The 72,089-nt window shown below is 41.8% G+C and overlaps 1 protein-coding gene across 3 annotated transcripts; it reads left to right on the top strand.

Annotated features, from left to right (window-relative positions):
* Nucleotides 1-32,146: 32,146 nt before the first annotated feature.
* LOC307164126 (NACHT, LRR and PYD domains-containing protein 1 homolog) lies at nucleotides 32,147-48,559 on the top strand. Of its 3 annotated transcripts, none has more exons than XR_013822218.1 (12): nucleotides 32,147-32,696; nucleotides 33,123-33,187; nucleotides 41,456-41,525; nucleotides 41,701-41,949; nucleotides 42,814-42,858; nucleotides 43,015-44,707; nucleotides 44,828-44,911; nucleotides 45,033-45,116; nucleotides 45,520-45,953; nucleotides 46,244-46,330; nucleotides 47,920-48,039; nucleotides 48,245-48,559. XR_013822218.1 is itself a non-coding variant. In XM_079880567.1 (12 exons), the coding sequence occupies exons 3-12, from the start codon at nucleotides 41,507-41,509 to the stop codon at nucleotides 48,279-48,281; spliced, it is 2,679 nt and encodes an 892-aa protein (XP_079736693.1). In that variant the 5' UTR covers nucleotides 32,147-32,696; nucleotides 33,123-33,187; nucleotides 41,456-41,506; the 3' UTR covers nucleotides 48,282-48,559. The 3 variants fall into 3 exon arrangements, 2 of the variants coding, with proteins under 2 accessions (XP_079736693.1, XP_079736694.1); XM_079880567.1 differs by having other exon boundaries at nucleotides 45,520-45,780; XM_079880568.1 differs by lacking the exons at nucleotides 32,147-32,696; nucleotides 33,123-33,187 and adding an exon at nucleotides 40,421-40,551 and having other exon boundaries at nucleotides 45,520-45,780.
* Nucleotides 48,560-72,089: the final 23,530 nt, after the last annotated feature.

Raw genomic sequence — 72,089 nt, 5'->3', positions numbered from 1 at the left:
TTTATTAATTAAGCAAACAATACAATACATATAAATACATAAAGAAAGCAACAGCAAAAAATAAGTATAGACAAATATAAATGCGGAGAAAAACAAGTGTCGGACCAATAAGCTTGTTGATGACAAACAAGAAAGAAGTGCATAATGCAAAAGAAAACAAATGATCAGACAAATAAACAAATATACAAACCACATAAAACAGGAGGCAAAGGGCGAACCGGTATCTGCTACATACACCTATATATACAGTGAGGAAAATAAGTATTTGAACACCCTGCTATTTTGCAAGTTCTCCCACTTAGAAATCATGGAGGGGTCTGAAATTGTCATCGTAGGTGCATGTCCACTGTGAGAGACATAATCTAAAATAAAAAATCCAGAAATCACAATGTATGATTTTTTAACTATTTATTTGTATGATACAGCTGCAAATAAGTATTTGAACACCTGAGAAAATCAATGTTAATATTTGGTACAGTAGCCTTTGTTTGCAATTACAGAGGTCAAATGTTTCCTGTAGTTTTTCACCAGGTTAGCACACACTGCAGGAGGGATTTTGGCCGACTCCTCCACACAGATCTTCTCTAGATCAGTCAGGTTTCTGGGCTGTCGCTGAGAAACACGGAGTTTGAGCTCCCTCCAAAGATTCTCTATTGGGTTTAGGTCTGGAGACTGGCTAGGCCACGCCAGAACCATGATATGCTTCTTACAGAGCCACTCCTTGGTTATCCTGGCTGTGTGCTTCGGGTCATTGTCATGTTGCAAGACCCAGCCTCGACCCATCTTCAATGCTCTAACTGAGGGAAGGAGGTTGTTCCCCAAAATCTCGCAATACATGGCCCCGGTCATCCTCTCCTTAATACAGTGCAGTCGCCCTGTCCCATGTGCAGAAAAACACCCCCAAAGCATGATGCTACCACCCCCATGGCCCCTATGCTTCACAGTAGGGATGGTGTTCTTGGGATGGTACTCATCATTCTTCTTCCGCCAAACACGTTTAGTGGAATTATGACCAAAAAGTTCTATTTTGGTCTCATCTGACCATATGACTTTCTCCCATGACTCCTCTGGATCATCCAAATGGTCATTGGCAAACTTAAGACGGGCCTTGACATGTGCTGGTTTAAGCAGGGGAACCTTCCGTGCCATGCATGATTTCAAACCATGTCGTATTACCAACAGTAACCTTGGAAACGGTGGTCCCAGCTCTTTTCAGGTCATTGACCAGCTCCTCCTGTGTAGTTCTGGGCTGATTTCTCACCTTTCTTAGGATCATTGAGACCCCACGAGGTGAGATCTTGCATGGAGCCCCAGTCCGAGGGAGATTGACAGTCATGTTTAGCTTCTTCCATTTTCTAATGATTGCTCCAACAGTGGACCTTTTTTCACCAAGCTGCTTGGCAATTTCCCCGTAGCCCTTTCCAGCCTTGTGGAGGTGTACAATTTTGTCTCTAGTGTCTTTGGACAGCTCTTTGGTCTTGGCCATGTTAGTAGTTGGATTCTTACTGATTGTATGGGGTGGACAGGTTCTTTATGCAGCTAACGACCTCAAACAGGTGCATCTAATTTAGGATAATAAATGGAGTGGAGGTGGACATTTTAAAGGCAGACTAACAGGTCTTTGAGGGTCAGAATTCTAGCTGATAGACAGGTGTTCAAATACTTATTTGCAGCTGTATTATACAAATAAATAGTTAAAAAATCATATATTGGGATTTCTGGATTTTGTTTTTTAGATTATGTCTCTCACAGTGGACATGCACCTACGATGACAATTTCAGACCCCTCCATGATTTCCAAGTGGGAGAACTTGCAAAATAGCAGGGTGTTTAAATACTTATTTTCCTCACTGTATATATATATATATATATATATATATATATATATATATATATATATATACTAGGGCTGTCAATCGATTAATTTTTTTTTAATCGCGATTAATCGCATATTGTCATGAGTTAACTCGCGATTAATCGCATTTAATCGCACATTTTTTTAATTGTTCTAAATGTACCTTAAATTAATACTTTTCAAGTTTGTAATACTCTAATCAACGTGGGCATGGATAAATATAGATGCTTTATGCAAATGTATGTTTATTATTGAAACCATAGTCAATATAGAGCATAAGGATGAGATGTTTCAAAGGTCACAGATGTTTTTCAAAGAACTTGTTCATGTCTATTAGACACGTAGAAAGAACAAAAAAATGGCAGGTTACCATTACTTCTCTTTCTTTGCACTGAGCAATTTACTAACACAAACATGTTTAGATTTTTGCATGACAGGGCAGCTCTTCTGAAAATGCTAAATGTACATTTATTATTTATTAGCCTATTACATTGTAGTTTGTCTCTCTCTGTGCCCATTTTGATTAAGCTAAATTCTCAATAAAACTGTTTTCATTGGTATATTTTACTGTTTCTGTTGTCAAACAACGGAATGAATTTGAAATGGTGACTGAAACGCGACCCATTAAGACATAACCAGCTCTCCCTTCCAAGATGTTAAGTTAATCTGCACAAAAATTCTGATAATCGAGCCGTCGTCTGGTGAAATCAAATTCACATAAGATAAAGACAATATCTGTGCTCTGATTTCGGCTATAGCCTACTTGTAAAAATAGAGAAGCAACATAATATCTGTGCTTAACTGAGTTAAAGCGCTGCTCCTCGGCGCGAGACGCAGAGAGAGAGAGAGAGAGAGAGAGAGAGCGAGCGAGCGAGCGAGAGAGAGAGAGAGGTGCGCGCGCGCGCGTGCTGAGAGAGCAGTACCGGCGGTACCGGTAGATTCTCAGAAACTAAATAAGGTTTGGGCGCTTTGTTGAAGGGAAAAAATCGCTAAAGGGGTCTGCAATGTCGCTAAGTTAGCAACACTGTGTATCTCCATTTCTCCAACTAGGGGTTGGGCCACGGGTCAAACAGAAAATACGCGCTGCGTTAATCGCACGTTAAAAAAATTAGTGCCGTTAATATGATTTTGCGTTAACGCGTTATTAACGCGCTAACTTTGACAGCCCTAATATATACACATATACATATATATATATATAAATAAATAAATAATAATAAGAGGCATATGCAGAGAAAAGGGAATGTAGATGGGGATAGATTGAATAGAAAAAAAAACAGAAAAGATCAAATAGAAATTAAAATGGGGAGGTTAGAGTTAAAATGGCTATTGCATGGTTTAATTGTTCCCTTTCGTAGTCACTCCGAGTTACGTCGGATGACGACGAATGGGGTTTCGCTTAGAAAGCCTGTCATCTTCGAGTATATAAAATGAGCCAATGGCAATGAAATGCCATGGGTCTGCGGAATTTGCATAGCGTAAGTCCGCCCCACGTCGTGGGTATATAAGGAAGTACGCTGGCAACATGCAGATATGTTTTCGCTTCAGAGCCAAGAGTTTTCTTCACTCCTACAAGTCATTCTGTATCATCTTCACTCTACGAGACGAGCAGCTCTTCAGTGTGTTTGTGTGACGGCGTGTTCCAGCGAGATCGCATTGCCTGCTGCTGATCTGTGCAGTGATCTGCCGACAGTGTGTGTGTTTCTCCCTGGGCGCTTCAGCACTCTGCTGAGCTTTTTTCTCTCTCTAAAAGAGCTGCACGCGGCACGTCTTTTTCAATACGGCTCGCCCGTGTATTTTCTGGATGTGGGCGCGTGACTCATCTGTCTAACGGTCACGAGCGCTGTTTCGCGTGTTGGGCTTAATCACGCTCGGCAGCACTCGTGGATGAGTCATGTTTTCATTGCGGGAACATGACCATCGCGATGTTTATAGATCGAGACTCAATGATCTCTGTGTGAGAGTCCCCTCTGCCACACCCCAATCTATCTCTTCCTCGAGAGGGGATACTTTGGCTGGTGGCCAGGGTGATCTGAGGGTTATGGTGTGGCATAATTCCGATGAGCTTTCCTCGGGCCACGCCCCCCTCCACATCGCAAACCGTGGGGATTCCGTGTGTGCCTGGTTCCTCTCGGGGACCCAGTGTTTTCATTCGGGACTCCAGCAGGTGGTGTCATGTCACTCACAGCATCACAAGGCGGGCTTGATTCCTCTGGAAATCAGGATTTGACTGCGTTTCCTCCCTCGGGAGTGTCAGTGTTAGTCGAGTCAGATCCAGAGCTGATGGCCATGCTTTCCCGGGCAGCTGAAAGCATCGGTTGGAGGGGCGCCCTCCCCCTGAGCGCTGTAGGCTTACGATTGGTTTCTGGGCGTGTGTTGCTCTACAGCACTCGCTCCCAGTGCCTTTCTCCCGGACGTGCATCAGGATGCCTCCGGCTCGCGAGGGTCCCCGTGACTTGTCGCGGCCCGCGGGCTTCCTCCGCCTTCGCTGCACTCGATCGCGTGGCGATCATGGGCTGTATGTTCTCTGTCAATATCGTGGCACAGGCATGCAGTGCTGTGCGTCGCCTTCGCCTTCGAGGCAGTGCTGACTCGGGAGTTCTGTCAGACCTGGCCCCCGTGGAACGCTGGTCCTTCCCTGGCCAACAATGACAGAACGCGGAAACTCGACCACGCCCCCACGCAGGGACGCTATGCCTCCCATGTCCGGGCTGGTCGATCCGCCACGCACACTACTGACCTCGCTCTACGGGCGACATCGGTACCTGCGTGATCCCGGGCCAGGTGATGTCCACAGGTGTGGTCCAGGAATGGGCTCAGCCAGGTTGATGTGAGGGGGTCTGAGAATTCATTTTTTCAGCTCCCCCATGTCCCAGGCTGGGCTCCTCGGCGGTGGGGTTGAGGACTGTAGCCTACAGTCTTCGACCCCCCAGAAGCAGACTGAGGCCTTCTGCATCAACGGTCATCCGTCAGTGCGGTCTCCTTAGTCTGCTTCCCGCCGAGGCTGCCTCCCTGCGGCCCCTCCCCTCGGGCCTTCACTAGCCCCGAGCAGGAGAGGGTTGCAGGAGGTTGGCACCGCCCGTCTCCGCCCCTTAGCCGGCCAAACGCCAGGCTAAGCAGCACTCTCGAGACGGGTGGCTTGCTCGGCGGTGTGGTTGAGGACTGCGCCCAACAGTCTTCGACCCTCCCCTGAAGTGGACTGAGGCCTTCTGCATCAATGGTCATCCGTCTGTGCGGTCTCCTTAGTCTGCTTCCCGCCGAGGCCGCCTCCCTGCGGCTCCTCCCCTCGAGCCTCACCGGCCCCTGGCAGGAGGGGAATGCAGGAGGGCGGCACTGCCCGTCTCCGCCCCTTAGCCGGCCAAATGCCAGGCTAAGCAGCACTCTCGAGACGGGCAGCTTGGAGTTAGGGCTCAGTTCTTCTCAGGAGTTGATAGCAGGGCCACTCCGTCTCCCGGTGGAGGGCAGGGGTAGAATCTCTTGTTTCAAGAACTGATGCCCCTTCCTCCGAGCCCCAAGAGGCTGTGGATGACAGTGCGCGCCGCTCACGAGCCTCGCCACTCTCGTCCTCCTCTGTCGCCAGACCCCTGCCAGAGCACGCCCCCGTGGAACGCTGGTCCTTCCCTGGCCTTCTCTGGCAGGACGCGGTTAATGACCGTGCCCCCACACCGGGCCGCTATGCCACCCATGTCCGGGCCAGTCATTCCGCTTCGCTGTACCACCAGGGTACGTTTGTGGTTCGCTTGACCCCGCTGGTACAGCTTTTGGGAGTCTTCCCAGACTGTCCCGTTGGGTCGCGAGAACCATCAGGCTCGGCTATGCGATTCAGTTCGTGCGGTCTCCTCCCCGCTTCAGGGGAGTCCGCTTCACTATGGTCAGTGGCTACGCCCCTGTCATGAGAGCGGAGGTCGCCACCCTACTGGCGAAGGGTGCGATCGAGACTGTCCCTCCAGCCGAAATGAAGTCCGGCTTCTACAGCCCCTACTTCATTGTACCGAAGAAATTCGGTGGGTTACGACCGATCCTCGACTTGCGCGTCTTGAACCACTCCCTTCACAGGATGCCGTTCAAGATGCTCACGGCCAAACGCATTTTCGAGTGTGTGCGGCCACAGGATTGGTTTGCAGCGATCGACCTGAAGGACGCCTACTTCCATGTCTCCATTCTTCCTCGACACAGACCGTTTCTTCGGTTTGCTTCGAGGGGCAGGCATACCAGTACGCGGTTCTCCCTTTCGGGCTAGCCCTGTCTCCTCGCGTCTTCACGAAGGTCATCGAGGCAGCCCTTGTTCCTCTACGGGAACACGGGGTTCGCATCCTGAACTATCTCAACGACTGGCTGATCCTAGCTCACTCTCGAGACCAGGTTTGCGAACACAGGGACTTGGTGCTCCGGCACTTAGATCGTCTGGGCCTTCGGGTCAACTGGGAGAAGAGCAAACTCTGCCCCGTGCAGAGGATCTCTTTTCTCGGTATGGAGATCGACTCGGTCGCCATGTGCGCGCAGCTTACGAGCGAGCGTGCGCATTCACTGCTGACTTGTCTTTGTCAGTTCGAGGGCAAGAGTGCGGTTCCACTGAAACTATTTCAGAGACTCCTGGGGCATATGGCATCCGTAGCCGCAGTAAAGCCACTCGGATTGCTTCATATGAGACCGCTTCAGCTTTGGCTTCGCGATCGAGTCCCGAGGTGGGCATGGCATCACGGCACGCTCCGAGTTCCAGTGACTCCAGCCTGCCGTCAGACCTTCACCCTGTGGTCGAACCTCAGTTTTCTACGGGCCGGAGTTCCCTTAGAACGAGTTTCCAGGCATGTTGTTGTATCGACAGATGCCTCCACCACGGGTTGGGGCGCCATGTGCAATGGACATGCTGCCGCGGGACCCCAGCGCCTTTGGCATGTCAATTGCCTCGAGTTGTTGGCTGTACGTCTTGCCCTGCACCGCTTCCGTACGTTGCTCAGGGGTCAACACGTACTAGTCCGATCAGACAATACCGCGACTGTAGCGTACATCAACCGTCAAGGTGGTCTGCGCTCCCGCCGTATGTCACAACTCGCCCGCCACCTCCTCATATGGAGTCAGAAGCATCTGAGGTCGCTTCGAGCCATTTATATCCCGGGAGACCTGAACCAGGCAGCCGACGAGCTGTCTCGGCTTCGGCCTCTCGCTGGAGAATGGAGACTCCATCCCCAGTCGGTTCAGCTGATTTGGGATCTGTTCGGGGACGCACAGGTAGACCTGTTTGCCTCCCACGACTCGTCCCACTGCGACCTGTATTTTTCCCTGACCGAGGGCACGCTCGGCACGGATGCACTGGCGCACAGCTGGCCGCGTGGCCTACACAAGTATGCGTTTCCCCCAGTGAGCCTCCTTGCACAGACTTTGTGCAAGATCAGGGAGGACGAGGAGCAGGTAATTTTGGTTGCCCCGTATTGGCACAACCGCACCTGGTTCCCAGAACTAGTACTCCTCGCGACAGCTCCTCTCTGGCCAATTCCTCTGAGGAAGGATCTGCTTTCTCAGGGACGGGGCACCTTATGGCACCCTCGTCCCGATCTTTGGAACCTCCACGTGTGGCTCCTGGACGGGTCGAGGTAGGTTTGAGTACCCTACCACCAGTGGTGGTGGCTACCATCACTTCCGCTAGAGCATCGTCCACGAGACATGCCTATGCGTTGAAGTGGAACCTCTTCGTCAACTGATGTTCTTCTAAACATCTAGAACCCACGAAATGCCCGATCAGTGTCGTGCTTTCCTTCCTGCAAGAAGGGTTGGAGCGAAGGCTGTCTCCCTCCACCCTGAAAGTGTATCTTGCCGCCATTGCCGCACATCACGACGCAGTTGATGGTAAGTCTCTGGGAAAGCACGACCTGATCATCAGGTTCCTGAGGGGAGCGAGGAGACTGAATCCTCCTCGTCCTCCCCTCGTACCCTCTTGGGACCTCTCAGTGGTTTTAACTGCCCTGCAGAGTGCTCCCTTTGAGCCTCTGCAATCAGTGGAGCTTAAGTTCCTGTCAATGAAGACAGCGCTCCTGGTTGCATTGGCCTCCATCAGGAGGATAGGGGACCTGCAGGCATTTTCGGTTGACGAAGCGTGCCCGGAATTCGGACCGGCTAACTCTCACGTGATCCTGAGACCCCGGCCTGGATATGTCCCAAGGTTCCCACCACTCCCTTTCGAGACCAGGTGGTGAACCTGCAAGCGCTGCCCTTGGAGGAGGCAGACCCAGCCTTGGCACTGCTCTGTCCAGTACGCGCCCTCCGTGCTTACGTAGACAGAACGCAGTGTTTCAGGACCTCAGATCAGCTCTTTGTCTGTCATGGTTGGAAGCTGAAGGGAAAGGCTCTCTCCAAGCAAAGGTTGTCTCACTGGATAGTGGACGCCATTTCTTTGGCTTACCAGCAGCAAGGTCGACCGTGCCCCCTTGGTGTGACGGCCCACTCCACCCGGAGTGTAGCATCCTCTTGGGCTCTAGCGCATGGCGCCTCGCTAACAGACATCTGTAGAGCTGCAGGCTGGGCGACACCTAACACATTCGCGAGATTCTACAATCTCCGAGTGGAGCCAGTTTCTTCTCATATACTCGCTTCAACTAGCCGGTACTAGATTCTGCTCAGGTGTCTTCGCTTGCTCGCCATTCCTCTCCTCGGACGGGATACGTGCGATATTCTCCTCAGGTGAGCCTCATAAGCCCTGAGTCTCCTCCAGCACTGATTACATCAACGCCAGAGTTATGCCACTGGCAGCTTTCGCGCTTGGCTAGGTGCCTCCATGTGCATGGTTCCCCCTCTGGGCGACCCCCACATGTGTATTTCCACTGTAAGTCTCTCTGAGCATGTGTCTTTCCCTTGGCAAGCCACCTTGCCACCCCTGGGGTTGAAATATTCCACCTGCGGCTGGACACCCCAGTGATACTCCATATGCAGCCCCTCTGGGTCATATGTGTATTCCAAGTCCCCCCCTTCGGGCTGGGCATAATTGCATATTTCCACTGAGATATGCTTCCCAGTGTACCTTGGTATTCCTGTGTTAAGTAGGACTCCTTCGTCCGTGCTAGTCTCACGACAGGGAGCTCAGACTTACGCAGGGCACTGGAAGACAGTCGAGAGGTGGCGTGATTACACTGGGAACCCCATTCTTCGTCATCTGACGTAACTCGGAGTGACTACGAAAGGGAACGTCTCGGTTACGTATGTAACCCTCGTTCCCTGAGTAGGGAACGGAGACGTTACGTCTCTATGCCACTTCCGCTGTACCGCTGTACCGCCGGAGTTCAGTCTCGGCTCCTCAGCGAAGACATATCTGCATGTTGCCAGCGTACTTCCTTATATAACCACGATGTGGGGCGGACTTACGCTATGCAAATTCCGCAGACCCATGGCATTTCATTGCCATTGGCTCGTTTTATATACTCGAAGATGACAGGCTTTCTAAGCGAAACCCCATTCGTCGTCATCCGACGTAACGTCTCCGTTCCCTACTCAGGGAACGAGGGTTACATACGTAACCGAGACGATTTCCTGCTATTTATGCACCATTCCAGTGAAATGTGGACATGCACCTTCCACTCTAAGAGGTCTTGTAAGGGCTCACCAAAGCACATTGGCCGGACCTTCCGGATCATTGGAGCATGATCCGGTCGCGTCTCTGCCTGCGCTTGGATTTAAAAATAAATAAATAATAATAATAATATTTGACCATCAATTGTAGTCATAGCAGGGTATGCATTTCAAGCCAGGTATCATATATTGTCTTGGTCGTTGGGTCCTGTTATGACCTTGTCGAGGGTGAGAAAGAAGGAGTAGAGAATGTGGACAGGACACCAAGATATAGAGTGAGAAGAGTAGAAAGGGGAGGGAAAGGGAGAAGAGGAGAGAGAAGAAAAAAAAAAAATAATAATAATAATCAAAATAATAATATACATTATATATATATATATAATAAATAATAATAATAATAGATGACATGCTTATAAGCTAGATATGTGTGGTGTTTTATTATATGTAAAAGTGTTTTATTAATCTCAATAATTGTCATAGCTTTAAGATAATTATAACCAATTTCTCTGTTATCCATTTGTTTCAGAATGTATTTTATTAAAAAATAAATAATAATAATAATAATAATAAATTCGTAAGAAAAATGTTTCATTTTACAAAAAGATTTTTAATTAGTAATATCATTTGTATCGGAAAATTAGGAAAATAAATTTTGGAATTATTGGATTGTTGGATATCAAATCTGAGGCAGTGGTGAGGCCAGAAATCTCCAAGTGGGCGGACCTTGGTGAAATAGGGTGGAGTCGGACCTCTATTTTATATAATATAATATAATATAATATAATATATACACAATAATTCGAAAAGAAATGTTGAAAATACTTTTTTTTTGTAGGCTATAGGCTGAAACAAGACACATTTAGGCTATGTATTGTTAAGTGAACATGCAATTTATTCTATTAGAACGCCTCATATATATGGGCTGATATGATATTAATCACCATTGTAGTTTTAGAAGTGAAATATATATGCAATTTATTCTGTATTAATCGGTGACCTTCATATATAAAGTATGTATGTTATTAACCACATTTATAACCTAGTAAAATAGAGTGTTATATAAGAAAAGACACTGTAACTTGTTTTGTAAAAGACTTTTATTTGTGAATCTGGATTATTATGAAGAGACAATGCAACTTGTTTGGTAAAAGCCTTTATTGTGAAATTGTTTTATTAAGAAAGACAATGGAGATGGTTTTGTAAAGGTCTTTATTATTGAACTGTTGTGTTCAGAGAGACACTGCAACTTGTTTTTGTAATAAACTTTTTATTGTAATAATGCATGCAAGAAACGACAATAATGTACTCATGTTTAAGCATTTAATCAATAGATAGAAGTAACATTAAGTAGTGAAAAGCATGTAACTTAGCAAAGTAGAAATGGCAAGCATTACCCGTTTGATGAGGAGCATGAGACGCTGTTTCGCCAAGGACGGCCTCTCCGGTGTTAGATGCCTTGCCATTGCGCCTCATGAAGATGAAAGCTTGTAAATTAATTGGTTTTGATTTACTTTTATTTTTATTTTATATATTAGTACCTTTTATGTAAACTAGTTAACCTGTATTTAATAAAAAATACATTTAATTGAAATTAAGAAGCTCGCCTGCCTTAAGTCTCTGTTTTACCAAATATTGAGCTGAACTAAACCACGGAGCAGTCTTTCGACTGAATTGTAAGTATGGACATTTATATACTTATTGTTTAGAACGAATTCGACTGACTTTACCTAACCTGAGAATAAACAAAATAAGGTAGAAGGTGTCTATATTTAAGACCCTAACAAGGGGTTAAATTAAGCACCATAAAACAGTATAAAAATAATAGCTATTGAAAACTAGAATATTGTTAGAATATTTAACTGGAATATTTAATTAGATATGATGAACTAAAGTTCGCTACAAAAAAAACAACAACAACAAAAAAACGGAAATACTATATGGGACTCGAATCGTTGAATCTGTTAATTAAGAACGATTCTCTAGAATGAATCAGACTTTCCAAAGCTACAAATGAGAGAGAGGACCGTTTAGATCTAGCCAGATTCTAGTCGGAATGTGAGTCTGATACTACTCCATTGGGCTGTGATTATGGGGCGTGTTTCAGCCGAACCAGGAAGGAAAATGTAGTAAGTGACGCATGTCACAAATGCCTTGATCGCGGTTCTCTCTTCCTCTTTTAAAATGAATGTGCTGTCGATATCTTCTATAACAGACGCGATGGCAGAATCTACACATGATGTTTTATAAACAAAGTTCAGGAGGAGCACGTTCAAATAATCAATCCAATCAACTTGTGATCAAACAATTACTATGTCTACCCTAGTATCAGCATGAGAGGAAGCATATATTTATTCACTCTGTCAACTCACCTAACATTCCTTGACAGTTTTCAGCATCCCTCCACTCACTCTCGGCTTGTCCTTCCACAGCCTGGAATACGGGGGAGTACTTTGGGTTCGGCCGAATACCAAGCCCGGAGCCTCTCCTCGGACAGTAAGCCAAATATGCATTTATTTTATCTGACTTATTTGTAAGTGTAAACTCGTGAAATCTCAACCCTCCAGCGGCAGTCATCTTTGTTGTAAACGAATTCAACCCAAGCACTCTTTGGTGACGTGGATAATTATGTTACTGTTGATCATCTGTCCATCAACGTATAAACCCCACCCTGACAATTTGATTGGTCCGAACAACTTTTCTTCGGGCATAATAGCTCCTCACGGGTTCAAGTCCAGACCGAACTTCCTGACCTAAAGTTTTTGTGGGCGGGGCTAAGTTCGGCTGGGATTCAGGCTAGTTTAGATCAGGGGTCGGGAACCTTTTTTGAACAAAGAGCCATTTTTTCATTTTTGGTTAATGCATTTTTCCAAAAGAGCCACAGTAAAAAAATATTATAATATTATTAAAGCCGTGCTTTTTTTAAATTAATAAGAATGCAACACGGCATATTTTTTCAGATTAGAAAAGAGTCGTTTAAGAACCTCATTAATTGAATCTCTAAATATTGATGGGACAGTGACTAATAACCCTCGTAACTACTGTAAAATACCATCAAAATTATTCTGAAGAGGCAGCTTGTACTTTTCTTGAATCTGTTAAAAATTGCAAGACTATTTTGGGTAATGATAGAAACCTCTGCGATAGTGAAATTACTTTATTAGAAGTTAATAATTCAATTATAGAACTTAAAAACAATAATCACACGGAACTGACGGGCTTATCGCGGATTTCTACAAACAGTTTTGTAAAGAATTATCACCTTTTTTACTTAAGGTCTTTAAAGAAAGCATACAGAATGAGACTCTCCTCCCAACTCTCACTGAAGGTTTAATTACCTTAATCCCGAAACCCAAGAAAGATTTACTTTTAATTGACAATTGGCATCCCGTATCTCTGCTCAACAATGATTATAAAATCTTAGCTCTTATATTTGCTAAGACTAAAATTAGCAATGAGTTCTGTAATAGACACAATCTGGTTTTATGAATAAAAGACATATTGTTAATAATATAAGATTGGTTCTTGATTTATTAGATTATTCTGAATTGATGCAGGAGTACAGCTTCATTCTTTTTTAGATTTCTATAAGACGTTTGATTCTTTAGAGGACAAATTTATTATTAAGTCAATACATAGATTTGGTTTTGGGGATAAGTAATTTAAACCCTTTACAATAATGGAAGCTGTTTGATTAAATTAAAGATGGGCACTTCCCCAAGGTTTAGTTTCTCTAGAGGAGTCAGACAAGGGTGTCCCATTTCTCCCAATTTATTTCTACTTTGTGTGCAGCTACTCAATGTTTATCTGTGAAAGCAGTATTCAGGTTATCCGTATTGCAGATCGAGAAGTTATTAGCCAATTAGCAGATGACACTACCTTATGTTCTGGATCAGATTCCAGCTCAGGAACAGGCTCAGGAACGGACAAGATTCTGGACGGGTGGTCTCGGTGGGACGAGACTCTGGAACGGGGACTGGAACAGGTCTGGGAATATGGACAGTCCTTTGGGCAGGAGCAGGTCTAAGGGCAAGATCAGGTCTAAGGACAGGAACAGGTCTGGGGTCAGGCAGCGGAGATCTTAGCTGTGGGCTCAGGCGGTGGCCATCTTGGCTGAGGGCTCAGGTGGTGAGGTGGCGGCCATCTTGGCTGAGGGCTCAGGCGGTGAGGCGGCGACCATTTTGGCTGAGGGCTCAGGCAGCGAGGTGGCAGCCATCTTGGCTGAGGGCTCAGGTGGTGAGGCGGCGGCCATTTTGGCTGAGGGCTCAGGCTGGGCAGACATGACATGAAGAAGCCTTGGGTCTAGCTGTGTTCCAGATCAGTGCACAATGCTCTCCAGACACCAGATGACGGTTTCTCTCCAGTCCAGTCCAGTGGTGTCTGGGAGGGCAATTTGATGGTTAAACATGGCCCCGATCTGGAACAAGGTTCTCAGGCTCACGCCACGAGGGTGCTGGTGACGGCAAGTCCTTGACAAATGAAAAAAGGTTTTGGCTCTCCTGAGCCATGACGATCATTCTAACCCTATTGTCCATTATGGGCAGTCCGATCTTCTGTCACAGTGTGGTAAACTTTTACTAACAATATAATACAAACAGGTACGGACAGGCAGAATGTTCACACAAACTTAGTAGAACAGAGATCAGACAAAGACTTACCCCGGATTTCCACCAACTGTGGAACGGCTGCGGATCGGCTCCGCTGCGTGTCGGCTCCGTGCTCCGCCGTCCTTCAATACTCACCAGGTCCGGATTTGATGCGGAACGGCTGCGGCCATGACTGACAGCTGAAGTCACGAGGACCCACGAGATTCACGTTTGATCGCGCGATATAACCTGTCCCGCACATTCTGCCCTGTGCTGAATTGCTGCGGAACGGCTGCGGCATCCGGCAAAAATAGAAGCTCTGCGTATCTGCTCCGGAGGGCTGATTTCCACCAATTCCACCAATTTCCACCAATTTCCACCAATTGCGGAACGGCTGCGGATCGCCGGAGCTGGGACGGAGTCGGAACGCAGACGTTCCGCAGTCAGTGAAAATACACACATTGACTTTAATGGAAACCTATTGACTCCGCCGCCGTTCCGGAGCGGATCCGCAGCCGTTCCGCAATTGGTGGAAATTGGGGGTGACTGAACAGAATGGAACTAAATACAAACACAGATGAACACTGATTAATGGAAAAGAGGTGATACAAATGATAATGATTAAACAGGTGACAAAACTGAACTGATAACGAGAGTAACCATAGATACAAATTAATGGCAGGAAAACAGAACAAAGGAAGACATGTAACTAAAGAAAACAAGACTCAGACAGAACACAACTGTGACAACCGCACCCTCTTTTTATAATATTCCAGTTAGATTTGAAGTTACATATTTAGGCATCGTGATCACTAAAAATCAAGATAATAGAAGTACCTTGAACTTTGACCCTGTTATAATAAAAGGCCAAAGAAGATTTAATGCATGGTTGCAGAGAGATTTGATCTTGATAGGCAGAGTACTGCTTGCTAAGGCTGAGGCATTGGCGTAGGAACCGGGGGGGACAGGGGGGACATGTCCCCCTCAATACTGGAAAATGCTGCATGTGTCCCACCCAAAAATTAGCCTATACCGCAGGGACAAAAACTGTACATTTGGAACTTTTATTTTGAAAGCACGACAAAGAAGATATCCGGTTTTGCCAGCAAGTCAAACCCAGAGTGATAGGTCAGACCTTCCCATTTCATGCTATGTTTGAATAATCACCATTTGCCAATCACCAGCTTCATATTCTTCACTTTTCACCTGTAGTCGGAGCATCTGATTGGTAGAGAGAAGTTAACATTACACTAGGAACATACAAATACGTTACCGGTGCGCACCAGCTCTGAACTGGAATAAGAATCTTCTTTGTATGAGATAAATTAGTCTCGGTCAAGCGGTTGAAATTAGCAAGCTTTTTAAAATTGAATTATGGATACGAGACATATGACGATTAAATCAACAATGGAATTTTGAATGGCACGTGTGTTATGCTTTGCGAGAGATGCTAACTAACGTTACGTTAGATAGCTAGCCACATAGCTATAGATATAGCTGGCAATCGATTTCTCTGTGTTAACCTTAGCAAAAGTAAAATGTTCTGTCATCTCATTTCAGCATAATGCCACCCCAGAAAAAAAGTAAAACAATCAACGGAGTAAGGTTAGTGTAAGTAATTATTCAACACATTTTACACAAGGACAGGACAACATCATAACCTATCATTTACCAAGCCTATATTTACATTTTAAAAATTATATAATGTGTCATCAGGAGAATGCTGGTACCATCAGGGAAGAGGCAGGTGAGGAAGGAGTGGCACATGAAGGAGTTACAGATGAAGTAAGAGGTGGAGGGTGTGAGGTGAGGTCTTAAAAGGAATTAATGATGAATATATGAAAGTTTGTGCCTTTTATAAATTTTCCACATACAGAAGAGCCCAAGATAAACATAACTGATCATATATATAAGTCCACTATTAGTTTGTTTGCAATATCATATAACTTACAATTGTTCATGAGGATGAAAATAGTAATTTGTATCAGCTCTTGAAAGACAAAGCAGAGGATCATGTCCTTTTAGTCAAATGGTTGCAGAGGCCCCAGAAAGAATACATTAGCCCGGAGATCCAGAATGAAATTCTGTCCACAATGAGCAACAGTATTGTTCGTGGAATAGCTGACACAATTGGGAATCTACCCATATGCAATTATCATTGATGGAACACAAGACATATCTGGGCAAGAGCAAGAAAGCATATGCCTGTGTTATATTGACAATGACCTGATTCCCCATGAAGAATTCATTAGTTTGTACGGTGTCTCAGATACAACAGGAAAGAGTCTTGCCGAAGTTGCTAAGGATGTGCTGCTGAGATTAAATTTACCAATCCATGGTTTACGAGGTCAAATTTATGATGGGGCTGCTAATATGTCCGGTAATCATTTAGGGGGCACAGGCAATGACAAAACAAGAGCAGCCACTTGCACTCTACGTTCACTGTGGTGCCCACTGTACTAATTTAATAGCACAGAAAGCTTGCTTAGCCTTCGTTTTAATCAGAGACTCCTTGGATTGGGTCCACCAGTTGGGAGTCCTGTTATCTCAGTCAGGGAAGTTTAAAGCAATTCATGCAGCGATTGCACATGCAGAGAATACATGTTACGCCCGTTTCACACATACTCCGTGTGCAGTGCATGCGGTGCGTGTTGCAGTGCGTGTATGCAGTGCAGGAGCAGCACATGCAATAGTGCTTTCACATATTCTGCGTTTGCAGTGCGTAACTGATCCGCTGCTGTAGGCTATACCATACTCACTATTTGTATTTCAAATCCAGAAGTTATCAGCAACTTTTATTAAAAAAAAAAAGTTTTGTCAGCATTGCGATTCTCTTTGTACACATATACACTCTTTAATATAGACGTATTCACGTTTAAACAATTTAAACAATTGCATTTGCATGATTTATCTAATCTGACAATGTAATTTTTGTTATTATTTATTTATTATTGTTAGCTCCTTGTTACTTATTATATCACATACCTACCTTAGAGACCCTGCCTGTTTCCAAAGCCGTATGTGACTATGTTGTATTTTTTTTTTTTTTTTTTGTGGTTACAAATCAAATATTTGCCTTGTAAAGTGCCACTCTCCTTTCTGCTGTTTGTGATTCCATACATATTGTACCACGTCACCATACTGTATGTTACTATTATGGTGGTGGGATGGATGTTGATTCATAATGGCCAATATGTTAGGGTGACCATACGTCCTGTTTAACTAGGACATGTCTGGCCAGGATTTCGAGATCGCCCAAAATGCCCGGGATTCGGCTTTTGCTTTCTACAGTCGCCATTCATTATGTTTACATTATTACATTATTTGACACTGACACGTACGTGCCAGCTTTGCAGGTCATGCATTCTGCTTCACACGGATCCCGATCGAGACGAAAACACAGGAATTTTCTTAGCAATGCTAAAACGCACATCAACCGATCACTTGTTTAGCGTTCATGTAAGCACTACATTCAGATTCACCAATCGGAATTAATTCAGTCATACTGAATCAAAATGTGTGCATGTAAACAAAATGAATGGCGACGAGAAAGCAAAAGCCGTATCCCGGATATTTTGGGCGATCTCGAAATCCCGGCCGGACATGTCCTGGAATATGGTCACCCTACAATATGTCCACCCCAATGTCAAAGTCATTCCTACGCCCCTGGGCTGAGGGTATCTCCAGGTTAACATATGCTGCACTCTCTCTGGATGTGGACAACAAAATGTGTAGGACAGTCCATAAAACCCTCTTCAATTTAATTTGGAAAAACAAAATACACTATGTTAAGAAGTCTGTAATTATGAATACATACGAGGATGGTGGGTTGAATTTTCTTGATTTCTCATCTCTGAACAACACTTTCAAAATTAATTGGATTAGGCAGTTTTTGTGTAATCCAAATTCAATTTGGAATTTTATCCCTAATTACTTATTTTCCAAATTAGGTGGTCTCCCTTTCCTATTGATCTGCAATTATATTGCTAGAATCCCTTACTTATCTAAGTTCCATAAGCAAGCATTACTTGCATGGTCTTTAATTTTTAAGCATAACTTTTCCCCTCACCGGTACTTTATTTTGAACAACTGGGATATTGTATATAAGAGTAAGTCTTTGTTTTTTAGTAATTGGTTTGAGAAACAAATTTTGACTGTTTCTCAGTTATTAAATTCAAATTACTTTATTACTTACTTTAAATTATGAAGAATTTTTACCTAAATTCAATTTCCCAGTAACTCCCAAGGAATTTTCCATTGTAATGGACGCTGTTCCTAAAGGAGTTGTTATGCTTCTAAGAGAGTCTGTTAGTTAGATCATCTAACTCTTTACCTATTTCTTTAGACCCATTTGAACTCCCAGTAGGAAAACTGTGCTTTTTGTCACATCCTTCATCACATAATTATAGAATTAGATTTCTCTTTCAAAAGGAGCTTTTAACAATTCCATATGTGGCGACATATTGGATGAATTTGGTTGACCATATTGATTGGACAAAAGTATGGACTCTGCCTTTGAAATACATAATAACAGGTTAAAGAAATTTAATTCAAATTATTACACAATTTTACCCTGTTAAAGCTTTTTTGAAAAGGTTTAAGTCCGTTATAGACACAAGATGTTCTTTCTGTGGTGCCACTGATGAAACTTCTCCTCATATCTTCTGGGATTGTCCTCACACACAACTATTTTGGGACGAATGTTCTAATTGTATTAACTGCAATGTGCTTCCGGCTTTCTCTTTGTTTTTTTAAGGATGTAATGTTTTGCTTCTTTAATATACAAAAAGCTAAAATGAATGAATGCTTTATTATTAACCTATTATTGCTCCTTGCAAAATTTCACATTCACCGCTGTAAATTCTCTCTTCAAAATCATTTATTCATTGTTTTTAGGAGAGAGGTCCAACAGTACATCCAAAATATTTCATCATCAAAGAATCTTAAACCTCTTAAGACAATGACCTTGTTTCAACTTTTTAATTGATTTCATTAAAGTTTTCTGTTCTGTTTTATGGTACTATAGCCGGAAACTCACCCTCAGTTGTCACGTCCACTCTGTTGTTGTGACCTGGTGCTGGACTGGAGATGGAGGGGTTTGAACCTGCTGATCTTCAAGACCACTGGCTAGAGCTTCCTGAAGACCATGGTCCTCTTTTTGAGACAATTTTGATCTAAAGCAGGGAATATCAAACAAAAGCATGTTTCAAACAAATAATTATAATTATTAAACATTGGATAATCATATTATGGCTATTCTTCTGTTAATTTTTTTTTTTTTTTTTTAACAATCCTTGTTTAAATATGTCATGACATGTCTTGGAATAAAAAATAATCTGATTATTGGCTTGATCAAACTTCAATTGTATTTTGATATAATATGGTGTGGTCATATATGGTAATTAATGGCACTCCAGTGATATTCTCCAATGGTCATTTGATTTACCCTCAGCTCTTCTCTCGTTTATCGGTGCAGTATTCTGGTCTGAGATGATGCCACTCCAGTCACAGTAATGAAGCTTCACAAAATTATCCATCCTCTTTCTCATTGGCATCTCATTTTCCTCAGCACCAGCACTAACGGGTTGATGGTATTCAGCCGCATGGGTGCTGGATATTGAGGATGCGCTCAGATGGGAGTCGGACACCTGAGCGCTAGAACTAAGCTTTCTCTTCAGTGCCTGACCTCTGCGAGAGCGTTTGGATGAAGTGGACGGACGTCCATCATCTGGGCTCTGCTGGCTGTCTCTCGGCCACTCTCTCTCCCTGTGAGCCGGACCTGTGGACACAGAAACAAACTCACAAGACAGAGGTGTTAAATATCCAGGAATAAGATCCTGGCTCTGTGCCTGGCATCCTCCTACAAACTGCAATAAAAACAATACAAATACAATACAATAAAATACAATGCTGCTCAGAAATACCCCTCCCAATAAATAAATAAAACTCCCTCTAAAATAAGAAAAGAACAATAAAATTAAAGAGTCCTCAGAAATAATATGAACTTTTAAAAAATAAAATGATATAACGTTAGAGGATATATTATTCGATCTCCTTCTACAATAAAAGTCTCCTCTCTGAAATCCTCTGAACAACTTCAAAATCTCAAGATCAGCACAGAAAATATTCAGCAAAAGTCTCTGAATTAGGGTGACCAGACATCCCGAAATCTAAAGAATCCACCTGCGCGGATTTAGATATGCTTTGATAAGCTCATTTTGTCACGGCTGAATATAATACAAAAAGGTGCGAGGACTCAAGTGCAGGAGAATGATAGTTTAATTACAAAAAGAAAAACAAACACATAACAAAACCCACGAGGGGGAAAACATAACTAGTAAATACAAAACCAAACCAGAACATGAACTTACTAGAGGGGAACAGGAGACATAAGACAATGTACCGACACAGACTGCAAACAAGAGGGGACTTATAAAGGGAAACTAATCAGGAGGGAACAGGTGGAAGAACTCAAACAATAATCATATAACAAGTGGGAGGGATCAGACAATGACATGAGCACATGGCCCAAAATAACAAAACACCCATGTGCAGCACAAGAGAGGACAGGCATGTGACATTACCCCCTCCCTACGGAGCGGCTACCAGATGCTCCATAAGACCAGGGCGGGACGGGAGGGACAGACCAGGGCGGGAATGTCAGTCCATCTAACAGCCAGGGTGGAGACTTTCCCTCGGGCGGCCAGGGTGGAGACTTTCCCTCGGGCGGCCAGGGCGGAGACTCTCCCTCGGGCGGCCAGGGCGAAGACTCTCCCTTGGGCGGCCAGGGCGGAGACTTTCCCTCAGGCGGCCAGGGCGGAGCGGACTGTTCATCGGGCGGCCACGGCGGAGACGACCCCTCGGGCGGCCATGGTCCCAGTTCCGGTGGTCCCGAGTCCGGTGGTCCCAGTTCCAGGGGTCCCGAGTCCAGTGGTCCCAGTTCCAGTGGTCCCAGTTCCGGTGATCCCGAGTCCGGGATTCTTCCACCTGTTCTCTCCTGATTAGTTTCCCTTTATAAGTCCCCTCTTGTTTGCAGTCTGTGTCGGTACATTGTCTTATGTCTCCTGTTCCCCGTTATCCTCTTGTAAGTTCATGTTCTGGTTTGGTTTTGTATTTACTAGTTATGTTTTCCCCCTCGTGGGTTTTGTTTTGTGTTTGTTTTTCTTTTTGTAATTAAACTATCATTCTCCTGCACTTGAGTCCTCGCACCTGGGTCCCAGATCACCAGAACTGGGACCACCGGAACTGGGACCACTGGACTCGGGACCCCTGGAACTGGGACCACTGGAACTGGGACCACCGGACTCGGGACCACCGGAACTGGGACCACTGGACTCGGGACCACCGGAACTGGGACCACTGGACTCGGAACCACCGTAACTGTCACAAAGGAGGTTTTCCTCCTCCGTCTCAGGACCACCGGAACTGGGACCACCGGAACTGGGACCACCGGACTCGGGACCACCTCAGAGTAGGTGGCAGATGGGCCGGAGCATCTCTTCCTCCTCCCTCTCCCCGAAGGAGTCATCGGAGGACTGGGGACTTGGGAGTTTGTGAGGTAAATGGGAGGTGGGCCAAGAGGCGGAAGACCACCCTCCCATCCGCGATGGTAAACATACCCCACAAACTGCCAGAATGACAATATCCCCAGCATTCCCATCTCCCAGGCAGGCACAGGCATATTAAGGCTGGTGTCAAAAGTGTCCTTGAGCTCTGCGTCGCTGATGTTGAGCCCCTCCGCTACAACCACAAACTGGTGAGCAAACTCCTTTACGCTGGCATTCCCTTGTTGAAGCGAAAGGAGTTTGCTACGATGATCCACTTGTTGAGCGGAGGGGCAGGGAGATGGGAAAAGGAAGATGCCCATATCTTCTGCTGAGTCCTCAGTGGGTCGGTACATTATGTCACAGCTGAATATAAAACAAAAAGGCGTGAGGACTCAAGTGCAGGAGAATGATAGTTTAATTACAAAAAGAAAAACAAACACAAAACAAAACCCACGAGGGGGAGAAACATAACTAGTAAATACAAAACCAAACCAGAACATGAACTTACTAGAGGATAACGGGGAACAGGAGACATAAGACAATGTACCGACACAGACTGCAAACAAGAGGGGACTTATAAAGGGAAACTAATCAGGAGGGAACAGGTGGAAGAACTCAAACAATAATCATATAACAAGTGGGAGGGATCAGACAATGACATGAGCACATGGCCCAAAATAACAAAACACCCATGTGCAGCACAAGAGAGGACAGGCATGTGACACATTTTCATTCATTCATTTCGTTGACTTGGCTGGAGTATTGGAACCCCAACACGCCGCTAAAGCCAGTCGTAAAGAAATAATTGTATGGTCGCGGCACTGTGTGTAAAATAATACTTCGGCCTAATGTCTGATGTCGGGTTACACAAAGCAAATCATCTATTTTATACAATACACAATACACATACACAATTATTTAGTTTTCTTATTTAATGACCGAATAATTAGTTGTAATAATAATTTTGGCATAAGGCTTATAAGCGTTAAGCTATAGCCTGAAAGGTCTGATTTTTGTTGTTGTTGTTGTTGTTGTTTTAAAGATATTTTTTATATTTCTATTTTTTTTTTTTTTTTTTTTTTTTAGATATTAGGCCATGTAGTCTTAGCCTGGCTAACGTCAGACCTCTTCTCATTGAGACATGGTCTGGGAACAACATGTTCATTTTCTCGTATTTGAGGCGTGGTTTACGAATGCCCAGAGCCGTTTATTGGGCGCTACGAATGTCTATCAAATGAGCCTGTACGTAGCTCATAGCCAATCGTTTCAATTATACCAGATGACGTATGTAGAGCGACAGAAATTCGACAAGGAAGAAGACGAAATAAACTTGTATTCTAAACTACTTAGAACACTATCTAAGGCTGCATCGAAAGGTAACTTCGCGTCTGATGCCATGTTAGATCCATAGATATAAACAAACTGCTTCGGTGTGTCGCATAGACGTCGTCATCGTCTTGCTGCTCCCTCCCCGTTCTGTGATTGGTTCCCTTTTTGAGGGGAAAATCTGGTCCATGGTATCCAGGCTGCCTAGCAGTGTGAAAAAAAATCGCGCTGCGCTCAAGGCAGCAGGGGGAAACCCAGGCTAATGTAGTCTAATATCATAGTAGCCAACTATGATATTAGACTACATAGCCTAATATCTAAAAAAAAATATATATTAGTAGGCTATGATTATGATTAGTAGGCTATGATCATAGTATGATAGCCCCAATCAGTGAATGAATCAGTGAATTTGAGTTTGATGTGGCTATATTATCAGTAATAAAATAATAATTACAAAATGTAATCGTTAAAAAAAAGTATCAGACATTTATGTAAATTCGATTCAGAGATGAATACTAATGTTGTCCATCAGAGGGAGCCACAGGATAGCAAATCCTTTAAGATCACAGTTAATAATAATTAAGTTATAACGCTAACTTTGTTTTAAATGGTTGATATAAAAACTTTTAGATTGTTAGATTTATTCAGATACACAAAAATAAATGTACATATAATGAATATGTAATGTAGTGCAGCAAGTTATTTTCTAGAGTTATTTTTTCAAATTGTCTAATGAGTTTATTGAATGACTTTTATGAGGTAAATGTAACATTGCTCTCAAGTTTTCTTAGTTTGAGTGATTACATGAGACATGATTAGTTTATTCATGATAGTTTATTTAGAAATTAGTAAAAAGGAAGAAATGGTGTTCAGTTAAGAACCGCTTGAACTGAGGAGCTACAATGAGGTCGAAGGAGCTACAACGCGACATTAAAAATGTCAAAATGATATTTATTGTTTAAATTTGATAATAATATTGACATAATTTGAAATCTTTATAACAAACAAAGCACAAAAGCAAATGCGATTTATTGGATAGAAGGTGCACTACAATGTTCTGTTCTTTCATCAACTAAAAATGACTGACTAAAAGACTCTTTGAATTTAAGAATTGATATTCCTTCATAAAAATAAGAAGTAAATAAAAATGAGAATTAGTTATTTTTACCCAGCCCTATTTTGAATCAATATTCATATGGATCACGCAAAACAAAAACGCTGAATGGATTAATTATATTTGTTTATTTATAATTGTATATTTGTTATAGAGATTTATTGTGATGCTTTATCTGAAGTAGAGTGACTTATGTTTGGAGATCAGTGTTGCACTTTTACCAAATAATACTGTGGTGGATTTGGTTTGACACTCTCTGTGTCTGATTAAGTTGACTTATGTGTTAGACTGATCATCTGTTGATTGCTCATGTCTGTGTCTTGTATGAGAGTTCAGTAAAGAAGGATAAGCCTTCAGAGGATAAGAAAGGCCTGCAACGTCTACTCGGCATGACCAAGTACTTAGCTCAGTACATTCCGGATGAAGCGTCACTCACAGTGCCTCTAAGACAATTGCTAAGAAAGGATGTTGTATGGCAGTGGAGTCCACACCATAGCACTGCTTTAGTGAGCTTGAAGTCTGCTCTCACACAATCACCTGTGCTAAGGTTCTATGATCACAAAAAAACCACTAACAGTACAGGCTGACTCATCGAAAGATGGCTTGGGAGTCTGTCTTCTGCAAGAGGGACACCCTGTGTGCTAAGCATCACTCACTGATACTGAGCAAAGATATGCTCAAATAGAGAAAGAGCTACTCGCCATAGTCTTCGTAGCAAGTAAGTTTCATCAGCACATATATGGCAAGGCAGTGACAGTGCAATCAGATCATAAGCCCCTTGAGAACATCATGCAGAAACAGCTGTGCAAGGCCCCAGCACGATTGCAGCAAATGCTCTTACAACTACAAAAGTATGAACTGAACATAATATATACACCGGGCAAGCACATGCATATTGCCAATACACTATCCCGTGCAACTGTAAGTAGGGAGGCTGATGATGGCGAAGACCTCTATGATGAGAAAGTTGAGCATGTTTTGGAGGCCACAGATGCACTGAGTCCACAGACACTCCAACAACTGAAAGAGGTGAGAAGGTAGAGACTGGCTGGCCGAAGAAAAGACGTGGTGTGAACAGTAGCCTACACAGCTTCTGGCCTATGCGGAACAGAATCAGCGTACAGAATGGCATTGTGATGGTAGGAGACAAGATAATCATACCTCAGAGCTTCAAAAAAGTAATCTTAGAAAAGCTACACATAGCTCACCAAGGTATCCAGAGAACAAAGGCCAAAGCAAGAAAATCCCTATACTGGCCTGGAATGGCACTAGACATAGTGATGATGGTGGAGAAATGTGCGCCTGCCAACAACTCCAGCCATTACATCAAAAAGAGCCACTCATCACACATGACGTTCCAGAACTACCGTGGATGAAGGTTGGAGCAGACATCTTCGAGCTGAGAGGTCAGTCTTATCTATTGCTAGTGGACTATTTGACAAAATATCTGAATTTACCAGACAAATCAGCCCACTCAGTGATACAAAAGATGAAATCAGTCTTTGCCAGACATGGTATCCCAAAAGAATTAGTGAGTGACAGCGTACCATTTGCCATCTATGAGATGAAGTCCTTTGCAGCATCATGGTACTTTAAGCTCACATTCTCCAGTCCAGGATACCCTCAGTCCAATGGACTTGCTGAAAGAGAAATAAAGACTGTTAAACATGCATTGAAGAAAGCGATACAAACTGGCACAGACCCACATCTAGTGCTGCTGTCACTAAGAAATACACCAGTGACAGGCCTGAATGAATCTCCAGCATAAATGCTGATGGGCAGAGTCCTGCGGAGCACACTCCCATGCTCTAGTGCTGTTCTTCAACAGTCAACCCCACAACGTATACACAAAAGACTGGAAGATTTGCAGTCTCGAATGCACCATCAGCACAACCGTAATGCCAAGACAGTACCTGAGCTGGCTCCAGGACCCACAGTACATATGCAGACGAGATGTGGATGGGAGCTGGTGGTTCACAAGAGAGATGAACCTCGGTCTTATACAGTGCAAACGCCAGCAGGAAAGACATTCTGGAGAAATAGACGCCACTTGAGAAAGATACATCAGAGTCTGTGCAAAGATGTTGATCCTGATGAGTATTTGGAGGAGACTTCCACTCAGGCACCCGACCAGCAGAACAATCACCTGTGAATTCTCCGGTGAGAGTGGAAGAGCAGCCGGCATGCCATACTAGAAGTGGAAGAGAAGTAAAACGGCCAACTAGATATAATGATTATGTTGTGGACATGTGAAAAAAGAAAATAAAATAAAAAATAAAAAAGTATTCGGTAACCGAAGACACAAAGTATTCTCAAAGTAATTTTATTGGACTATTGTTGTTTACTGTGAACGCTTAGAAGTAAATATGTGGTATGAACTTGATTAGTTAAATAAGTCAAATGTTTAATTAAAGTTACTGTTTGATAGATTTGAATATTTACATGGCGAGATTTGAGTGAACCAGTCTGAATGTAAATATTAAATCGTAGTTTTGTTAACCCTAAAACCCTATTGGGGACAAATGTGGGCAAAATAATTTTGATTTATTTTTTAAAAATACTTCCCTTGATCTGAGCGGTACAAGACTTGGCTACTTTTCCTAAGTTTACCACCTGAACACACACACACAAAAATGACTCGATTCTACAATGTTAAGTGGGTGAAAAAAAAAAACTCCTTAATTGTTTGTTCGTGGACAAAAATGGGCACCCATAGGAATGAATGGGAAAACCTGTAATTCAGAGCATTCTTGTTGTTTTTTTGTAAAATAAAATCAATAAATCCAATACAATGTATATCTAACATACACACAAATGAAGGGCTGATCCTGTACAACATTCTGAACATGGCAAAAACTCTCACTCATACACACACACACACACACACACACAAACACAAACAATGCATTCAATGAGCCTATGACAGAGCTGGGCTCTGTCACACATACTGAACTCACTCACACATACAAAAATGATCCAATCAATGATGACAACCAATGGAATGATCCAATAAACCACCTGGCTCATCACCCTCTCTCTCTCTCTCTCTCACACACACACAAGCACACACAAACACACACACACACACACACAAACACAAACCATGCATTCAATGAGCCTATGACAGAGCTCAGAGCTTTCAAATAAAAACTTACTCACACATACAAAAACAAAAAATTGAATGAGCCAATGTCTGACCATGTTTTTTGGTATGATCCAATCATCCACCTGGCACATCAGACTCTCTCTCACACACGCACACACTTCAGAGTCAGATCAAAGTGCTACTGCAAGGTTTGTTGATACTTAGATACAAAACGTTTATGCAGCATATGCTACCTAAACCTGCAGTGGCAGTTATTTTATCAGTTCACTGCAAACAGCACAATGAGTAAGAGGTATAGTGCAGCAGAGACCCTGGATATTCTCCTGGAATCCAGTGGGGAGGAAGGAGGCATGCCAGACTGTGGTTTGGAGTCAGCAGAGGATCAAGGATCTGAAACGGACAGTCAGACTGAGTTTGACCCAGATTATGTCGACACAGATGAAGACTCTGAGGAAGAGGATCCTGGCATACTAACTTATGCATCTAAAAATGGAGAAATCATCTGGACGGCTACTGCACCTGACCAGACACCAGGGAGAGCACCTGCAGAGCAAGTAATGAAGATGACCCCTGGGCCAACCAGATATGCCTGTTCGCGTGTGGACGACGTAAGGTCAGCTTTTGAGCTTTTTTTTCCTGAGGAAACTAAAAAAACACTGATTGACATGACAAATTTAGAGGGGAAAAGAGTGTATGGGGAGTCATGGAAAGAGGTGGACTGGGTGGACATACAGGCCTACATTGGTCTGCTTTTGCTGGCCGGTGTTTATCGTTCTCACGACGAGGCCACAAGAAGCTTGTGGAATGCAGACACAGGGAGAGCCATTTTTCGTGCTACAATGTCTCTTGGTGCATTTGAAATCATGACAAGGGTCATCCGGTTTGACAACCGAGACACAAGACCTGACCGCTGGAGAGACGACAAACTGGCTGCCATACGAAATATCTGGGAAAAATGGGTCGAAAATCTGCCTAAAATGTACAACCCAGGCCAAGAAGTTACAGTCGATGAATGCCTGGTACCTTTCAGAGGACGCTGTAGCTTCAAGCAGTACATGCCAAGCAAACCAGCCAGATATGGCATCAAAATCTGGGCAGCCTGCGATGCTAAGACCAGTTATGCATATAATATGCAAATTTATACCGGCAAACCAGCTAATGGGCAGCGGGAAAAAAACCTGGCAATGCGTGTTGTCCTCGATATGTCCGCGGGTCTCCAAGGGCACACCATCACGTGTGACAATTATTTCACGTCGTATGCCCTTGGCCAGGAGCTCCTGAAGAGAAAACTGGGCATGCTGGGAACGGTGAGGAGGAACAAGCCTGAGCTCCCATCCGCGCTGGTGAAGATAAGGGGCAGAGAGAAATTCTCTTCAGTGTTTGCATTTACCAATACACACACACTTGTGTCTTACTGTCCAAAGAAAAACAAAAATGTGCTCTTGATGAGCACAGTTCACAAGGCAGCCACAGTCAGCACAGGGGAAGACAGGAAGCCAGATGTAATCCTGGATTACAACAAGACGAAAGGTGGAGTGGACTGCCTTGACCAGGTATTTTACAAAAAATTTTTTTTGCATTGTTTACTAATTTTCCTATGACAAATTGCTTGCAGTTTATAATTTGTAACAAATGTATGAGTTGCTAAGTGAAAAAATGTAAATGTACTTTTGTCAGTATAGTGTTTGATTTTATTCTTTTTCTGTGTGTATTATTCAAGATGGTCGCTGCTTACACATGTAAGCGCAAATCCAACCGTTGGCCCATGGTGGTCTTTTCAAACATGCTGGATGTGTCAGCCCTGAATGCCTTCGTCCTGTGGTCGGAAATCAACCCTGCCTGGAATGCAGGAAAGACCTTCAGAAGGCGGATCTTTTTGGAAGAGCTTGGGAAGGCTCTGGTGTCCCCACTGATTCAGAAAAGGAAGAGTGTTCCCCGTGGAGCAGCCTCTCTGAGGATGCTGAATCAGATCAGAGGACAACCCTCCTCAGAAAGCATCCCTAGCACATCAACAGCAACTCCTCCAACAAAAAGAAAAAGGTGCCATGTCTGCACTTCCAACAGGAAGAAAACCAGCACTGTATGTGCAAAATGCAGAGAATATATCTGCAAAGAACATTCAGTTACAATTACCACCTGCCACAAGTGCATGTAAATAATGTAAATAATGTAAATAACTATTACTGTTTGTTCTTACCTGTTTGTTTGTTCTTTCCTGTTCTTAGCTAACACTTATTTAGTTGTTGTTATGTATATTCTTACCCGTTTGGTACTAATTAGTTATTGAAATTTGATATTTTTTGTTTGAAATAAATGATAAATGTTCTACTACTTTGTCTTTTCCTTATAGTATGGTCATATTTATCTAAGCATATTTTGACATCTTTGTATAGTCTCACCTAACAGATTTTTTTTTTAAATTACAATTTTAACTTGTGATAGTCAAAAACTTAAGAGGTCAAATTGATTTTATACAGTGGTTCAGTTCAGTCTATATGCAGCCATTGAGAATGAGTAGTACTATAGCCATCTAGTGGCTATTGATATTATTGTTTTTATTCTTAATTTAATACCAATATAAGGCACTAGATGCCAGCAAAAACACTTCATCTTTAGGATTTAACTCTCAGAACTTAGTGGAATGATATTTTTAATGTAGGTAAAGAAATAATAAATATAACATTAAATAAGCATTATTTACATAGAAATTGTGGTACTTTTAGAGGTAAATAAATTCAAAAATACCCCCAAAATAAAAAAAAATACCATAAATGGATAGAATAAATTTTATCGAAGACATTGATATAACATTTATAATAAATAAAAAATTGGATGACACCTGAGACCTCTGTGCCCACATTTGTCCACGAACAAACAATTAAGGGCTGTTATGTGAATAGGGTATGAGGTTAAAGGAGTCATAACCTGCAAATTTCACTTTTCCACGAGAATCAATGTATGTTATGATTGCATAATGATTATACACTGGCCGGGAAGCCGATATTTAAAAGTGAAGCGTTTGTTTACCTCAGGGTTTGTAAAATAGCCCACGTGCACGCGCACTAAAAAACGAGATTTTGATTTCAGCCCCGTCTTGACGTCAAGACGGGGCAGGATATACCATATATGGACACCGCAGCAGGAAGCCCGCCCATCCCCTCTCCCCCTCATATTCAGTTCAGTCGCGAAAGATGGAGAAACCGAGTGCACACGTGAGTTGCTCTGTGGTTGACTGCCAGAAACAACATGCGAATGTGTTTTCTATACCAAAAACGGACCAAACTATCAGGGACCAGTGGATAAAATTCATTTTTAATGACGCTGTCCCAGCAACACTTTCAACTGGCTTATTGTTCGGTGTCTGCGCTAAACATTTTACGCCGGAATCATTCACAAATTTGGGCCAATATCAGGCGAAGTTGGCCACGAAGCTCCGTTTGAAAAAAGGTGCCATTCCAACCATCCAGGACTTGCCTGAAATTGAAACGGTAAGACTGTTTTTATTGCTCTACTGTGTGTAACAAACAGCAGCTAACTACTAATGCGGCTATTGTATGTAACGTTAGCTTCAAGGTAAACACGGGGAATGGACTCTACGTCCACGACAGCCAAAACATCGCATCAGATCTCGCGAGACAATAATGCCTTCAGAAATAAAGGTTTTAGAGCTCTGTTTTTATTTTTTTTCCCACTTTTATTTTTTAGAAGGGCATGAAAGACTATGAAATACAGCAGTAGGTATCCAAATTAAGACTAGGTTATGACTCCTTTAAAAAGGGGGGATGTGGTGGATTTGGTTTGACACTCTCTGTCTGATTAAGTTGACTTATGTGTTAGACTGATCATCTGTTGATTGCTCATATCTGTGTCTTGTATGAGAGTTCAGTAAAGGAGGATGCACAGCACTCAGAGTTTTGGTCTCATGGTGTGTTATTAAATATAGTGATAAGACACAATTAAACATAATAGGACACTAGAACACAATAAATACTGTGCAGGGAGGAAAGTTTAACAAATATGATTGAGTCAGAAGTCGTAATTTCATATCTTCCCCATAAATTTATTCTAAAATGTAATTAACAACATATTTCTGCCTCATCATTTGACAAAAATACACATTGGATCACAGTCAAAAGTTATTAAAAACCCTCAATGGTGATTGATAGTTACTTTTTAATAAAAGTGTTGTATTAAACTCAATAATGTGTAGCTTGAAGCTAATTGTAGCTATAATTTCTCTGTTATCCATATATGTTTCATGAAATATTTTATCAAAAGAAATCACATAAGTTTGTATGTGATATATTTGTATTTATGTCAGGATCAGAATGATGTGGGCGGCCAAGCCATGTAATGCCAGAGTAAAGTAATGCCACAACTTACACAACGGTGTTCAGGTCATCTTTTGCATCCACTGAATCTAAGCTTTTCCTTATTCCAAGCTTGCCCGCTGCACTGGTGTCTTTTGTTGTAGTCCTTAAAAAAACAATTTTTTTAAAAGCAAATTTATCTCCATTTGCTTTGAACTTTATGCGTTGTCATTTTGGAGATGTTTTTTATGCTCAAACAGCAACATTACACACTAACTAAAGTTAGAAAAGTGAAATCATAATCAACCACCCCTTTAAAGCTATTTGAAGCATCTAGAAGTTTAAATTATTTTACCTAAAATGATTTAGGCCTACTCTATTTTGACCGCAACCATAGACATCTGTGTTTATCTGAAAAATCTGAAAGTATTATTCTATAGGCTATCCAATAATTTGAATGTTTGTTAAATAGAAATAATGTTGAAAATACTTTTGTTTAATATAATTAATAATAATAGCTTATAAATACTGGTAGAATATTTAACTGCAATATTTAATTAGACATGATTAACTAAATAGTCCGCAACAAAAAAATAAATAAAAAAAAATAACCTGAAATGCTATATTGGACTCGAATCGTTGAATCTCTAAATTAAGAACAATTCTCTAGAATGAATCAGACTTTCCAAAGCTACAAATGAGAGAGAGAGCCGCTATGAACCGATTCCATAGAACAAATCGGACGACTAGGAAGTCTAGTTAGGTCATCACTTTCTGTGCTGAATTGGTGAGCACTGTGATCGTGGTTGATTCGGCGGTGCAGTTTGTAATTTATTTCAGGATGAGATCGCATTTGCAAAAGTGCTGCAAGACGATGCCTGTCTGATAGCTTAGGAATGAAGAGCGCGGCAACAAACCACACTTTATCCACCGTCTCTTTTGACTTTTCGACGAGAGGAGCCCAATATTATCTGGGGCACGTCTTTTTAACTCACATTGTGATGGCTTTTGCACATTGTAGGCCTAACGTTATGCTATAGGCTATAGCCTAACGTTAAATGCAGGGGGAAAAAAGCTTGTGAAATATTATCAGCCTTCCACGTTTTACACCAGTAGCCTACTATTTTGGAGAGATGATCTTTTGCCGTCTGTCTTTGAGGAGGAATATCGAAAACAAAAAAAGGAAGTTCAGAAGAGGCGTGTCCACAAACTACTTTCGATCTATAGTGTATAAATGAATATTACACATTAATATTCATGACCTTGATATCTTCATCGTGAATATAGACTTCACTGAAGGTAAGAACAAGACTGGACCGTAACTTATTGATCACTTTTCTGCCATGAAGCCTCGCAGTCACGAGATGAGTTTTGCTCACTTAGCCTACACGATCGATATTATTATTGTTTTTCTAAACCGTGTAGTGTTTCTTCATGTGCAGTATATCCAATGAACTACATACACATAGAGTCACCGGAGAGAACCGACCATTTATTCATAGCCTACAAACAAAGCGGCTACTGCCGCTAACACATGCAAGCCAGACTTCTTCACCTTCTCACTCCAACAACCCCCTTTAACCCCCAGGTGTCCCTCTAGTGGAGTCAATAGGTAATTACATCACAAATGCATTATGCACAGCAAATGCATTAAACACTACACACCACAAACCGCGACTAGACGCGCAGCATAATGTGTTTTATTATTGTTACTATTTTTTTTAGACTGAGTAGGGGAAAGCCGGGACGATTGAAACGCGGGACGGATGAGTGCGGGACAGTTGAGTGCAGTAAGTGAATTCTTTCGGGCGGTACTTTTTTTTTTTTTTTTTTGACTAACAAGTTGTATTGTTTCCAATGTGCCATTGTAATGATAATACGGCAGGTGTATTAGTACTGCAACACATCCTTAAGTGTGCAATATCAGAGTTTTTCTACATGGGGAGGCTGCAGAATAGGGGCCTCATTTATAAACGTTGCGTACGCACAAAACATCCCCTGAAAGAGGACGACGCTTGTCTGAAGTTTAAAATCACTGGTTACCCGTAAGCCAATCACATAACGTTTGGTTATGGCGTGTGTTATGCGCATGCTCAGCCGCATCTAACTTCCACTGTAAACACTAGACTTGTAGTCAAGACCGCCTAAACCGAGACCAAGACACTACCAAGACCAGAGGGTATCGAGACCAAGACCAAGTCGAGACCAAGTCGAGACCGGAGGAAAAAAAAAAAACAGACTAGTGTTGAAGCTAAGCAATAACTAGTATGACTTCAACTACACAGGCAGAACTATACAGAGACAGACCATGTCATGTGTGTGACTGTGAGCTCACTGTAAATGTTTTTGCAGACTGGGTGAGATCAACTATGTGTAGCAATTGCATGACGGCTGTTACTGCACTATTAGAGGATTGAGTCTCCCTTAACTTTTGTGTACTGTTGAGGACTGACATGACTGGTACTCACTGGTTCATCTGACAAAACATCAAACACCTCCAACACCATCTTGCTCCTCCAACAACTGTCTAAAGAATGAGAAATACAGTATGTAACCAATTGAAATTATACTTAATGTGTAGATGAAATTGTAACATCAAATTAAAGATACACTATAGCCGCGTTTCCACCAAAATTACCCGGAACAATTTGTCCCAGGAACTTGCCCCAGACCGGATGCTTTCTGCGTTTACACCGCGGTCTAAAGTACCGGGAAGGTAAACTGCGCGCAACTGCTCCTCCCAGTCTGCGACGGACAGTAATCAGTTTTGAGCGCCACATTTATAATAAGTATGGAGGAGATTCAAACTGTGCTGCAGTTATGTATTGGTTTACTAACGAGGTAATTAACAAAACAAAATAGACGAGCACTGATACTAAAGCGTGTTCAGAAAGCTCGTATGCGTATAAAATTAGACAACGTATGTTATCAGTTATTGTGAGATGCCGGGACGAACGGGCAAAAATTTCCTCTTTTACAAATACACTTAAAAAAAGCCTGAACCCCGTCTATCAATCATAAATAGTGACAGTCTTGTAAATAGTTGTTTGTTACTAACCTCAAAGCGTTATTTCAATCCTGTAATAGTAAATTTGTTACATGGTTTGGAGTGCCTTGCAATAGATGTGTAAACATAATGACTTAATAATAAAAGCTGTGGCAGAAAAGAGACGAGCACTTGATAAAGCGTGTTCAGTAAGCTCGTAATGCTAACGTAAGATATAAAATTTGTATGTTATCAGCTATACAAACGCCCAGAAAGTTTCCTCTTCCACAAATACCCTTAATAAAGCCTGAAACTCGTCGCCAGTCCACCAGTTTTTTTATTAAATTCCATATTTGCAGACAGACAACTCTTACTGCATGAAGCCACGACACGAACCGCAATATATTTTTTAAAAAGGGAGGTTAAAAATAAATAAAATGCTGCGTGGAGTCATCCAACCAAAATGCGGCTTGAACACAACCAATCAGCTTGTGCAGCGCACAAGTCCCACCCCTGAAAGTTCCTGAACTTTGAAAAAGTACTACCTCATGAGCAGGGACTATTGGAGGGGGAAATATTTACCCGGAACTTCATTTAGACCCTGGTTCCTGCGGTGTAAACACATCGAGTACCAGCCCAAAGTTCCTAGTTCCTGGGGAAAGTTCCTGCGGTAGAAACGCGGCTAATTATAAACTTGGATTAGGCCTAATGTTTAATCAACACAACGGAGATATGCAGATGATATTTAAAAGACCATTTATTTAGTCTAACACCACCATCTTAAATACAATACTGTAATCAAACAACACACACACACACACACACAGAGAGATATCAAAGACACAAATTCATCTAAGCAAATGCCTGCCTATCTCTTCCGATTTCGGAGTCTCCAAATGAATCCATTCTGCAACTTTTAAATACATAATAAAATGTTTAAAAACAAAATTATAGGCTTAAGTGCAGGATCCGAAAGTTGGTCGTTTTGTCGCTATGGTTACACACACACACACCGTTGGCGGTGCGCTCAAAGTCATCTGTCAGTTGTGCAGTTACCCAAAATCTCCTGAATGAAGTTAAAACCCATCATGTCACTGATATGTGTTTTTTAAATCAAGTGATCAAAGTGCTCGTTGCCGCTGCGATCAGTGGCGCGGATAAAGTGTTTTCTCATGTGGCTCGCGCACGTACACGCTGCACTGTCTTCACTCGGACGCTTCAATCCGTTCCGTTGCGGATAATAATGTTGCATTATCGAACGTTGTGTCGTCGTGGATATTGTAGTATTGTATTGCTAAATCCCCCGACCACTATGTCGGTCTGAGACAGCGAGACCTAGACAAGACCGAGAGGTCCGAGACCAAGACAAGACCAAAGACCGTCAAGGCCGTGACAAGACCGAGACCACGTAAAAGTGGTCTCGAGACCGGTCTCGAGACATACATCACTAGTAAACACATATGATGCGAAAACAAAACCATCAAGCGAAATACCGGAGTGAACATGGCTGCGAACGACTTTTGCAGATTATGTGAAGTAAATCTACGCATCCACGGTACAATCTTAGCGTCTACGTCACGGCTGTCAGCCCGCCCTCTGTTCGTTGATTGGCCGGCTGTTTTCAGGCAGGAGGAAAACGGAGAGATAAGGCGCTATCTCAGACTTGAGTCAGAGCCCGTTTACGGAGAGCCTGCCCACTCCCTATTAAGCCCTATTGTACCGAATTTTGGTAGTAGTTCCACCAGAGTTCCACTGGGGGCGATCGACATGAGTGCAAAATGAATGGGAGTCAATGGGGCTAGACAGCTAAATTTGTCTCTTTCACCCGATTGCCGTTGAGAAATCTCAGATCTGATTGTAAATTTTGCAAGTTCAACATGGGTTTTAGGTCGAAAGTTGAATGAACGAGTACTTATGCCCTTTTGATTTCTTACAGGTTGAGTTGTTGTTGCCCATAACACGCTAGCATTCTGCTAATGGACGCTGATTGGTCAGTGAATGACTGATTACGACCAGAGATCCCGCTTGATGGCATCGTGTCATCCGCAGCGGGACCAGAAACAAACAAAACAAAAACTCTTCTAGCACGTGTGTTTACCTGTGTCAGCTGTGTTGTCGATGCCTCGAGAGAAAAGAAAGTGCAAAGCGCGAACGCACCAGAGTGAGTGAAGGATTGCCGTGAAGCAGTATCTCTGGTCGTACATGTGTATGACGTCATTGACACTTTAACAGACTTTTTCAAGTCAAGTCAAGTCAAGTCATCTTCATTTATATAGCGCTTTTAACAATGTAGATTGCTTCAAAGCAGCTTTACAGAGATAAGCGTATAATTTAAGGTAACAGAGATTGTTTTGGCTTTATAGCAGAGTTAAGTTATTTCCATCTAAAGTTAGTTTTGATTGATTTGCTTCCGTCGCAATGATCATTTGTTATTAAATTAGGGGCCGCTAAGACGACACCATTCTCTCTACACAGACTTTAAACGCGAACCTGTGAGAAACACTGATGGCGTTCACATGCGCATTTAGAACGGGTTCTATAGTTATGTGCGTTTGAATATACGCAGGTTTGGAATTCCCTACAAGCCAAGCCTAAACAAAGTACTTGTCTTTCCTTATAAATTTTGATAAAGAATTTTATTTTATTTTGTTGCTTTGGGTTAGCAACGCGAAACGAATTTTCCCGACAACGCCTTATCTGTATAGTGGTAGTGGGATCCTCCATAGGGAGAGACTAGTTGGCACTTCAGCACTGCGTTGTCATCGGTCCAGGCGAAGGTCCTTCGTCAGATCTGGATACGGCCTGGATCCGGCAGGCTGCAGGAAAACCTCGGGATAAACACAGACACTAAAATTAGCGTAGATGCCATTCTTCTCATGATGTAACGAGTACATCAGGATTTTTGGGAAGTGTTCCCGGTTCCGGCTGACCTAATATATGCAGCCTAACATTAAATTATAGAAGTCTATAATGTATTATGTGAAAGCTAGGTCAAAGAGATGTGTCTTTAATCTGGCTTTGAACTGACAGAGTGTGTCTGCTTCCCGGACAATGGTAGGAAGACTGTTCCAGAGTTTTGGTGCTAAATAGGAGAAGGATCTACCGCCAGCAGTCGATTTTGATATTCTCGGTATTAGTAACTGGCCGGAATTTTGAGATCACAATAGACGTGACGGACTATAATGCGTTAAGAGCTCGCTCAAGTACTGCGGAGCTAAACCATTTAGTGCTTTGTAAGTGATCAGCAATATTTTAAAATTGATGCGATGTTTAATAGGGAGCCAATGCAGTTTTGACAGAACTGGGCTAATATGGTCATACTTCCTGGTTCTGGTAAGAACTCGAGCTGCTGCGTTTTGGACCAGCTGTAGTTTGTTTATTAAGCGTGCAGGGCAACCACCCAGTAGGGCATTACAATAATCTAGCCTTGAGGTCATGAACGCATGAACTAATTGTTCCGCATTTGTCAATGAGAGCATATGGCGTAATTTAGATATATTTTTAAGATGGAAAAATGCAGTTTTACAGATACTAGACACGTGACTTTCAAATGAAAGATTGGTATCAGAGCACACCCAGGTTCCTAACCGACGACGAAGACTTAACAGAGCAGCCATCAAGTGTTAGACAGTATTCTAGGTTATTACGTGAGGAAGTTTTTTGTCCAATAATTAGAAACTCTGTTTTTTCAGAATTTAGAAGTAGGAAATTACGAGTCATCCAATTTTTTATATCAGCTATGCATTCCGTTAATTTTGTGAATTGATAAGTTTCGTTAGGTTTTGAAGAAATATAGAGCTGAGTATCATCGGCATAACAGTGAAAGCTAATGCCATGTTTCCTAATGATATCTCCTAATGGTAGCATGTACAGAGTGAACAGCAGCGGTCCTAGTACTGAGCCTTGTGGTACGCCATACTGAACTTGTGATCGATGAGACATCTCATCATTTACTGCTACAAACTGATAACGGTCAGATAAGTATGATTTAAACCATGCTAGTGCATTTCCCGTAATGCCAACATAATGTTCTAATCTATTTAAAAGAACGTTGTGGTCAATGGTGTCAAACGCAGCACTAAGATCGAGTAACACTAATAGCGAGACACAACCACGATCGGATGATAAGAGCAAATCATTTGTGACTCTAACGAGAGCTGTCTTAGTACTATGGTACGATCTAAATCCGGACTGGAAATCCTCGCAGATATCATTTCTTTCAAGAAAGGAACACAGTTGTGAGGATACTGCCTTTTCTAATATCTTTGACAGAAAAGGTAGATTCGAGATCGGCCTGTAATTGACTAATTCTGTAGGATCAAGTTGCGTTTTTTTAACAAGCGGTTTAATCATAGCCAGCTTAAAGGTTTTTGGTATGTATCCTAGAGACAAAGATGAATTAATGATATTAAGAAGAGGATCTGTGACCTCTGGAAGCATCTCTTTCAGTAGCTTAGTTGGTATAGGGTCTAACATACATCATGTTGTAGATTTAGATGATTTAATGAGTTTAGTAAATTCTTCCTCTCCTATAGCAACGAATGAATCAAATTTTTCCTCAGGGAGACTACAATGCACTGCCTGATGCGATACTGTAGTAGACGGTTGCATAGTTATAATTTTGTCCCTGATATTATCAATCTTATAAGTGAAGAAATTCATAAAATCATTACTGCTGTGTTGCTTGGAAACTTTGGTGCTTGAAGCTTTATTTTTCGTTAGTTTAGCCACCGTTTCAAATAAATACCTAGGGTTATGTTTGTTTTCTTCTAATAGGGTTGAAAAATAAGCAGATCTAGCAGCTTTTAAAGCCTCTCTGTATGCAATCGAGCTCTCCTTCCATGAAATGCGAAATACCTCTAGTTTTGTTTTCTTCCAGTTGCGCTCCATTTTTCTGGCTGCTCTCTTAAGGGCCCGAGTGTGCTCGTTGTACCACGGCGTTGGACTATTTTCTTTAATCTTCTTTAAGCGCAACGGAACAACTGTGTCTAAAGTGCTGGAAAAGAGAGAGTTAAAAGTTTCTGTTGCAATATCTAGTTCTTCTAAGCTATCCGGGATGCTGAGATGATGAAACTGATCAGGAAGATTATTAATAAAGCAATCTTTAGTGGCAGAAGTGATAGGTCTAACATATTTGTAACACGGAGTCGGCTTTGCAGCCTTGGCTAAATGAAGTTTACACGAGACTAGGTAATGATCTGAGATGTCATCGCTCTGCTGCAGAATTTCAACGGCATCAACATATATTCCGTGTGATAATATTAGATCTAGAGTATGATTACGACGATGAGTAGGTCCTGACACGTGTTGTCTAACTCCAATTGAATTTACAATGTCTTTAAATGCCAATCCCAATGCATCTTTTTCATTATCGATGTGTATATTAAAATCACCAACAATTAGTACTTTATCTGCAGTCAATATTAATTCTGATAGAAAGTCCGCAAATTCTTTGATAAAGTCTGTATGGTGCCCTGGTGGCCTGTATACAGTAGCCAGCATAAATCTCAAACGTGATTTATCGTTTACACTATATATTTTTACATTAAGCACCAATGCTTCAAAATAATTATATTTAAAATTTGATTTCTTAGTGGTTTTGAAACTATTACTATAAATTACAGCAACACCACCCCCTTTGCGTTTCAGACGAGGCTCATGTTTATAACAGTAATCTTGCGGCGTTGATTCATTTAAAGTAATGTAATCGTTTGGTTTTAGCCAGGTTTCTGTCAAACACAGCACATCTAGGTTATTATCTGAGCAAGCAAATAAGTGACTCAAAAAAATCTAACACCCAGCAATGTGTGATTTATTTGCATCTCCTTTCGAATACAACATTCAAATTACTAGACAAAAAATTATATTCTGAGAAAAGTGGATTTTTATTGGTATAGCGCCATAGACCTCTATTCATTCTGCACTCGTCCTGTGAGCGCCCTCATATGTCGCCAGAGTGGAACTGCAACCAGTTCAGAAGCCGGAAGTGTACTGAGAGTGAAACTTCTCGCCATATTAGACATTCTCTGCTTGAGTACAGAAGCGAAATGAAATTGAGCGGAAGTACGAAGTCTGACGTAGTCAGGCTAAAAATCTTCGCACCTGCACGCAAACTCTGACCCATGCGTACGAACGTTTTGGAGATGGAGCAGTTTGGCAACATCGATGGTGAGTTGGAGTATGTATTTTTGGTCCCTTTTAGACAGATAATCTAAAGAAAATTATACATTATACGCATATATCTTATCTAACGGCAGATTAAGTAAAACCGTAAAACTTCATTATGAGTCCTAATCATAAATACATGTTCACAATAACAGTTTAAAAAGTAAATAATGATTTAAACTACGATTTACTTCTGATTTCTGATTTTTTTTTTTTTATTATTAAATATGCCATTCTCATTAATGGTATTAAACATTTAAACTACATGAAATCATTACTGAGAAGTTACAACATTTTTATATTCAATAAATAGAAATATTCGTTGTGGATGCAATGCTTTTGAACACTTTTGCTGTGGCATGCTGTATTTTAATGTTTTAACTACAGAGATAATTGCTTATCCTGATAATAGCAGATTGTCTGAGAAAATAGTTTAGTGGAAATAATGCACAACAAGGCCTATCTGTTTCCATTAAAAATATAGATCAATTAAAAATACTATTTGGCCAGTGGAAAATATTGAGAAAAACTTTCTCTGAAATGTATTTTACACTATTTGATTTATTTATTCAAAAACAAGGCAAGGATAGGCTACTAAATTATTTTTATTAATGAAATGTGACATCCGTATATCATTCTTTCCTAATGTCTGGTACCGTTAAACACAGTATCATGTGGATGAATAATCATATGCAAATGATATGCAGATGAGGATATGCATAGTACAACTAGGCGTTGTATGCTCCATATATGGTTATTTCGGGGTGTACTTTAAGATATACTTTCGTTATTAATTTTTCTACGTGCCACTTAATTTACTGCATACCAATAGTGTAATCTTTAACCATGGGTCACAAAAGCTCTCTTCAACCATCTCACACTATGTGCATTATGTTTCATTTCCTAGAGGACAACTTAAGACAGCTCTCTACAACACGTCAGACACTTATGAGACACCATGGACCACGACTCAGAGCGTAAGTAGTTACCACAGTAAAAGCAGAGATAGTCATATGAAAAAAGTCTGCATTACACTGATTAAAAGTGAAGTTGCCCAAATAAGTACTTGCTACACTATAGAATATGCCGTTCTTGAATCTTATGAAATCACGTTCTTGCTTGTGAGCAGTTATCATATTATCTCTCTACCAGGTGCTCGGTTTGTAGATGCCCACTGGGCGAAACTTGTCCAGAGAGTAAAGAGTGTTAAGGCGATAGCGGATGAGCTGCTGTCCAGTGGCATGCTGGAATGGGAGCCGTACTGTGAGATCAAAGCAGCAGATACTAACCAGGAGAAAATGAGAGAGTTTTATAAAGTGTTGCACTCTGGAGGAGACAAGGTTAAATCTGCCTTTTATTCTAGACTGGAAAAGCATGAGCCATATCTGTTGAGAGACTTAGGTAAGAGCACACTCATTTTGGCTATTATACCACATGTGTCTAGACCTACAGTATGTACTGAGATATGCACTGTTAAAATATGTACTTTTACAGGCATTGCACAAATCGCAGAAGCTCTTCTAGGAAGTAGGAACCTTAAATATTTTGTCTTAATTTTCCATCTTGTTAACTTATTTCTGTCAGGACCACTATCGTCAAATACGATTGACAGTTAGCATATGTTTTGGATTGGCGGTATGGTTCTGTTCTGAGCAGCCTAGCATGGATAAGAGCAGGGAGAGCAGCAATAACCCCCTTTAGGGTAAACAGAACAGAACCAACATGAATGTATTGCAGATATCATTAATGTCAATATTCTAATGTACAACATAATTTGAGAATTTAGTCTGATTCAAAGGGGAATCAGAATTCCAAATCCTGACTGACGAGAGGTGGAGCTGGGGATGGAGGATAATACTGTTGATAATACTGGAGGAGCTGATATATGAATACAGTGATAGACGTCATATTCCTATAGGTAGACATGGATAAGCTGAGAGTCTTTGCTTTTTAAACCGGAAGTAGAAAATTGCTCTAAAAAATGCAAAAATAACTAATTTCCACTTATGGATAGACTTTATGAGTACTTTTAATGATGTGCAGTCTGTACTTATTTTTTCCCTTCTCAAAAAATGTGTATCACCAATACTGTTAGCTTAGGGCAGTTGTGGCACAAACCTTACATTGGGTGGTGGTCTAATAAATGTGTTCAGCAATAGATAGATAGATGACAGACAGACAGACAGACAGCAAGATATATAGATTGATGTAAAATATATGTGAAATGCCTTAATCAATGTATCAAGTGTGTCTAATGTTCTACAGGCTCCACAGGACATCACACACACTCTGAAAAAACACATTCCTCAGGTGACTGATGAATTTTATAATATTGAATTTTACAATATTTTAAATATTGCACTCCATCGACCTCGTAATTTAGTTGATATTTGTCTGCTCTGGGATTTCATACTGTATTAGAATCAGAAAAAAAACTAACTCTTTGAACATTAACCTTTTCTACAGAAATCAGCTCAGTGATTCACAAATATATGAAGCGGATCTGCAGCGAGTATCAGTATGTGACTGAGTATAACTCACTGCCTGGTGAACATGTGCTGCTGTCTGAGCGCTTCACACAACCTCTGATCCTTCGGAAACATAGAGATCGAAAAGAGCGAGAAGAAGAGATCTGCTCCCGTGGAAAGAGCTTCCAGCAGGTCCTCAGCTCCAGGAGCAGTGGAGACTCTGTCCATCTCAGCTCTCTGTTCGACACAGATGTCAAAGGGATCAGTCCTAGATCTGTGATACTGCAGGGAAATTCTGGAAACGGGAAATCTTTCACTGTGCAGAAGATCATGATGGACTGGGCATCTGGTGACCTCTACAAAGGGCGGTTTGATGTTGTCTTCCACTTAAAGTGTAAAGAAATAAATCGCATTCCTGGCGAGAAGAGTTTGGTGGAGATCTTGAGCTGTAGTTGTAGTTTATCATCACATGAGATCTCACAGATTTTACAGCAGTCGCCAGAGAAGGTGCTTGTGGTCATTGATGGATTTGATGAGCTGAAACTCACACAGGACATTAATGACACGTCAGCACACACTGATCTGCTTCAGAAAGCCCCACCTGTGGACACTCTTTGTGCCCTGCTGAGGGGTCGAATCCTGCCAGAGTCTTTCCTGCTGGTCTCCTCCAGATCTACAGCTACAAACACACTCAGTAATTTGCTCAAAGGACCTCAGCGTTTCTCTGAGATTGTGGGATTTTCAGAAAAGGGAGTGGAGGAGTACTTCCAGAAGTTTTTTCAAAATGAGAAACTTTACAGGGAGGCTTATACATATGTGAAGGCTAATGAAACCCTTATCACTGCCTGCTCAATCCCTGTCGTCTGCTGGATCATCTGCACAACTATCCAGGAGCGATTCAAATATGGTGCAGGTGCGACAAGCGGACTGGAAACCACCACCTCCATCTACGTGGACTTTGTGTGCACTCTTCTGAAGCATCACTGCCAGGGTTTGAGTCAGTCCGTCCCGACCCTGCTGAGGAGTCTGGGTCAGCTGGCAGAGAGAGGGATGCAGGAACAGCAAGTCCTGCTGGATGAGAAAAGTGTGAATGAAACTATTTCAGACCCTGCTGGAAATCCATTCTTGTGCAAGTTCCTGTTTAGGAGAAGAATCTACCAGGAGACGATGTTCAGTTTCATGCATCTCAGCTTTCAGGAGTTCTTCACTGCTCTGTACTATGTCCTTCTGGATGAAGAAGAGTCCCAGAGGAAACTTACAAGGTCACTTTTAATGGATGGTTTCTCAAAACCACAATTTGCAGCTGTGGTGCAATTTGCATTTGGTTTGTTGAATAAGGATGTGAGACTCACACTTGAAAAACATGGTCTGTTCATTCGTCCAATAACACAGGCTCATCTGAAAGAATGGGTTTTGGAAAAGGTTAAAGGTTGTTCCTTGTATTCGGAAGCAGTATGTTTTGTTCTTCACTGTCTCTATGAACTTCATGAAGAAGTCTTTGTGAAAGAAGCAATGGAATCCTGGGGAATGATTAAACTATTAAATATTAAACAATTCCTCAGAAGAACAGATGTCTGTGCCCTGCTGTACTGCTCTCAGTTCTGTCAGAGCATTGAAGAAATCTTTTTGTGTTTGACATCGGAAGATTTTTCTATGATTTTGCCTGAACTTCACAAGTTTAAAAAAGCAAGGTAAATGCGCTGGTCTAAAACACATATTTGGTTGATGTAATTAATATCTAATCTCTAATTTGCTGTTGCAAGTTAAACTTAATTAGTCTGTACAGTAATGTTCTGTATTTGATTTTGAAGCTTGGGTATAGAAGATCCATCAGACTCTGATCTCGGTGAACTGATCTACGCTCTCGCGAGAGGACAGACCCTGAGCTCACAGAGGTAATGTTTTAAAATATATTTTATACATTTGATGTGTTTTATGCACACGTGCATCATCCTTTAATGTGCTTTTGTTTAACTTTAAGGTTCATGTATGTTTTTTCTGTGCTTTGGTTTGCAGTGTTATTGTCGGCATCTACCAAATGAAGTATGGGGATCATCCTGGCAACTCACTTGTTCTGTCAATCATCAAAGAGCTGTCCAGGTGAAGAACAAGTGATTTTTTTTTTTTTTCGTTTTTCTTTTCATCAAATAGTTTTTTTTCTCATGATAACCAGAAATAATTCTATGATTAATATGTTTTGTATAACCAATTATATCATCATCTTGTTCTCCAGTTTATCTGGCACTTGGTCTCTGCAATCTAATAGATTATATTTCTAATAGTAATAATGCAACTAAATTGGTCACCCAAAACAGTTAAAAAATAAGGTAAACACTTTTATCTTTTTTGACTATTGCTAATGATGCAAATATTGGCTGGTGGCCAACAAACCACCAATTAATCTCTTTTTTTTTTTAAATCACAAAAAGATATTCTAAGCAAGAAATTATTGACTTATAGACACAACAACAACTTGAATCTTTTTTTAATTCTTTTTTTATAGTATCTGCATAAAGATTGGCCATCTTCACCATCCGGATGTGCAATCATTCAGTCTCACCTTTCCACACTCGGAGATAATCAACATCGACTGGACCAGACTTTTTCAGATAATTCACCAAAGGGATCCAGAAGCATTACTGTCATTTCTCTATTCCTTCTCTAAACTGAAAAAGATGGAAATGAGTGTAGAGCGTCTAACTGAGAGGTTGTCTGCCTGGACCCTCCAGATGAGCCAGAACTGCCCCAGTCTAACCGAACTCACGTGAGAAACATCTGGAATCACCTCTGTCCTGTTTCTATGGGAATTTGTCTGTTGATAAGAACGGAGTATCTAAAATTCAAAAGGATAGTCCATCCAAAAAGGAAAATTCTGTGAATTAATGACACTGATCACACTCACCTTTGAGGAACTGAAAACCTTAGAAACACAAAATGGTTTAGTAAACATATTTTTTTATAATTATTATATTCATTATTATTATTATTATTATTATTTTATTCATTTATTTTATTATTTCTATTTATTTATTTATTTATTTTGGCAGTTTAGCTCTTGCTATATCAGATAACCTTACAAAGCAAATGAAACCTCCCATCTGTAGTTCATGGCCTTCATCCATTTAAAGTGTTCTGGAATTGTTTAAATGAATGTGTAATAAGCAGATGTGAAGAATGGCATTCTCAATCTTAATCATTTTATCTGTATAATGTGTTTCCACATCTAGGGTAGATGCTGGCTTTTTACTGGAGGAAGGAATCAAGATCTTGCAGAGCTCAAACACAAGACCAAGTTGTATGATGACATTTAATGGGTTTGTATTGGTTTATCATTATATAGATTTTCTATGCAATTTCATGGAGAGTACAGCTTACAAGCTTTAAAAAGGAGACAAAAACACCATAAAAGAACGACTTTTGAGGGATATTCCATGTTTTCTGAAGTCACATAATACGTTTTTGTAAGGAACAAATCAAAACCTTGAGAATTGTTATTCATAAATTAAGTTTTCTTTACATCCACCCTAGATATCGTTGTTCATTAAAGGGATAGTTCACCCAAAAATGAAAATTCTGTCAGTTATTACTCACCCTCATGTTGTTCCATCACCGTAAGACCTTCGTTCAAATTCGGAACACAAATTAAGATATTTAAAGGGTTAGTTCACCCAAAAATGAAAATTATGTCATTAATGACTCACCCTCATGTCGTTCCAAGCCCGTAAGACCTCCGTTCATTTTCGGAACACGGATTAAGATATTTTAGATTTAGTCCGAGAGCTTTCTGTCCCTCCATTGAAAATGTATGTATGGTATACTGTCCATGTCCAGAAAGCTAATAAAGACATCATCAAAGTAGTCCATGTGGCATCAGTGGGTTAGTTAGAACTTTTTGAAGCATCGAAAATACATTTTGGTCCAAAAATAACAAAAACTATGACTTTATTCAGCATTGTATTCTCTTCAGGATCTGTTGTCAATCCACGTTCACGACTCCGCAGTGACGCTGCTGACGTAAGACGCTGCTGACATTAAAAATATATAAAAAAATATAGCAATACCAAAATACAAACAATGTAGAATAGCTTGAATACAGCGTTCTAACTAACCCACTGATGTCACATGGACTACTTTGATGATGTCTTTATTAGCTTTCTGGACATGGACAGTATACCGTACATACATTTTCAATGGAGGGACAGAAAGCTCTCAGTCTAAATCTAAAATATCTTAAACTGTGTTCCGAAGATGAACGGAGTGTCTTATGGGCTTGGAACGACATGAGGGTGAGTCATTAATGACATAATTTTCATTTTTGGGTGAACTAACACTTTAATATGTCACCACGTAGGCTCACTATTGGCCGACGCAGGTCATGTGTGTGATGCGTGTGACGTGCAACACAGACGCACTGCGCAGTTTTACTACGTGAACTCACTCGAGGCCCACACTGAAGATAATGAATAGTGGAATAAAGTCGGTAGTTTTGTTTGTTTTTTTTGCGCACAAAAAATATTCTCGTTGCTTGATAAACATATGGTTGAGCCACTGTAGTCACTTGGACTATATTAACGATGTCTTTAATAACTATTCTGGGCCGGCAAGTTCCAATCCCTTAGAAGCCTATGGAGGAGTGATCCAGCTCTCAGATTTCATCAAAAATATCTTAATTTGTGTTCCGAAGATGAACGAAGGTCTTACGGGGTTGGAACAACATGAGGGTGAGAAATTACTGACAGCATTTTCATTTTTGGGTGAACTATCCCTTTAACAATTCAATAACAACTTAAATGTTGGTCTGTTTCTCACACAAATTATTGTTATAACAATAATTAAAAGCAAATATCAGGTTTGTTAAAAGACTCTGTACTGATGCTGTGCTTTGTGCTTTCTGATTATGAAGGTCCATTTGCAATAACCCGTCTCAAAAATGCACAGATTATTGTTTACGTCGGTCTCGCTGCAACCAGAAGGTGAAGATTCTTCTGAATGACCAGGGCTTTTCCATGGAGACTTTGAGAAAGTAAGTTAAGACTGAGATTAACACTAAGAAAGCACCAATAAAAAAATGAGAACTGTAATATGACACGAGCCAGTAACACAAAAGTTTTCTTATGATTTATGCAATTTCATTTTGAGCATTGCATACTAAATGTGGATCCTATCCTACAGGTCATCTTGTTCATATTTCTCTGTCATGATTTATCTCTTGTCTCTCCATTTCTAAGGCCCTTGTTTTCCGAACTAAAGAGGAGAAAACTTTAGGACTAATGGTACAGCTTTACTGCTACCTTCAGGAGAAAACTGCAAGGAAACTTTACCTGGAGCTGTGGAAATGAATAAAGACACCAAATGACTCTAAACTCATTTACATGCATTGTAATCATAATAGCTGTGTGTCAATTTGTTTGTACAGTGTTTTTCCAAGCAGCTTTACAGAGTTTTACGATGTTGATGCTTTGACTAAATGTAATACTTTAGAGCAGAATGATTTTTTAGACTGCAAGGTTTATGTGTGAACAAAATATAAACTATCAAGCATTTGAGATTTGCTTCATATAGATCATGTGACAGTTATTGTATTAAATTAAATTGTATATTTAATATACTACACTGCTCAAAAAAATAAGGGGAACACTTTTTAATCAGAGAATAGCATCAAGTCAGTTAAACTCCTGGGATATTGATCTGGTCAGTTAAGTAACAGAGGGGGTTGGTAATCAGTTTCAGCTGCTTTAGTGTTAATGACATTAACAGCAGGTGCACTAGATGGGCAACAGTGAGACAACCCCCAAAACAGGAATGGTTTTACAGGTGGAGGCCAGTGACATTTTTTCCCTACTCATCTTTTCGGACTGTTTTTCACCAGTTTTGCATTTGGCTAGGGTCAGTGTCACTACTGGTAGCATGAGGCGATACCTGGACCCTACAGAGGTTGCGCAGGCAGTCCAGCTCCTTCCGGATGGCTCATCAATATGTGCCATTGCCAGAAGGTTTGCTGTGTCTCCCAGCACAGTCTCAAGAGCATGGAGGAGATTCCAGGAAGACAGACAGCTACTCTAGGAGAGCTGGACAGGGCCGTAGAAGGTCCTTAACCCATCAGCAGGACCGGTATCTGCTCCTTTGTGCGAGGAGGAACATGATGAGCACTGCCAGAGCCCTACAAAATGACCTCCAGCAGGCCACTGGTGTGAATGTCTCTGACCAAACAATCAGAAACAGACTTCATGAGGGTGGCCTGAGGGCCCGACGTCCTCGAGTGGGCCCTGTGCTCACTGCCCAGCACCAGGGAGCTCGATTGGCATTTCCCATTGAACACCAGAATTGGCAGGTCCGCCACTGGTGCCCTGTGGTTTTCACAAATGAGAGCAGGTTCACCCTGAGCACGTGACAGACAGGAAAGGGTCTGGAGAAGCCGTGGAGAATGTTATGCTGCCTGTAACATCGTTCAGCATGACCGGTTTGGTGGTGGGTCAGTGATGGTCTGGGGAGGCATATCCATGGAGGGACGCACAGACCTCTGCAGGCTAGACAATGGCACCCTGACTGTCATTAGGTATCGGGATGAAATCATTGGATCCATTATCAGGCCCTATGCTGGTGCAGTGGGTCCTGGGTTCCTCCTGGTGCACAACAATGCCCGGCCTCATGTGGCGAGAGCATGCAGGCAGTTCCTGGAGGATGAAGGAATGATACCATTGAAGGGCCACCACGCTCACCTGACCTACATCCAATAGAACACCTATGGGACATTGTGTTTCGGTCCATCTGACATCACCTGGTTGCACCTCAGACTGTCCAGGAGCTCAGTGATGCGCTGGTCCAGATCTGGGAGGAAATACCCCAGGACACCATCCGTCGTCTCATTAGGAGCATGCCCCGACGTTGTCAGGCATGCATACAAGCACGTGGGGGCCATACAAACTACTGAGTACCATTTTGAGTTGCTGCAATGAAATTTCAGCAAAATTGACAAGCCTGCTGCATCATTTTTTCACTTAGATTTCCGGGGTGTCTTTGAATTCAATCCTCTGTAGGTTGATCATTTTCATTTCCATCAAACGATGTGGCATCCTTTCGTTCATAACACATTACCCAGTCCATATTAGTATAGATATCCAGCATGATATTTTTCCCCATTGAGATCTGATGTGTTTTCAAAGTGTTCCTTTAATTTTTTTGAGCAGTGTATATTGCCTATATATAGTTGTTGGGTTGTTCATTTATGCTGTGATTATAAATCTCTAAGGTTATGTACAATTTATAACATTTTGGTGTACTAACAATACTAACAAGCCTATTTACTAATTGATGATGTTTATTACTGCTAACACACACACATATATATATACACTACTGGTCAAAAGTTTTAGAACGGTAAGATTTTTTAATGTTTTAAAAGAAGGCTCTTCTGCTCACCAAGGCTGCATTTATTTGATGCAATATACAGCAAAAGCAGTATTATTGTGAAATATTTTACAATTAAAATAACTGTTTTCTATTGTGAATATATTTTAAAATGCAATTTATTTCTGTGTTGGCAAAGCTGAATTGTCAAGATCATTACTCCAGTCTTCAGTGTCACATGATCCTTCAGAAATCATTCTAATATGATGATTTGATGCTCAATAAACATTTATTATTATTATCAATGATGAAAACAGTTGTGTACAATTTTTTTTCAGGATTGTTTGATGAATAGAAAGTTCAAAAGAACAGCATTTATCAGCTGTGCTCTTCAAAGGATGCAGCCCCTGAATTGGGACACAGCTACTGTGTGTTCACACACTGAAGACGCCTGAGAGCCGAAAAGTCTATATTATTCCTCCATGTGTAAAATAAAATATGAAAAAATAATAATTCTGAGTGGTAATGACAATTACATTTTTTAATGAATTGAAAACCCTCAATTACAGGTTTGAGTCTAGAAATGTCCCATTCAGACAACAGCCTACAGTAGCATATTGAGTATGAACTCTTAGTAGTGACCAGTGTTGGGCTCATTACTCAAAAATGTAATACTACTCGTTAGGAGTGGGCAAAAAAATCGATTCACATATGAATCGCGATTCAAACTTTACCGATTCAAAATCGATTCATAGAATTCCAAAAATCGATTCTTGTTTTTTTTTTTTTTTTTTTTTTTTGATATTGTCCTGAAATTAGTTTAGCTTGCCATTCCCTTAGATGGCGCTGCATCGAATTCACACTTACCCCTCATTTACACTGCTCACATCTGCGGCGCATTACGGCTGCGACACGGCTACCGGAGCTGATCGCGCCCATTCAAGTCAATGCTTGTGTTTACACCGGCCGCGATGCGGCGCGTTTCAGAAGCTTCCCAGAAGCGGCTCTCCGCGCCGCTTCGCTAAATATAGGCGCCTAGTCTATTTTTGACGGACGCGCGTCCAAGTCGCACCGGGAATACAAAATAAAAGTAAAAAAAACATTGTCAAATTCAAAATAAACACCCTGTGCAAACTCCCAAACGTATTACATACCAATATCCTTGGTAGAAACCACTGTATGGTAGAAAGTTAGAAACTCAAAAATCAAGAAAAACCACGTCGGACAGGCAAATCACGTGGTCTCGCGCATCCAGTCGCTCCGCTTCTGAAATGCTCCTGGTGTGAGTTGGCACCGCGTCGCAGCTTGCGTGACACGCGCGTCTCAGGTGTGGCCCGAGTCGTGCGGAAAACGTGTGCATGCTAGAAATAGAACCGACGCCTATTTTTCTGTTGGAAGCGTTTCCAGGTAAAATAGAATGTTTGTTTTTTTTACACGAATATTCATATTAATAAATGACATTTTGATGTTACATTTAGCAGTATTGTTTGTTTGATCTGACTACAGCACTTTAAAGCTAAATGTAAAAAAAAAAAAAAAATTGTATTTAAGTTTTAGTTTAAACTTGAATTAAATGTATTTGAAAGCTGGCCAAAGCTTGGCACTTTGCACTGTTTAGTTGCAAAAGTTTTTATGAAGACAAAGTAATATCAAACTTCATTTAATTTGTTATTTATTTTCTTTTAAATTGTATGTCTACTGCAATCACACAGGAAAAAGTCAACTATATTTACATACTGTGAATCGTTTTTTGAATCGAGAATCGTTTTTGAATCGAAAATCGATTTTGAATCGAATCTTGAGACTAAAAATCGGTATCGAATCGAATCGTGAAATTTTCTGAATCGTGCACCCCTACTACTCGTTAATAGTTACTACTTTCAAAAGTAATATTACTTATTAGTTTCTGGCAACAGTAATTAGTTACACTACTAGTTATATCACTTTTCCTTCACTCCCCACATAAGTCGTAATTTCATATCTTCCCCATAAAATTATTCTAAAATGTAATTAACAACATATTTCTGCCTCATAATTTGATCAAAATACACATTGGATCACAGTCATAAGTTATTACAAACACTCAATGACGATTGATAGTGACTTTTAAGTGAAAATGTTGTATTTAATCTCATTAATTGTCATAGCTTGAAGCTAATTGTCTCTGTCATCCATTTATGTTTCATAATGTTTTATTAAAAAAAAAAAAAATAGTTTGTAAGAAAATGTTTCATTTTCCAAAAAGATTTTTAATTAGTAAAATAATTTATATCGGGATCGGAGGAATGTGGGCAGCCAAGCCATGTAATGCCAGAGTAAAGTATGCCACAACTTACACAACGGTGTTCAGGTCATCTTTTCTCCAGACAAAATCAGTGTAATGGCAATAACTCCATCCGCTGAATGAAAGCTTTAACATATTCCAAGCTTCATTTGCCTGTGCGAGTCGTGAAAATTAGGAAAATAAATGTAGGAATTATTGGATTGTTGGATATCAGATCAGTAGGGGTTGAGGCAGTGGTGAGGCCAGAAATCTGCAAGTGGGTGGACCTTGGTGAAATAGGGCGGACCTCTATTTTTTGGCTAATAATATATATATATAAATGATTAAATGAAAATACATTTTTATCCGTCACTTGTCGCTACTCACTTAAAAATGTAGGGTTAAAAATAACCCAACGAATAACCCAACATATTGACCCAATATGTGTAACCCAAAGGTTGGGTTAAACAAATAACCCAACGTTTTTTACTGTGTACCTACTGGTGTCACAATGTACTGTAATTGATACAATAGGCTATTTGAAGCGTCCAAATGATTTGCCTAAAATGATTAAAGGTAGGGTAGGTAGGAATTGTCTAAAAAACTTATTTTCCAAATTTGTTTAAACTTTATTTATATATCAATACATAATTAAAATGTAAGTATTCTGAAAAAGAAAGTATAAAAATTGAGTGTCTGTAGACCTCTCACGACTGTTTTAAAGACAGCTCATTATTTCCATTCACTCCACACATGAACGCGCGACTCCGACCGCTGAGCTGGAAGACGCATTATTTACCTGAGACGAGCGGAGAGGAAGGAGCGCAGTGCATGTAGTGACATCATGTCAGAATCACATGTAATAAAAAAATCTAACTTTATCATTATGAATATAAACAAATAAGATGGCTTTTAGTACTCACTATCAAGCTAGCATATTGATATTGGTAAAGTTTAAAATATATATTTTTTTTGATTCGCTAACGAGCTAAAAACAGGTTGCATTGATACACGTTTTTCCATTACCATCAGTTACACTGTGATGAAGATGAATTTCGTGTAAGATTCATAACATATATGGTGTTCTGCATGTAAGAGTTTCCATGATGAAAGCATTGTTGACTCTGATGAGGACTACACTCCAGAGACAAGTACCGCATCGGCGAAGCAGAGGAAGTCGTGCAAGAGGCCGTGCAACTAGGGTCCGAGGATATTGACACGCGTTTTATTTCTTTGTTTATCCAAAGACTTTTTGTTCATTACCTTTTCTATTACTGTCTTCCTTTTTTGCCTTGTTTGCCTTCGCTAACTGCATATGCCGGTAATGTGAATTTTGAATGCTCTTTCTCTGCCATTGTTTTGCTATTCCTAGGTTCCGTGCCTCTTGAACTCCTCAAATCAAACGGGTGCGCGCGCATATGGGCAGATCCTGTGTGGCAAAAGGGTGGTTGCCATGGTTGCGAGAGAGTGACAGTCGCCTAAGCCAATCCTTTGTTTCGTCCCGAATGGAAATAATGAGCTGTGTTTAATGCAGATTAAACGGTCAAGAGTCACTCGATTTGTATACTCTTTTTTTCAGAGTACTTACATTTTAATTATGTATTGATATATACAGAAAGTTTAAACAAATTTGGAAAAAAGTGTTTTATAAAATTCCTACCTACCCTACCTTTAAGGCCTGTTCTATTTTATTTTTTTTTGACCCCTATATTGTAGACATCAGTATATATCTGAAATATAAACTTTTATCCAATTATTATTCTATGTTATATATCCAATAATTCAAATGTTTGTTAGAAATAATGTTGAAAAAAAATCTATAAAAAAAATAATATATATATAAACAACAATATATATATAAAACAAAACAAAAAAAAACACAGACCTGAAATGCTATATGGGACTCGAATCGTTAAATCTGTTCATTAAGAACAATTCTCTAGAATGAATCAGACTTTCCAAAGCTGCACATGAGAAAGAGAACCGTTTAGATGAACCGATTCAATAGAACAAATCGGATGACGAAGAAGTCGTCATAGTTAGGCCATATAATCTTCTGTCCTGAATTGGTGAGCACTGTGTGTGATTGTGGTCGTCGGAGCAGTTTACTGATAGCTTAGGAATGAAGAGCGCATCAAACCGCACTTTATCGACGGTTCCTTACTTGGCACTTAGGCTCAATCCCAATTCACCCCTTGCCTCTACCCCTACCCCTCCGTTTTGCATGTTCCCGTGAAGGGGTAGGGTTGTCTCGATTCTCTTTTGGTTGGAGGGGTAGGGGTAGGGGGAAGGGCCAGATAGCCCTTAAAACGAAGATTTTTCGGGACCACACTTCAAACGAAGGGGTATGAGAAATGTACCTGCATACACCGGCTACTGAGGCAACATGACAGCCAATAGTCATTTTCTTTATGTCACATTCAATCTTGTGTTCATATTTACGGTCATGTTCTTCAAAGAAACGGTTGCAAAAAAATCGCTAAAGTTTGTTAACAATATGACGCGTGTAAAAAGCAAAAGTTTGAAGCGAAGTGGACGTGCGAATGAGGCGAATTCGCGTCCGCCACGCTAAACGCCTCATTCGCGCCGCAAGACCTCCAGATGCGCGTAAACGCGTCTTAACATTGAAATCACTCGCGCCAGACGCTCAATTCGCGTTGGGTGTGAACGCAGCATTACTGTGCGTTCACACCGGATGCGAATAGCGCGTCTAGTTATACGCTTGACCACTTGGTGTCCATTCGCGCGTCAAGAGCGAAATTGACGCGCGTAAAAACAAAAGTTTGAAGCAAAATGTACTCACGTCAGAGGCAAGTTTCAAAAGTTTCGAAAATTGACTTAACATTGAAATCACTCGCGCCTGACGCGCTATTTGCGTCCGGTGTGAACGCACTCGGTGCGTGTCCACTAGGGCTGTATTCTCCCAGTCGATTAGTCGATTATTTGGTCGATACGTTCTGGCTCGACCAAAATTCTGATTGGTCGATTTTTTGCTGCGTTCATTTCATTAGTTTTGTCGCGTTCATTTACCGGTAATCAGTTTTGCCGCGTTCATTTCATCAGTTTTGCCACGTTCATTTCATCAGGTGGAAACCACTAATTGCTAATGGGGGTGTTTTCAGAGCACCCCTGTTTCACAGGTAACAGTCTGTCTTCAGAACACCCCCCTTGTTTTCACTTCTTTTGGATTAGCCCAACTCACCGGAGAAGACGGACAGATTGAAGAAAGTAGGCTAGCTGCTACTAGAAGGTTTGCTGAATATTACTTGATCTGGTTTGTTTAATAAATATTTTTTTATTAAAGTGGACGTGCCTTTTGTGTTTAAGAGTAAAAGCTTTAAGTTAATAGTCTATTCGTGTCTCAGCCGCGAAGCTGAGCTCCTATGTTCAGCCCATATAGACTGTAAAAAATAGGTTCAGCCTCACTCTGTGCGAGATGCACAGAGCGGCTGAAATTATAGTGTCTGTCAGTTATTATAATACATATGACAGAAACAATTGTCTAAATTATGTTGCATATTCCTCAAAAGTTCTTGTCACGATATCACTAGTTGACAACATAGTACTATTTTCGGAAATCATAGGCTATGATATTGCGCAGGTGCACGTGATGCAACGCTGTCAGAGCCGACAGCCGACAGACTCGTGTGTCAGACTCATTTCAGTGCAAATTAATTACGTCAAAAACCATTTAATACTGCAAATAACTTACTAGTTTTTTATGTTTATTTATAATTCATTTAGGCGGACAACAAGGCTACCAAGTACTGCCCATAGTGCGCAGCTAATTAATTTAACGTTTTTTTTTTCTAACGTCATTTTTAGTCGATTTTTTGTCGAAAAATTCAGGACTTCAGTCGACCAAGATTTTCTTTGGTTGAGTACAGCCCTAGTGTCCACTACAGCGGCAAAACTCCGCTCAGTGCCGCTGGCAACGCTGTAATAAAATCATTCGCGCGTAACGCGCTTAACGCACCAGACGCTCAATTCGCGTCATTCGCACGAACTTGACGCGCGAATGAGGCGAATTCGCGTCTACCGCGCCACGCTAAACGCCTCATTCGCGCCGCAGGAATTTTTTACACAGCAATTGGCTGCCGACCGCGTTTTTCGCTTGATATTTGCATAAAGTCGAGAACTGCCCAACCTTTTGACGCTTTCGGTCGCTCTCAACGCTTTCTCTGGTCCGCTGTCAATCCCAAAATACACTGCACGAGCGTGAAGCTCGACTTCCATAGGAATGAATTGAAAACGCTCGCTCCGCTCCGCTCGCAACGCGCCAGTGGACACGCACCGTAACCCCTCATTTACACTGCACACATCTGCGTCGCATTACGTGTTACCGGAGCTGATCGCGCCCATTCTAGTCAATGCTTGTGTTTACACCGGCCGCGACGCGGCGCGTTTCAGAAGCTTCCAAGAAGCGGCTCTCCGCGCCGCTTCGCTAAATATAGGCGCCTAGTCTATTTTTGACGGACGCGCGTCCAAGTCGCACCAGAAATACAAAATAAAAGTAAAAGAAAACATTGTCAAATTCAAAATAAACACCCTGTGCAAACTCCCAAACGTATTACACACCAATATCCTTGGTAGAAACCATAGACTGTATGGTAGAAACCCAAAAATCAAGAAAAAACACGTCAGACAGGCAAATCACGTGGTCTCGCGCATCCAGTCGCTCCGCTTATGAAATGCTCCTGGTGTGAGTTGGCACCGCTTGGAGGACGGAATAAAACCTTGTCGCAGACGTAATGCACCGCAGACGTTTGCAGTGTAAATGAGGGGTAACGCCCGTTTCACACATACTCCGTGTGCAGTGCGTATGTGGTGCGTGTTGCAGTGCGTATGCAGTGCAGGAGCAGCACGCGCAATAGTGCTTTCACATATGCTGCGTTTGCAGTGCGTAACTGATCCGCTGCTGTAGGCTGTACCACAAATACATACTCACTATTTGTATTTCAAATCCAGACGTTATCAGCAACTTTTATTTAAAAAAAAATTTTTTTCAGCATTGTGATTCTCTTTGTACACATTTAATAGACGCATTCACGTTTAAACACAATTTAAACAACATATTATTAAATGCATTAGGCTATATAATTATATATTAAGTTGCTCAAGCAAGTGGTAAAATATTTTACCATGTACTTCGCATAGCCTACATTTTAAATTAAAACTTAAAATTGACAAAAACAGCAGACTCATATCCTTTCTTTTGCATAATTTAAATCTTTATACAATAAATCTTACATGTCACAAAGAACTTGTTTTTCCACTTCCACGAATGAGACGAGTGTTGTTCATTATGTTGCCTTGTTGAAGTAAATTGTATTTTCCCTTGATTTACCCCGGTGTTAACGTCTCAGCATTGCGATTCTCTTTGTACACACTCTTTAATAGACGTATGCACGTTCAAACACAATTTAAACAACGTACGTCAGCCTATTATTCAATGCATTACTTCTACTTATATTAAGTTGCTCAAGCAAGTGGTCAAATATTTAACCATGTAGTTATATTAAATCGCAAACATTTTAAATTAAAACTTAAAATTGACAAAAACAGCCGACTCTCATGCATTTTCTTTTTCATTTAAATGTAAATAGGCTACAATAAATCTTGCATGTCACAAAGAACTTGTTTTTCCACCTCCACGAATGAGTTGTTCATTATGTCGCCTTGTTGAGGTAAATTGTAGCTTTCCTTGCTTTACCCCGGTCTTAAAGTGAAAAAATTAGTATTTAATTCAATACATTTATGGTGAGATTACTACATTTTATTTAATTAATCGCATGTATGGTGAAATTACTACATTGTCAGGTCAATCTGTGTTCATTTTGACCACGAAACATGCGCTGTCACTTTAATTCAGCGTTTGCAGCACAGCAAAAATAGACTCGGTGCGGAAACGATCTCTGCACTGCGTAACGCCCGTTTCACACATACTCCGTTTGCAGTGCGTATGCGGTGCGTATTTTTTTCCGTACCCATGTTAACAGGTTAGAGCTTTCACACTGCACGCGGATGCAGTCCGGCGATCCGTTCCAGTTGCGGTGTGTATACAGCAGTGCAGAGATGACATTTGACAGAGATGACAGAGTGACATTTTTTTTTTTTTTTTTTTTGTTTTTTTTGTACACCAGGGTGACTAAGAACATGAAATTGTCTAGCTATGACTTCTTGTTTCACAGGAGTTTAAATATGAGGAAACACAAAGGCCAAATTCCCTTAATCATCCATCATAATGAGTAAAACCAAAGAATATAGTTCTGATGTGCATCAAAAGATTGTTGAGCATCACAAAATAGAAAGTGGCTGTAAGAAAATAGCTAAAGAATTGAAAATCCCCATTTTGACCAACAGGGCAATAATTAAGAAGTTCCAATCAACTAAAGATGTTACGAATCTGCCAGGAAGAGGACGTGTGTCTATATTGTCTTAATGCAAGGTGAGGAGGAAAGTTTGAGTGGCCAAAGACTCTCCAAGGATCACAGATGGAGAATTGCAGATATTAGTTGAGTCTTGGGGGTCAGAAGCCTACCAAAAAATAAATAATCAAACAACCCCATACACAACCACATGTTGTTTGGGAGAGTTTCAAGAAAAATCCTCCTCACTCCTCCAATAACAAACTCCAGCAAATTCAGTTGTCAGACACGACTGGAACTTCACACTGCACAGGGTATATGGTCAGATGAAACAAAAAAGAGCTTTTTGGCAGCAAACACGCTAGATGGGTTTGGTGCACACAAGGATAAAAAGTACTCCATGTGTACAATTTAATATACCGTCCATCCATCCATCCATCCATCCATCTTCTTCTGCTTATCCAGGGCCGGGTCGCGGGGGCAGCAGTCTAAGCAGGGATGCCCAGACTTCCCTCTCCCTAGACACTTCCTCCAGCTCTTCCGGGGGGACACCGAGGCGTTCCCAGGCCAGCCGGGAGATACAGTCCCTCCAGCATGTCCTAGGTCTTCCCCGGGGTCTCCTCCTGGTGGGACATGCCTGGAACACCTTCCCGGGAAGGCGTCCAGGAGGCATCCGGAAAAGATGCCCGAGCCACCTCAGCTGGCCCCTCTCGATGTGGAGGAGCAGCGGCTCTACTCTGAGCTCCTCCCGAGTGACCGAGCTTCTCACCCTATCTCTAAGGGATCGCCCAGCCACCCTGCAGAGAAAGCTCATTTCGGCCGCCTGTATCCGGGATCTTGTCCTTTCGGCCATGACCCACAGCTCATGACCATAGGTGAGAGTAGGAACGTAGATTGACCGGTAAATCGAGAGTTTCGCCTTGTGGCTCAGCTCTTTCTTCACCACGACAGACGGGTACATCGACTGCATTACTGCAGAAGCTGCACCGATCCGTCTGTCAATCTCCCGTTCCATCCTTCCCTCACTTGTGAACAAGACCCCAAGATACTTGAACTCCTCCACTTGAGGCAGGAACTCTCCACCAACCTGAAGCAGGCAAGCCACCCTTTTCCGACTGAGAACCATGCCCTCGGATTTGGAGGTGCTGATTCTCATCCCAGCCGCTTCACACTCGGCTGCAAACCGCCCCAGTGCATGCTGAAGGTCCTGGTCTGATGGGGCCAGCACGACAACATCATCATCAATCGCGTGGTCCCCAAATCTGACACCCTCCGGCCCCTGGCTGCGCCTAGAAATTCTGTACATAAAAATTATGAACAGAACCGGCGACAAAGGGCAGCCCTGCCGGAGTCCAAAATGCACAGGGAACAAGTCTGACTTACTGCCGGCAATGCGAACCAAGCTCCTGCTCCGGTCGTACAGGGACCGGATAGCCCTTAGCAAAAGGCCCCGAACCCCATACTCCCAGAGCACCCTCCACAAGATGCCGCGAGGGACACAGTCGAATGCCTTCTCCAAATCCACAAAGCACATGTGGATTGGTTGGGCAAACTCCCATGAACCCTCCAGTACCCTGGAGAGGGTATAGAGCTGGTCCAGTGTTCCACGACCGGGACGAAAACCACACTGTTCCTCCTGAATCCGAGGCTACTATCGGCCGTATTCTGCTCTCCAGTACCCTGGCATAGACTTTCCCGGGGAGGCTGAGAAGTATGATCCCCCTATAGTTGGAGCACACCCTCCGGTCCCCCTTCTTAAAAAGAGGGACCACCACCCCGGTCTGCCAGTCCAAAGGCACTGTCCCCGACCGCCACGCGATGCTGCAGAGGCGTGTCAGCCAAGACAGCCCCACAACATCCAGAGACTTGAGGTACTCGGGGCGGATCTCATCCACCCCCGGTACCTTGCCACCGAGGAGTTTCTTGACTACCTCGGTGACATCAGCCCGGGTGATGGATGAGTCCGCCTCCGAGCCCTCAGCCTCTGCTTCCTCAATGGAAGACGTGACGGCGGGATTGAGGAGATCCTCGAAGTGTTCCTTCCACCGTCCGATGACATCCCCAGTCGAGGTCAACAGTTGCCCACCTCCACTGTAAACAGCGTTGGTAGGGCACTGCTTCCCCCTCCTGAGGCGCCGGACGGTTTGCCAGAATCTCTTCGAGGCCGACCGATAGTCCTTCTCCATGGCCTCACCGAACTCCTCCCAGGCCCGAGTTTTTGCCTCCACAACCACCCGGGCTGCAGTCCGCTTGGCCTGCCGGTACCCGTCAGCTGCCTCAGGAGTCCCACAAGCCAGCCAGGCCCGATAGGACTCCTTCTTCAGCTTGACGGCATCCTTTACTTCCGGTGTCCACCACCGGGTTCGGGGATTGCCGCCTCGACAGGCACTGGAGACCTTACGGCCACAGCTCTGAGTGGCCGCGATGACAATGGAGGTGGAGAACATGGTCCACTCGGACACAATATCTCCAGACTCCCTCAGGATCCGGTCGAAGCTCTGCCGGAGGTGGAAGTTGAAGATCTCTCTGACAGGGGATTCGGCCAAACGTTCCCAACAGACCCTCACAGTACGTTTGGGTCTGCCGAGTCTGTCCAGCTTCCTCCCCCGCCATCGGATCCAACTCACCACCAGGTGGTGATCAGTTGACAGCTCCGCCCCTCTCTTCACCCGAGTGTCCAAGACATACGGCCGGAGGTCAGATGAAACAACCACAAAGTCGATCATCGACCTCCAGCCTAGGGTGTCCTGGTGCCATGTGCACTGATGGACACCCTTATGCTTGAACATGGTGTTCGTTATGGACAAGCCGTAACTAGCACAGAAGTCCAATAACAGAACACCACTCGGGTTCAAATCAGGGGGTCCGTTCCTCCCAATCACGCCCCTCCAGGTGTCACTGTCGCTGCCCACGTGAGCATTGAAGTCCCCCAGTAGAACGACGGAGTCCCCAGTCGGAGCACTTTCCAGCACCCCTCCCAGAGACCCCAAGAAGGCGGGGTACTCTGCATTGCCATTTGGCCCATAGGCGCACAAGACAGTGAGACCTATCCCTGACCCGAAAGCGCAGGGAAGCGACCCTCTCGTTCACCGGGCGGCTGAGCTGAGGGGCTATAAGCAAACCCACACCAGCCCACCGCCTCTCACCATGGGCAACTCCAGAGTGGTGAAGAGTCCATCCTCTCTCAAGGAGTGTGGTTCCAGAGCCCAAGCCGTGCGTGGAGGTGATCCCAACTATCTCTAGTTGGAATCTCTAAACCTCACGCACAATCTCAGGCTCCTTCCACGCCAGAGAGGTGACGTTCCATGTCCCTAGAGCTAGATTCCGTGTCCAGGGATCGGGTTGTCGAGGCCCCCGCCTTCGACTGCCACCCGATCTACTAAGCACCGGCGCCTTACGGTCCCTCCTGCAGATGGTGGGTCCACGGGAGGGCGGCCCCACGTCGCTCCTTCGGGCTGAGCCCGGCCGGACCCCATTTTTTAATATACCGTTGGATCTTTAATGTTGTGGGCATATTTTTCTACTGGAGGTCCTGGACATCTTGTTCAGATACATTGTGGATTCTATCAAATATCAACAGATCCTCTGCTAGAAATCTTATAATGGATCTTCCATCAGGACAACAATCCAAAACAAAATGGTTGAACACTGCATTGGCTCCGTATTAAACATTGTATACATTTTAAAATATTGCTGATTACTTACAAAGCCCTAAACTTGAGCGAGCTCTTAACGCATTATAGTCCTTCACGTCTATTGCGATCTCAAAATTCCGGCCAGTTGATAATACCTAGAATATCAAAATCGACTGCTGGCGGTAGATCCTTTTCCTATTTAGCACCACAACTCTGGAACAGTCTTCCTACCATTGTCCGGGAAGCAGACACACTCTGTAAGTTCAAAGCAAGATTAAAGACACATCTCTTTGACCTAGCATTAACATAATACATTATAGACTTCTATAATTCAATGTTAGGCTGCATAGATTAGGTCAGCCGGAACCGGGAACACTTCCCATAAATCCTGATGTACTCGTTACATCATAAGAAGAATGGCATCTATGCTAATTTTAGTGTCTTTGTTTATCCCGAGGTTTTCCCGCAGCCTGCCGGATCCAGGCCTAATCCAGATCTGACGAAGGACCTTTTGCCTGGACCTGATGACAATGCAGTGCTGAAGTGCCAACTAGCCTCTCCCTATGGACATGGGCGTCAGTTTGGTTTGAAATGTGCTGGGGACAGAGACGCATTCGGAAGTACATTTTCAGAAGTGCTGGGTAGCCTATATGACGCATTCTTTTTTTTTTCTCTTTCGCGCAGGTCATGTTTTTAAAGACGATGTCCTGTAGCTTACTAATGTAAATAAATAAAATTGTATACAAAAATGTGATGATGTCCGACTCGTTTTATGAAGAAGAAAGCCTTAAGTTTTCAAAAAGCATTAGACTATGACCCACTATTCTGCTTCAACCCTGACAACCCTGCACAGATTCCCAAAGAACCCAGCGCTAAGGGACCAGTGGATGGAGTTTGTTTTTTCAGAGACTGTTTGTTTTTGTGCAAGACTGTTTGTTCCCTGCATTTCGACGATGATTGGTTTATAAACAAAGCCCAGATTGACGGATTTGCAGATCGTCTAATGCTTAAGGATCGAGCACTCACAATGATAAAGGTTCGCGGTCGCAGGCGGTGAGTAAAACTGCTTCAAATGTCTCTGTGTGTTGTTAGCTCGGCGCGTTAGCACTCCTTTAGCACACCGCCCACACGGCCCGCCTCCAGCCGCTCGCTTTTTTCCGGAAAGACTCGGTACAGCCTATCTTTCTTTTATAGATATAATAAAACTAAAGACTTTTTGGAGATATGAAGGATGCAATACTACTCTATAGGTACTCAAGATTAACAGGAGATTGAGTGAAAATGAGCATTTCACCCCCCCTTTAAGTAATAATCATTTTATTTCACGATAATGATAGTTATTTTTTTGTTATTTTATTAAAAAGAGAGCATACATTTCCAGGCCTCATTTGGCACAGTTCTGGCAATGGTAAAGGTCATATGAGCCATCATGTCTTTAAATATATTTCACATTTATTTTTTATGAAATATAATATATTTAAATAAACATTGATTTTATTAAATACAGCAATGTCTTATTAAAGACATAACTTAACCGACTCTGTTTACATGAATACTGGTCACAACAGCCATTTTGACACAATTTTGTCAGTATTTGACCATACAAACGCAATACAGAACTCTATTCAGGATCGTGCGTGTGTTTTCGGGTGTGTGTCAGACAGCGCAAGTGAGTTCATGGCTTATTGGCTTAACAAAAATATATTCTAAGAACGTTTTGTCCAACTAAAATATTTCAGAAAAATTTCGCTAAGAAACAGTAAATGTGACCAGACCTTAACTCGTCAAACATTTTAAGCAGTCATTATTCTGCCTTATTTCAGTCTCACCTGTCGAGCTCTTGTTCTCATCCTCCATGGCACCGTGAGCAGTCGGGACATTTGAAGTCTCGACGGGAACTTGATCTGGCAGTGGAGGACACATCCACTCTTGGAAGCTGTCGGATCTGGATCTGTTTCCGCCACTGCCCTGCTCATGTTGGCTCTCAGATCTGTTGTTACTGCTCCTCTTCTCGATGATGTACATGCCTGTGCTGCTAAAGCTCGACGACAACCCACATAACCACCTCTTCACATTCCCCACAGAGCGGGACAAAGATGGTGTGGACATGATGCCCGGTGGAGAATCTGTGGATGCAGATCCCCTGGATCTGCCTGAGGCTGGAATATTCCAGACATTTTTAATAATGTTAATAATCAATGTCAGTGGTCACACCAAAAAAAATGCAACTTTCTATTTTCAATGACAAATAATTTATTAACTTTAATAAAAGCCTATTCTGACCTCTGCGAGAGCGTTTGGATGAAGTGGACGGACGTCCATCATCTGGGCTCTGCTGGCTGTCTCTCGGCCACTCTCTCTCCCTGTGAGCCGGACCTGTGGACACAGAAACAAACTCACAAGACAGAGGTGGTAAATATACAGGGATAAGCTCCTGGCTCTGTGCCTGGCATCCTCCTTCAAACTGCAATAAAAACAATACAAATACAATACAAAATACAATACAATAAAATACAATTATCCTCAGAAATACCCCTCCCAAAAAAATAAAAAATAATTAAATAAAACTCCAAACTCCCTCTAAAATCGGAAGGAACAATCAAATAGAAGTGTCCTCAGAAACAATATGATAAAACTATAAATAAAACTATGTAAATGATAATAATCCTTCGATCTCCTTCTAGAATTAAAGTCTCCTCTCTGAAATCCTCCGAACAGCTTCAAAATCGCAAGATCAGCACAGAAAATATTCAGCAAAATATTCGAATCTGCACACAAACTCAATCAGGAATGCAGAACTTCCATTCATATATATGGGCCATTCTACAGAATTGGTGCAAAGTCAGAGTTGGAAACATCTTGAAATTTTTTTGTTTTTTCCCACAAATTTTGCATGTATGCAAATTGTATAATATCCAAGGTATGCTTTTCTAGTAATTGTGCAGTTAATTCTCATATTGTATTTTCAGAAAATGCTGGAATATTTTCCTTCTCCCCAAATTTGTCACTACCGAAACACAATATTAAATAATTTATTAAGAAGGCTTATAATGACCTATTAAGATTTTGTTTACATCTACCTTATAAATATATATTTTTTCTATTTTTAAAAAATATTTTTACTGGTTAAATCAATAAAGATTATAATTTTAATAATATTTTAAGTGTGATTTATGAGATTTGTTGTATTTTGAACCCAATCTTTCTTTGTAGAAGGCATAAAGTTTATCGTACTGATTTCAAAGTTAAGGATTCATTAGTATTAATATGCATTGAACCAAACACTATCATAACATCTTAGTTGATAATTCAATATACTTTATTTTTGACAAAACATCCCATGTTACGGTAGTGACTGCACATTTTTGGTAGTGACAGTAATGTTTTGGTAGTGACCACAATAATTAGTTTGCCATGGCTGAATCAGACTGTCCACATTTTATGTTAATATAAATAAATAACTATGATGCACATATGCAGTCAGTACATATAGCAGACACACATCTGACAGTAAATATCTTATAAGAACACCTCGAGCTATTCTATACTTTGGTCTTGAGGTGCAAGTGAGAAGAGGTATGCTCATAGATTTTTCTTCCTAAAAAAACAACAACTTACAATGTAGACTCAGAACCACTTTGTTTTATTTTCACATTTTCAACATTTTGTTTATGAGTCATTCAGATAAATCTCCAGAACCACTGAACTCTGTGTGTGTGTGTGTGTGTGTGTGTGTGTGTGTGTGTGTGTGTGTTTACATAATACATTAATTTCAGAATAATTTTCCTCATTCAGATAAATCTCCAGAACCACTGAACTGTGTGTGTGTGTGTGTGTGTGTGTGTGTGTACTGGTGTCTGATCACCCTCACTGGAAGTGCTAGGTGGTGTGGAAGCCCTGCAAAATGTCTCCATCTCTTTTTGTCTTTTCACCATCATCCTGTGTCTTTTCTGTCTTTTCCTCCATGCTTTTCTGACATGTCTTTGCTCCCTGTCAGATAATTCACTGATACTCTTCAACTTTCCTTCTTCCCTTCGTTTCTTATTTCTTTCATTTTCTTTCCTTAAGTATTCCTCGTACTTCACTGGGTCTTCCCTCAACCTTTGTTTGTATTCTCTCTGTCTCTCTGTTGTAGTTTTTCTATTTTTTTTAGGCATGTTGGTGTTTTATGTCATTCTCCTTGCCAAGTTAATCATAGAAATTAACATTACTGACAACAACCTTACACCTAAGCTAGTATCATGGACTGCAACCTTAAGTAATTGTAACCTCATCACATTACAGAATTTTAACAGAATATTGCATACTAAAACACTACTAAAACATACTACAGTAGTAATTATTTGCATAACTGTACTAAAATGTAGTTTATTCCTCCAAATAAAGGATTATGTGTTCCCTTTTGTCACTACCAAAACAATGTCACAACCGAAACTTCAAGAAAATGTTTCGGTTGTGACTGTTTTGGTAGTGACAATTTTAGATAACTTTTGAGCCTAGCTCGAAGATGCTAATCAGCACATGGTTAGCCATCACTGGTCAGAACAGTTGAACACATATAACAACTAAATTTTATGGAATAACATCCCAAAAAAAATACTCAATAGCAGAAAAAATGAGTTTGGTAGTGACATTCCTTAAAGTTACACACAGATTTTTAGACTTTAGAACACATTTACCTCAAAATGATGGGATCAATCTACTCACCATATAGCACATGAGAGAGAGGGACACAGGAATATTTCCTGATCAAAAATGTAGGAGTGTGGTTAAAATCAGTCTCAGCCAATGGACTACAACATTCACTGTTTTGGTAGTGACATGAAAATGCGGGACATGTTTTTTTAGATAAAGTTTCATGATTTAAAAATAAAATATAAAATAAATATTTTTTTTAACTTCATTTTTTTTAAAAAAACAAAAATATTTTTTTTAAAACAAGAATGGAAAAATTTGCAAAAAATTATTCAATATCATTTTCACAAGTTGAAATTTAGGGGTTAGGGTTTGGGACAGCCACCTCCTAATTGAAAGTAGCCCATAAATTATGATTTTATATATATAAAGCTTACTGATATCTTAAATATTATTGTGGGTTTCAATAGATAATTGAAGGATCTTAGTAAACATCTAAGATTTTAATAATTAAATGCTTTTCAAATGTGTTTTTTGGATGAGGGACAGCAGTTTGCACCAATTCTGTAGAATGGCCCATATATATAATATATATATATATATATCCATATATATATATAAAAATTTGTAATCGTTCAAAAAAGTATTAGACATTTATGTCAATGCGATTCAGAGACGAATAATAATGTTGTCCACCAGAGGGAGCCACAGAATAGCAAGTTAAAAAACTATGAACATTTTTCAATAACTTGTATTCAAAATAGCATATAAATTCATTATAGTTTCATAAAGCCCAATAATGAGTTTGCAAAAACTTACAGACCATGATTTTTTTATTTATTTTAATTTTAATGATATTAACAACATATTTGTCAAGTTGCAGACATGACAATGTCCAATTGAAGAAGAGGCACTATATTAATTGTCTACTTTTATGTAGTACATATATTAATACTTCCATAAAGAGACACATAAAAACTCATATTTTATTTGAAAAGAGAATGTCCATTGTATAACTATATCAACACAAGCCATTGTGCTTGAACACCGACGATTGACTCAAGTTAAATTACAACATTGTTTCATTTACCTTCTGTGTCATTGCCCACAACGCTTACGTGACAGGACATGATCCTTATTTTTTCTGCGTTTGAACGCCCTGAGAAAGGATTTTGTAAAGATAAAACCGATTTTAAATTGAATCTTGAAAGAGATATTGCAGCTGGCTTTACCTTGAAAGTCGAGAACGGTCCAATCACACAAGGCCAAAATATTAAAAAACAACTTTGATTCGCTGAAATCAAAAGTGGGAGGGTCTGGCACAAGGCCAATCTGGGGTGCGTTTCCCGAAAGCATCGTTGACCAACTATGGTCGCAAGTTCATCGCAATGTCCATTGAACTCTATTGGTAACGACGGAACTTGCGACCATAGTTGGCCAACGATGCTTTCGGAAAACGCACCCCTGAAACAAACCAATTCTCCAGTAAGAGCTCAGCCTCACATGCGTTTAAAAAAATCACGGCCCAGAATAATTAGGCACGTTGCTTTTCTGATCATTTTTTTTTTTCTCCAGGCACATTTTACCGCATTTTACCAATTCCAAACCACATTAATCTTAATAACCAGGCCCGGACTGGCCATCGGGAGCACCGGGAGAATTCATGCAATTCATTCAATAAAATTATTATTATAAAATAAAATCATGAATCTGTTAGTCTTGACTGGCAAGGCTATGATTCGACTTTAAGCCTCAGGGTCATTATACGAAAACGTGCCATTTTGTGTCCCTCAGAAAAAAAAGCTCTGTAAATCTTAATAAACCATAAAAGAAATAAAATATTTTATAATTTAGTTTCCATAATATGTCTCATAATATAAGAATAAATTAATTGCTGTTTCTTTTGTTTTAAAAGGATTTTAATCACATTTTTGTGCAAAGCATCTTGCAGAAATGTTGAAAATGGCCTGTCCCTCAGTATGATTTTTCTACTTCTACTTGCTATCGAGGCCAAAAAAGTCCAACTATCATAAAAAAACATATACTTGTATAAAGCCTTAAGTGTCAGTTCATTAGTCATGAATGGATTTTATTCTTAACATGTGTCCAAAAAAAAAAAAAAAACACAATTTAGTCGGGTCCCTAGGTTCTCGTCAACCCTGTTACTTTTTATGAAAACACCTCTTTAAAGATAATAGACTCTTCCAAAAGTTGCATCAGTTCCAGGAAGTGACATCATCTGCCTTTCAAGAAGTTGATGGTAGAAGACAAGTAAGTGTTCTCTTCTTTTAATGAATTTTCTTTGAGTTTATGTAATGTCTGAAAGACAGGGACACGCTCATTGTGTCAGCCCTGTTACCAGAAAAACATACGTTAAAAAGTGATTTGTACATTGTAACGGGGTATGTTGTTATGGGAAGAAGGAGGCGGGAACCGGCGAACGTTCAACAATATTTAATAATAAATACACAAATACACAAATGAAAGTAAAAGCCAGCAGCCCCTCACGGACGACTGCTGGCGACACAAACAAAAACAAAACATGAACTAAAAATCAGGCCTGTCCTCTCTCCCTCTTCACTGTCGTCGCTCCTCCTTTATGCTTCCGCTCCTCCGTGAGAGATGCGAGACCGGTGCGTCGCGCACGTGTCGCTCATTATCAATCGCGCCACCGGCCTCGCGCCGTCCTCCCACGGCCCTCGACCTCGTTGTGCTCGCCACATACCCCCATCGCCCCTCGCAGGCCGGGGGGCACCCACGAGACTGCGCTTACTCCCCCTCCCCCCCTCCCCGGGGGGACCGATCACGGCGGCTGCGGTACCTGGGCTGGAGGTATGGATAGACGAGGTGAGGGAAAAGGAGACGGAAGCACGAGGAGCGACAGAGACGAGAGAGGGGAGAGAGAAAAAAAAAAAAAAAAAAAAAAATCTTGATCCGGTTCCCGGACACACTGCCGCTCGGTCCTCAACCGGCTGAGAGTCACTCGCGGTGCCATGCGATGGTACTGGACATTCGTTGGGGAACGGCTCGACGCTCTTCCGCCTCCTGGCGGCCGGCGGTGACTCCTCCTGTCGAGGGCAGCCGGCAGCGAGTTTCCCGTTCCCTGCTCCGCCCCCATCATGGCCGACGGCAACAGGCTCCGGCCCACGGCGAACGGGAGCGACTCCTCCGCTCCCTCTTGGACGGCAGCCACCCCTCCTCGATCCAGGAGCACGGTGTCGAGCTCTCCGTCCCACCAGATCTTCCATCGCTCCAGCACCATCGCCTCGGGCAGCAATCGGCGGCCGTCGCTCCCTCGTGCTGCCCGACCTCCTCAGCACCGCGATCCCCCCCAGCAGCGAGGGCTCTCCGACAGCGTGTCACTCCTTCTTCCCGGGTTTCGGCACCAATGTAACGGGCTTTAGATGTTATGGGAAGAAGGAGGCGGGAACCGGCGAACGTTCAACAATATTTAATAATAAATACACAAATACACAAATGAAAGTAAAAGCCAGCAGCCCCTCACGGACGACTGCTGGCGACACAAACAAAAACAAAACATGAACTAAAAATCAGGCCTGTCCTCTCTCCCTCTTCACTGTCGTCGCTCCTCCTTTATGCTTCCGCTCCTCCGTGAGAGATGCGAGACCGGTGCGTTGCGCACGTGTCGCTCATTATCAATCGCGCCACCGGCCTCGCGCCGTCCTCCCACGGCCCTCGACCTCGTCGTGCTCGCCACATACATATTTAAAAATGTACATATATAACAACATTTAAGCCTCTCATTAAGGCACATAATGTGGTGTCATTACCTATATCACATGGCTAGTAATGGCCGCCAATAACATTTTTCGTCAACCCTGTTACCATTCCAGGGTAACAGGGTTGACGAAAGTATGCTTTTGTGTGTCTTACCCATGTTGTATACCCAAGAAGGGTTAAATCAAGGGCAACTGGAATTGGTACTTCCATATTTGAAGATGTTTTGCCTCTCATCCAAGGGGTTTCTTCCGTTCCGACTGATGGGGAGTGCCAGGTATTTAACCTCTGTGGGGTTGTCACCCCTGAGCCAACCCTTCTTGGATAACTATGACCTGGATGACTGAGAATTTTCACAGACGTACTTTTCTTACTAATAGTATTTACAAAATATACATGTTTTTACAGTTTTCATCCCTAAAAATCATGTTTTTTATTTATTCTACTGATAGGTAGGCTAAAATGTGTTGAGGTTACTGATCTATACTGATACACACAAGTGCATTGGGTTTTATAAATGTGCTTTATAAACCAAAAGTCATTATTATTTTTATTATGAGAAGTCAATAAATTAACATGGTTGCTGTTAAAGTGTTTTATGTATTTTTATTTGATTTGATTTTGTAAGGATGCCTCTTTCTGCAGCTGAGAAACAGCGCAGATACAGACAACGTAGAGATGCTGATCCTGAGAGACGAGAAGCATATTTAGAAAAAGAGAGGGCAAAATGGAGAAAGGACAGAGACACAGGGAAAAAGCGGTCAGTTAGTGAACTAAATGACAGAGAAAGGAGAGCCAAGCGGCGGAACTGGAGAGCAGCACAAGTGAAAAGCAGAACAGCCAAAGAAGCAAGTGCAGCAATCATAGATCAGTGTGTGACGCCACCTCTAAGTCCAGAACCAGGTGTAGAGCCAGCACCAGGGCCCTCAAGGTTAGAGTTAGAGTAAATAGAAGTTAAGGCTTTTGTTCAATGTTTCGATTTTGTAAATTTCAATTTAAGGTGTGTGTGTGCGTGTGTGTGTGTGCGTGTGCGTGTGCGTGTGCGTGTGTGCGTGTGTGGATGCATGCATGTTCATGCATGCATCTC

This window comes from Squalius cephalus, assembly GCF_949319135.1.
Source record: "Squalius cephalus genome assembly, chromosome: 9".
NCBI classification, from domain to species: Eukaryota; Metazoa; Chordata; class Actinopteri; order Cypriniformes; family Leuciscidae; genus Squalius; species Squalius cephalus.
This window is presented reverse-complemented; position numbering and strand designations above follow the sequence as displayed.

Coding starts and splice junctions, on each gene's coding strand:
- LOC307164126 (XM_079880567.1), top strand. Junction 41,950..42,813: donor ATATCTGTTGAGAGACTTAG/GTAAGAGCACAC, acceptor AATGTTCTACAG/GCTCCACAGGACATCACACA. Junction 45,781..46,243: donor CCCAGTCTAACCGAACTCAC/GTGAGAAACATC, acceptor TTCCACATCTAG/GGTAGATGCTGGCTTTTTAC.